We start from the raw sequence: 70474 nt of genomic DNA on the forward strand, positions 1-70474 counted from the left end.
TGGATCACCTGAGGTCAGGAGTTTGGGACCAGCCTGGCCAACATGGTGAAACCCCATCTCTACCAAAAATACAAAAATTAGCCGGGCATGGTGGTGCACACCTGTAATCTCAGCTACTCGGGAGGCTGAGGTGGGAGAATTGCTTGAACCTGGGGGGTGGAGGCTGCGGTCAGCCCAGATCGCGCCACTGCACTCCAGTCTAGGCAACGGAGTAAGACTGTGTCAAAAAAAAAAAAAAAAAAATCTATTATTTTCTTCCCTCCCCACTTAATTGTTTTGCACCCAGGGGTGAGTGCCCCCACTTTGCAGACCTGCCTAGACTTGTCCCCACAAACATGATGGCTAGAGTTGGAGTTGGGCTAGCGCTGCCTCTTGTTCACTGGGTTCACGTGGGCACGTGGCTCTGCTCCAGTCACTGCTTCCTGGGCAGTGGGATGACGTGGGAGGTGGACCTAGTGGGGACAGGGTTGCTCCTGCCCATGTCCAGCATTCTAGAATTGTCCACTTCTAGGCAGGGTGTTCCACCATCAGTGCTGGACTGGACCACCCAATTCCTTTGGTCGCTTGATTCAGCCCAAACCCGTGCCCCCTCCAGGACCCTGGGCAGTGCAGCCCCAGCTCCAAGTAACCAGCACTGAGAAGAGTACACCTGTCACTGCCTGGCAGGGGCTCGCTCCTTTCTCCGGGGCTGCTCATTCGCGAGGCCTGAGACGCGGACCATCACCTTCCCCGGGCCCAGCCTGGCCTCAGTGCAGGCCTCAGAGAGAGGGACAAAACCCGGCCCGTCTCCCTCCCCTCCCCAAGGCGACCACCAGTGTCCTGGCGGGGCACAGGGCCTCCTCCAGCTCTGGTCCGGGTTCCTGGCTGCAGCTGGTTTGGGTCCGTGGGGGCCTCCCGCGGGGAAACGGAGGCCCCTTCTCTAGGCTCCCACATCCTCCTTGGCTGCCCCAGCAGAGCGCGCGGCCCTCCGAGGCAGCTGGGCCTCGCAGCTCCCAGTCGAGAGCTGTCGCTCGGAGAAAGATGAATGAATGAGAGCGGACAGGGGCGGGGAGGGGCGGGGCGCGCAGGCTCGCTGCGCCCCCTGGCGGGGCCGCAGCGGGGCGTGGCCTCTAGAGGCGTGGCCTTGGGTGTGGGGGCGGGTTTTCCGTTAGGGGCGGGGCCGCGCAGGGCTGTTCCCGCCGCCGGCCGCCCGCGCCCCGCCCCCGTGCCGCAGCTCGTAGGCCCCGCCTCGGTCCGCCCCTTTGCTCGCTCCCCTAGCCGCCGCGGCACCAAGCCGGTTCCCCCGCCGGTGTCCGAGAGGCGCCCCCGGCCCGGCCCGGCCCGGCCCGCGCCCTCCGCCCCCGCCTCCCCGGGCCGGCGGCGGTGGGCGAGCTTGCGGGCCCGGCCGCCCCCAGCCCCAGCCCCGCCGGGCCCCGCCCCCCGTCGAGTGCATGAGGTTGACGCTACTTTGTTGCACCTGGAGGGAAGAACGTATGGGAGAGGAAGGTGCGCGGGCCGCGGGGTGTGGGGCGAGGGCCTGGGGGGTTGCCCGGGGCAGCCCGGGGCATGGGAGGGGGCCGGGGCTGCCAGAAGGCCGCGCCCCTGCCTCCTCCGGGATGAGCTCGTCCTTCCGAAGCCCGCAGGCCCCTCCCTGTCCCCCTCCCGCCCGGGATCCCCCTCCCCGGCCCCCGGCGAGCTGCCCTCCCGCGGGTCTGGGGACTCCTGGACCCTTTTCCTCCCCCTGCTCCCCCTCGCGAAGGACTCCCAGGCACTGCCAGCCCCGCGCCGGCCTCCATCCGCGTGCTCTGTCCACCACCCGGGCCTCGCCCTGGGGCCACCCTTTATCCAGTCTCGGAAGAAAGAGGGCCGGGGAAGCCGCAGCCCTGGGTCCCAGTGGCCGCCCGGCGCCTGCCCGGCTCTGTGACCTTGAGCCAGGCGCCGACTCCCTGGGCCTCAGTTTCCCCTTCTGTACATTTGGAAACCGGGTAGTTGCCCCCCCAGTGTCGGTGGTTGGAGGCCAGATGGGTAGAGCGGATTAAGGCGTCCAGGAACCTGAAGGCCGTGTACCTCATCCACTCTCCCTCCCCGTGCCCCAAACCCGGTGCCTGCCGTCAGTCTTGGCTGGGAGCATGACTCATTCTAACCTCTTTAGCCCCTTCTCCCTCACTGGGGCCCAAGGCGCAGTACTGTACTGCAGTTAGGGTTCAAGGACTCCCCCAAGACTTCCCCAGCCTAGGACAGGGTCTGGGGGACCCTCCTTGGTTCTCCTTCGCTGACCTGTCACATAGATCCACCTGGCCCCAAGGCAGGGCCTGACTCGGCACCTCCCCCTGCCACCAACCCTTCCCAGGCCCATGAAAACCTGATTGGGGTAGGGGCCTACCTTCCTGTAGCCCCTACCTACCTAAGGTCCCTGCATCTTCACGGAGGGGCAGGCTATTGTGGCCTTGGGATCTAGCTATGTGACTGGGCAAGCCATGCCATCTCTGGGGCTCAGTCTCCTCTTCTGTACAGTGGGGAGGAGTAGACCCGGGGCATTTTCCAGGGCCCACCAGCTCCAAGGGTGCCAGGCCCCAGGGATGACTAAGCATGCCTGTGGCTGGCTAGAGGAGGTGCCAGGCCTCCCTGGGACAGGTGTCTGGAAGTACCCAGCTCTGCAGCCCCTTTCCTTCGCCAAGCCAGGGAATTCATTGCCAAGGGTCTGTTAGGGCTGGCACCGCCAGGCTTCCTGCCCTTGACCTCCCAGGTGGCTTTAGCCCAGGATGCACTAATCCAGCCCTGTCCAGTGCCTGCCTTTGAAGGGCCCTCTTAGTACTTCTTCCTGGGCAGGCGAGGGAGGAAAGGAGGCTGTGATAGGAATGTCCCCCACTGCCTTATCCCTAAAGCCACTGCTTCCTTTCTCCCCATTTACCTTGCCAGACCCAGTGCTATAGTGGGAGGGTGGACCTGATCCTCCTCCTAGGCTGATACGTAGGGAAACAGGGCCAGAGAGGTTTGGCAACCTAGTCAGTATCTCAGCAAGACTTAGGCCAGCACCCTTTCTTCTCCTGTTTGGCACAGTGACTGCCCTGCCTGGGCGCTGCACGGCAGTGTGTGAGGTGTGAGGATTGGTGCAGGTGTAGGTACATGTGGGGTGCGCAGGGCAGCCTGGGCCTGCACCAGAGCACACCTCCTGAGAATGCTTCCCAACTCCCCTCCCACCCCTGCAGGAAGCGAGTTGCCCGTGTGTGCAAGCTGCGGCCAGAGGATCTATGATGGCCAGTACCTCCAGGCCCTGAACGCGGACTGGCACGCAGACTGCTTCAGGTAGGGTGGGGTGCCCAGGGCCTGTGTTGCCCTAAGCAAGGCCTGCCAGAGAGGACAGGCTGGTCAAGGAATGGAGGAGGCTGGGATATGCCTCCTGGTGCTATCCCCCGTTGTGACTTCGTGGCCTCAGTTTACCATTTATGACATGAGGTGTTTTGACCAGAAGATCCCTGTAGGCCTTCCTGTTGTCATTTTATTTATCTATTTTTTTTTTTTCTTTTTGAAGCGGAGTCTCGCTCTGTCACCCAGGCTGGAGTGCAGTGGCACAATCTTGGCTCACTGCAACCTCTGCCTCCTGGGCTCAAGCAGTTCTCCTGTCAGCCTCTGGAATAGCTGGGATTACAGGTGTACACCACCACGCCCAGCTAATTTTTGTATTTTTAGTAGAGACGGGGTTTTGCCATGTTAGCCAGGCTGGTCTCAAACTTCTGACCTCAAGTGATCTTCCCACCTCGGCCTCCCAAAATGCTGGGATTACAGGCATAAACCACTGCTCCTGGCCTCATAAACCACTGCTCCTGGCCTTATTTTATTTTATGTATTTTTCTTTTTTCGAAACGGTCTTGCTCTGTTGCCCAGGCTGGAGTGCAGTGATGCCATCTCGGCTCAATGCAGCCTCCATCTCCCGGGCTCAAGTGATCCTCCCACTTCAGCCTCCCGAGTAGCTGGGATTATACATACACACCACGATGCTCAGCAAATTTTTAAAATTTTTTATAAAGACAGTGTCTCACTATTGAGACCCAGGCTGGTCTTGAACTCCTGCCCTCAAGCAATCCTCCTGCCTCGGCCTCCCTAAGTGCTGGAATTACAGGTGTGAGCTACCGCCCTGGCATCTGATGTCATCTTAGATCTCTGAGATCTAAATCTTCGAGAGGATGGGAGAGGCCTCCAGTTGAGCCAACGCCTGCAATTCAGCCCCCTGCTGGCACCCAGACAGGGGGAAGAGTTGGAAGGAGTGTGCCCCCTGCCTTCTGGTTGCTCATGCTCTTGCAGGGAGGGAAGACAAACCAGGCCTTGAGGGAAACCGAGCCACCTTCAGTGTTTTCCAGGCTGCTTGCGAAGATGCATAACCCGGTCACACCAGCTCCAGCCTCCAGACACACACCCACATGTAAGAAGAAAGTAGGGTCAGGGTTGTGGCGGAGGACAAAGAGTACATGAGGACCTGAAGGTCACCAGTAGGACCATCCTGAGAAGCCAGGGGCAGGGGTCTACCTGCCTTGGAGTTGGCTGTAGGGCCAGAGCAGGGATCTCAAAGGATGTGAGATTTCCTGGGTAGAAAAGTAAAGTGGAGAAGAGGCGTGATGGGTCACACCTGTAATCCCATCACTTTGGGAGGCTGAGGTGGGCAGATCACTTGAGTTCAGGAGTTTGAGACCAGCCTGGGCAATATGGCAACACCCTGTCTCCACCAAAAATACAAAAAATTAGCCGGGCATGGTAGTGCACGCCTGTAGTCCCAGCTACTTGAGAGGCTGAGATGGCAGGATTACTTGAGCCCAGGAGATGGAGGCTGCAGTGAGCTATGATCACGCCACTGCACTCTAGCCTAGGCAACAGAGTGAGACTCCATCTCAATTTTAAAAAAAGAAAAACAAATGGAGTGGGAAAGAATTACAGGCACAGTCACCAAACAGCAAGGTTCAGGGGAGAAAACTCCATAAAAGGGTAGAGGGTGAAGCTGGGATGCCCACCAGGGGTCAAGACATCCAGCACCAGGACTTTATATTAGGCTTCTGCCTTGGTTTATTTTTTGGTTTTTGGTTGTTTTAAGACAGTCTTGCTGTGTCACCCAGGCTGGAGAGCAATGGCGCGATCTCGGCTCATTGCAACCTCTGCTTCCCAGGTTCAAGTGATTCTCCTGCCTCAGCCTCCCAAGTAGCTCTGATTACAGGCATGCACCACTATGCCTGGCTAATTTTTGTATTTTCAGTACAGATGGAGTTTCGCCATGTTGGCCAGGCTGGTCTCGAACTCCTGACCTCAAGTGATCTGCCCACCTCAGCCTCCCAAAATTCTGGGATTACAGGCATGAGCCACTGCACCCTGCCTCGGTTTGTTTCTTTGTTTTTTCTCTTCTTTTTTTTTTTTAGAGACAGGGTCTTGCGTGTACCCAGGCTGGAGTGCAGTGGCGAGATCATAGCCCACTGCAGCCTCCAACTCCAACTCCTAGATTCAAGCAATCCTCCCGATTCAGCCTCCCAAAGTGCTGAGATTACAAGCATGAGCCCCTGTGCCCAGCCTGTTTTTCCTTTTTTAGGAGTAATGTCTAACATTTTCTAACATTCAGTAAGGGACAATCCCTGTTCTAAGCACTTTGCATAGTTAGATGTTAGTGCTGTCTTTGTTTTGCCAGAGAGAAAATTGGGACACAGAGAGGTTAATTCTCTTGATGAAAGTCACACAGCCAGTGAGTGAAATGAACACACTTAGTGGTGTGGCTGAAAGGAGACAGACAGCATACCCTGGGGTTCTGCATCAGGAGCTCAGAAGGAGGCCTTTGGGGGGCAAGAGGGCTCTCAACAGGCAGAGAAAACCATCAGCACAGAGGTGGGATGGTGTGGACTGCTGAGGGAACAGGAACAGTTCACTTGGAAGGAACAGAATAAGTCAAGGGATTCAACAAGAAACAAACTTGAGACCGATTTGTGAAGGGCCTTGAATGCCAAGATAAGGAGCTTCAGAAGTCAGGACGGGCATGGTGGCTCACCCCCGTAATCCCAGCATTTTGGGAGGCCAAGGCCAGCAGATCACTTGAGGCCAGGAGTTCGAGACCAGCCTGGCCAACATGGTGAAACCCCATCTCTACTAAAAATACAAAAATTAGCTGGGCGTGGTGGCACATGACTGCAATCCCAGCTACTCGGGAGGCTAAGGAAGGAGAATCACTTGAACCTGGGAGGTGGAGGCTGCAGTGAACTGAGATCACGTCACTGCACTCCAGCCTCGGCGACAGAGCGAGACTCCATCTCAAAAAAAAAAAAAAAAAAAAGAAGGGAGCTGGCAGACAGCCAGGGAGGGACTGGGGTGACATGCTGTTGAAGAATGCCATCCCAGTGGGCTGGTGGTAGTATCTAGGCAGGGAAGGGACTGTCCCAGTAACTCAAGGGTCCGAGCTCATCAGACCTGACCTGGGACAGTGACTGAGGATGGAGAGAATTTCAGGCAGAAGGGACAGTTTTTGGTGAGTATTTGTCATATTGGCTACCATGCATTGAGCATTCTTCGTGGTAATTTGTTAAATCTTCATAACTCTACCGTATGTGCCCAGTTTGCATGGGAGAAACAGAGATTCCGTGAAGTCAAGTGCCTCGCTGAAGGTTATAACATCTAGAGCTGGGACTCAAACCTCACTCCACATCGCCGCAAAGTAGGAAAGGCAGGGGCTGACGGTGGCGCATGCCTGTAATCCCAGCCCTTTGGGAGGCGGAGGCGGGTGGATCACTTGAGCTCAGGAGTTCGAGACCAGCCTGGGCAACATAGCGAAACCTCCTCTCTACAAAAGAATTAGCTGAGCGTGGTGGTGGTGCCTATAGTCCCAGCTACTCAGCAGGGCTGACGTGGGAAGGTTGCTTGAGCCTGGGAGGTGGAGGTTGCAGTGAACTATGATCACACCACTGCACTCCAGCCTGGGTGACAAAGTGAGATCCTGTCTCAAAAAACCAAAGGAAGAAGGAAAGAAGGAAGGGAAGGAAGGAAGGAAAGAAAGAAGGGAAGGAAGGAAGGAAGGAAAGAAGGGAAGGAAGGAAAGAAAGAAAGAAGGGAAGGAAGGAAAGAAGGGAAGGAAGGAAGGGAGGGAGGAAAGGAAAGAAAAGGCCAGGGCTTCAGGGAGGGCATGAGCACTGGCGAATGGCAGGGTGGAACCTGAAGCCGTCTGGTTTTCCAACCTGGGTGCTGGGAAGGTGGTGGTTTGTTGACTGTGGTGGAGTTGGGGGTCGGGTTGGGGAGGAGACATGCTCATCTGTGTTGAGCTGGAGGGGACATGGGCTATCCAGGGAGGCTGTGCCCTGCCCAGAGCTAGCCATGGGAGCCTGAGTCCAGTTGGAGGTAGGAAAGCCAGAAAAAATGGCCCCCTCGGAGCTGGTCGTGAGATGGTGATGGGATTTGTGATGGGGCCAAGATGAATGAAGGGAAGAACTTGGGGACCCCTGTGTCTGCGGTGAGTGGGGAGATGGAGTCTTGGGTGATGGAGAGAGGGTCAGGAGTAGAGAGCACAGAAAGCACAGGAGGGAAGCTGTGATACAGGATGGATATACCTGGCTTTAGAGTGGCCTACCCCGAACCACTCACCAAGAGAGGGGTGACGCCCCAGGTTGGGGCAGTAAGGAAGAGGCGTGTTTGGGCTGTCCCTGGTGTAGTGAAACACAAGAAAGAGGCCGGGTGCGGTGGCTCATGCCTGTAATCCCAGCACTTTGGAAGGCCAAGGTGGGCAGATACCTGAAGTCAGGAGTTTGAGACCAGCCTGGCCAACATGGTGAAACCCCATCTCTACTAAAAATACAAAAATTAGCCAGGCATGGTGGTGGGCGCCTGTAATCCCAGCTACTCAGGAGGCTGAGGCAGAAGAATCGCTTGAACCCGGGAGGCTGTGGTTGCAGTGAGTCAAGATCACACTACTGCAGTCTAGCCTGGGTGACAGAGCAAGACTCCATCTCAAAAAAAAAAAAAAAAAAGTCTCGCTATGGGAGAAGATCCATCAGAAGTAAGAGCCAAAGAGCCAGGGCTTCCACCTTGTGGCTTGTGGGTGTGATACTCGCAACAGCCTCCAAAGCTGGCGGAGCTAACAGTGTCCTCACCGCATGACAGTGAGCAAAGCAGCTCAGAGGGGGTCACCGCTCACCTGGGTGCATGGCTGACCACAGCGAGGCTGGCTCTCCGTGGGATGCCCAAGGTGCTAGACTCTGCTTAGTTTTCCTCAGGCCCTGGGCTTTGAGGCCCAGCCCGGACCTCACTGCATGCACTGAGACCTTTGTTCCAGGGCCCCTCACCCCTCTGAAGGTGTTCGGGCAGGAGCAGTGTGATAAGGCCATGAGGGGTCTGTCTGCAGCGTCCAGCCCCACTGGGGAGGTGGCCAGATGGCCGCCTTCCTGGCGCCTCTGCATGCCCTTCCCAGTGGAACTTCCTAGGGTCCCTGAGTCAGTCACTTGCAAATAATTATGGCGCGCCCACTCTGCGTTAGGGCCCTCTCATGACAACCCAGGAAGGGGGTGCTATTTATTAAAGCAATTTTAAGACCAAGCCTGGTAACTCACGCCTGTAATCCCAGCACTTTGGGAGGCTGAGGTGGGAGAATTGCTTGAGGCCAGGAGTTTGAGATCAGCCTAGGCAACGTAGTGAGACTCCATCTCTACAAAAAATTAGTCTAGTGTGGTGGTGCATACCTGTAGTCCCCGCTACTCAGGAGGCTGAGATGGGAGGATCACTTGAACCCAGGATGTCGAAGCTGCAGTGAGCTGTGATCACGCCACTGCACTCTGGCCTGGGCAACAGAGCGAGACACTGCCTCAAATTTTGAAAAAGCGATTTTACAAATGAGGTGCAGAGTTCAGTCACTTGCCAAAAGTCTGACAGCGAGTGAGGAGTAGCATCAGGACTCGAACTGAGGCAGCCTGGCTTCAGAGCCTATAGTGTAACCACAGCTTAGACTCACACCTCCCAGACCTTCAGGGTCCCTGCCTCCTAGTAGGCCACTCAGTGAACAAATGTAGTGTCAGTTGCTGGGGGACAGCACTCTGAGGAGATGATGTTTAAGGGGAGCAGTGTTTAGAGGATGTCGGGGTGGGGGGGCACGTGTGCAAAGACCTTGGGGTGGGAATGTGCTTGGCACAACTGAGAACCACGAGGAGGCCAGTGTGTGGGAGTGCAGTCAGTGGCCGGGAGTGCATAGAGCCTTGGCTGCATGGAAGGTGCCGTTAGCTGTGCAGCATTTTTTTTTTTTTTGAGAGAGAGTCTCGCTCTTGTTGCCCAGGCTGGAGTACAGTGGCGTGATCTCAGCTCACTGCAACCTCCACCTCCCGGGTTCAAGCAATTCTCCTGCCTCAGCCTCCCAGTAGCTGGGACTACAGGTGCCTGCCACCACACCCAGCTAGTTTTTGTTTTTTTAGTAGAGACAGGGTTTCACCATGTTAGCTAGGCTGGCCTCGAACTCCTGACCTCAAGCGATCTGCCCACCTCGGCCTCCCAAAGTGCTGGGGTTACAGGCGTGAGCCACTGCGCACAGCCAGCTGTGCATCTTTGAATGTCATAACCTGAGCATCTGAGAGCTGCTCCTGTCTCCTGGCCCCTGCTCTTGAGAAAGTCCCAGGCTGATAGGACAGACAGGGTCATGAGTGCTGTGATGGGGGCCTGTGGGTTGCTGGAGGCTCGGCCGGGACCAGATGCTGTCCCTCTTTGTAGAGTGGGACAATTGCTGCAGGGTTGTCACTACAGGGCCTGCCCCTTTTTCTGTTCTGACCTCCCAACCCCTTGCAGGCCCCGCCCCCTTGCAGGCCCCGCCTCCCGGCAGGTGATGACCAGGCTCAGACTGGTCCAGGCTTCCCTTTGGCTCAGATACTGCCTCTGTGGTCCCCTCTGGGAAGCCTCCAGTGCACAACCCCCAGGGCTGCCGCAGCCCTGGTAGCATCTCCTTGGCAGCTGGGTGGGCTGGCCCTGGGCAAGGGGGGCTGAGCATGCTGCTGGCCTGTGGGGTTGGAGCTGGGGCGGAACGCAACCTCCCTTTCTTCAGGGAACCTTTTTGGCGAGGACAAACTGTCCATAGGAAGTCGACCTCTGTTCCCTTGGGGACAGCAGTGGAAGAGGCAGCTGCTTTTAAGCTTGTCCCTGTCCCCAGAGAAACCTGAGGCCTTCAGTGCCGTTGTCAGGGCCGAGGCTGAGGAGCCTATAGTGTGTGTTCAGGGACCGGCCACAGGCTCCCTGCCTGGGGTCCAAGCCTAGACTGCTCGCTCCTCACCGACACCAAAGCCCAGGCACATGGTGCTTCAGCCACTTCCTGTTGCAGGCTCAGACCAAGTCCCCTGGCACCCACGCGGCTGCATCCTCCTCCTGTGTGCTGCAGCCACACTGGCTCCACCCTCTGCAGCCTCCAATCCTGAGCCCCTGAGGGAGGATGGGGAAGCGGCTGGTCTGGCCACCCCTGCCCTCCCTTAGACCTCCAGAGCCCCCAGCGCAGCCACAGAGGATGCTGTTGGCTTCAGCCCCAAGAAGACGCCGCTTCCTCCAGAGGGCTAAGTAAGTGGGAATCCCCCTCCCTACCTGTCCCTGGCCCCAGGCAGGGCCCCTGGTGTAAGGCCTGGGGCTGGAAGCCAACCCACCTAGGTCCAAGCTCTGGGGCAGAACTGAAACTCCTTGGTCACCGTAGCACGGTGGCTGCTGTCGGGGGAGCAGGCCACTGCCAAAGCTGCGGGCCCTTCCAGGACAGTCTCCCCATGAGGCCGGTCCTCCACCTGCTGTTTCTTCACACCTCGTGGCCAGGGATGTGGTCCTGGGTAGAGCGATGATTCTACTCCTGTCATTAGGGAAGCCACCACTGTCTCCCAGCCCAGCCAGCCACCTGGGCCGCAGAGCACCCCTTTCATGCCCTCCGGGTGCCTCCCCCTTCTCCTGCCCCAGCCTGGCTTTGTCCTACCCTGCTCTCAGGGAGGGGTACCCTGGAGTGGGGCCAGGGCACGGCTCTCCCCCCAGGGAGTTCCTCTCTGGCTGGCCCCAGGGCAGCTCTGCACAGCCTCAGTACCTGGTGTGCCTCCCTTGACATCCTTCTTAGGGACAGTCAGGCCCTCCGTGTGGGGCACCCAAGAGAGTTAGGCCCATCCGCCTGTAGCTCCTGCCAGAATGCAGGCCTGAGGGGTGAGGGCCGGGGCAGGGACAGGAACTCCTGCATGCTCTCCGTCCGCAAAGGTTCACTGAGGCCCCGAGCCCCAGCCACTGAGCCACCAAGTCAACCCGGGCCAGGCCTGGGCACCCTGTCTGCAGTGGAGGCAGAGACAGGGTCTCGAGGCAGTTCTGAGGATGCTGGGTGCACAGCGGGGGCCTCGCCCGCAGGAATCGCTTATACTCTTTCCTGGGACAAGTGTTGTGGATGCCTGGCCTGGGGCCATGGGGAACTGGCAGGTCAGTGGCAGACACTGGTGGGCAGACCTAGTGTCTGGTAGAACAGGCTTCAAGGAAGTGGTGACCGGAGAGAAGCCAAGTGTACTCAAACCCTCGGGTGAGTCATCACCGCCGGGTCTTTCACAGCTGCTGAAAGTGAGCAGCAGTGATGAAGGTTTGTGAGTTTCTGCGTGAGTGAGTGAATGGACCAGTAGCAGTTTCCAGGCTGCGGAAGAGCTTTCCCTCCCCAGGATGGGGACACTTGGTTACAGCAGTTCCTAATCCCCCACCCACCCACCGCCCACTGCAGAGGCATGCAGGGGCCCTGCTTCCTGCAGGCGGGAGTGAGGGGCATTCCTGTGATGTGGCACCCCTGTGACCGAGGTCATGTGTGATCTGTGTAAGGACAGGAAGCAAGTCATTGGTCTGCACCGGGTGTGGGGGCTTCCACGAGGGCAGGACCCAAAGGGCCTGGCCTCGTGGCTGCAGCACTTCTTTCATATTAGGTTAGAGCCCCAGAATGGGAGGTGCCCTGGGGACCACCCCCCTCACTGCCTTCCCTCCTCCACCCCATCCCTGCGGTGATCTGGTGAACTGCCCACCCCCAGGTGTGCACCGAGCGGGGGCAGTGACCCTGACATCATGTCTCCCACTGCCCCTGCCCCCGCCACCACCTCCAGTGGCCCAGCCTCCGCATTCCCCACCCCCATGGAGGAATGCACCAGGCCCCCTTTCCTGGATGCGCCCCCACCCACATGCTTCCAAACCCTGGCATTTTCTGCTCCCCCTTTACTCCCAGCCCCTCCCCCAGGCTCCCAGACAAAGGGGAACTGGCTGGATCCTCTTAAAGGGACAGTGTCCCGTCAGCTTACTGATGAACTCCCCTCCTCAACCCCAGTTCCCTAGTTATAGGGAATTAGCAATGGCAGACAGCCCGTGACTGATACTCATGCAGGCCCCAGGCGGTGGAGGGTTTCCTGGGTAGCAAACAGCCCTTCAAGCTCCCTCATCTCATCCAGGTCCCAGTCTTTCCTACCTGCTTCTCTCCTAGATTGTGGCCCTATAGAGCCTGGGTTCTTCTGTCTCTGTGTGACCAACCCATAGCACCCAAACAGCGGCAGAGCTGGACGGACCCCCTAGCCTCTTCTCTGTGTGGGTCTGTACCCTGACCCAGACATGCGCACCCACACCAGGACCCAGTGGGGCACATGTGTGCCTGCGGGTTCACTGGGGCACCCACATTTTCTTTATTTTATTTTTTAGAGAGAGGGTCTTGCTGTGTCACCCAGGCTGGAGTGCAGTGGTGCAATCATAGCACACTGCAGCCTTCAACACCTGGGCTCAAGCGGTCCTCCCTCCCCAGCCTCCCTAGTAGCTAGGGAGTAACTACTACCTAGGAGTAGTCAGACTCCTGACCCCAAGTGATCTGCCCACCTCGGCCTCCCAAAGTGCTGGGATTACAGGCGTGAGCCACTGCTTTGGGAGGCCAAGGCAGGCGGATCACGAGGTCAAGAGATCAAGATCATCCTGGCCAACGTGGTGAAACCCTGTCTCTACTAAAAAGACAAAAAATTAGCTGGGCGTGATGGTGCCTGCATGTAGTCCCAGCTACTCAGGAGGCTGAGGCAGGAGGATCACTTGAACCCAGGAGGCAGAGGTTGCAGTGAGCCGAGATCGTGCCACTGCACTCCAGCCTGGCGACAGAGCAAGACTCCGTCTCAAAAAACAAACAAACAAAAAAACTTTTTCTAATTTTTACAAAGGTGCCTGTAGCCAAGGCAGGGTCCTGGGTGCAACAGAGGAGGGCGGGAGTGGATGTCTCAGCCCGGCCCCTCTCCCGCAGGTGTTGTGACTGCAGTGCCTCCCTGTCGCACCAGTACTATGAGAAGGATGGGCAGCTCTTCTGCAAGAAGGACTACTGGGCCCGCTATGGCGAGTCCTGCCATGGGTGCTCGGAGCAAATCACCAAGGGACTGGTTATGGTGAGCGCCCCCTGCCTTGCACACTCACCTGGGGTGGGGGTGTCCAAGCAGACCCCATGTTCCAGGTCTCTCTCCCATCATTGTCTCTCCTTGCTGGTCTTTAGAGTGTCCCCCGCTTTCTGAGCCTGACTGTCTGTCTGTATCCCTCAGCACCCCCATCTATGGAGCCAGCTCTGTCCAGGAGCTCAGCAGCTGGCCAGCCAGGTCCCCGCAGTTGTTTTTTTGGTGACGCCCTTCGGAGAAGAGGCCTGGGGAGGATCTGTGGGGGCTGTTGGGGCTGCTGAGCGGGGCTGTTCCCTCCTCACCCCCGCACCAGGTGGCTGGGGAGCTGAAGTACCACCCCGAGTGTTTCATCTGCCTCACGTGTGGGACCTTTATCGGCGACGGGGACACGTACACACTGGTGGAGCACTCCAAGCTATACTGGTGAGTGCCTTGGCCCCTCCCCGAGCCTAAGTGGCCCACCTGTGTCACAGGTCTGCAAGGACACTGACTGTCCCACACCCGGGCCTCCTGCCCCTTCCACGTTGGTTTTGCGGGGCAAATGTTCATATCTCCTTTCTTGTCCAGACGTGGAAACAAGGGAAAAGTAACACACAGAAGTCAGTGTGAAAAAGCCTCAGATGGCCAGGCATGGTGGCTCACGCCTGTAATCCCAGCACTTCAGGAATCCAAGGCAGGTGGATCCCTTGAGGCCAGGAGTTCAAGACCAGCCTGGCCAACATGATGGAACCCCATCTTTATTAAAAATTCAAAAATTAACCAGGTGTGGTGGCATGGGCCTATAATCCCAGCTACTCAAGAGGCTGAGGCAGGAGACTCACTTGAACTTGGGAGGCGGAGGTTGCAGTGAGCCGAGACTGCGCCACTGCTTTCCAGCCTGGGCAACAGAGCAAGACTCTGTCTCAAAAAAAAAAAAGCCTCAGACATCAGCTTTCTTACTGGCCATGACTGCAGCATGGTGCTGGCACGAATCACCAGAGTTGGGGCAGATGCCACAAGTTAAGGACACCATCCCCAGCACAACTGCTCCCTCTTTAGACACCAGCCACAAGGGGTCCCCAACCCACTCACACTTCTGACCGACTGGCTGCAAATTCAGGGACTCCCAAGACCCTGCCAAGTTTGATCGTTTGCTAACAGACTCACAGAACTCAGGAAAGCCTCCATTTAGGATTCCAGTTTCATTATAAAGGACACAGCTCAGGTCTGGCCAAATGAAGAAGCATCTCCCCTCCCTCCCCTAGCACATCAATGTGGTCACCAACCAGGAAGCTTCCCTGAGCTTCAGCAGCCAGAGTTTTTATTGGGATTTCATTACATTGTCATGACTGATTGAGTCATTGGCCGTATGATCAAACTTAGTCTCCAGCCCCCGTTCTTGGAGGTCAGGCTGGTTGAAAGCTGCAACTCTCTTCAAATCACATGATGTCTCTTTGCGGGGCTGAGTCATCTCATTAGTATCAATTCAGGAATAGTCTGAGGGGCTCATGAATAACAAAGATACCCCATTCCAAGGACTTAGAGTCTCCCTCCCAGGAATCAGGACAAAACCCAGACAGATTCTTTCTTATACAACACTGATCAGGCTGGATTAGAGGACAACGTGGCTTGATCCCAGATGGGCTTTTAATGACTTCCTCCTGAACTGGATTTATCCTCAGGCCTTGTCCTGGCCGCCTTACAGGATCACAGCGAGTAGACAGACCCGAATGACTCAGAGGGACGAGGGCTGGCTGGGCACGCACAGTTCCTGCTCCCAGTTCCATAGGAGAAGTGAAAGAAAAAGCTGGCCAGGTGCAGTGACTCACGCCTGTAATCCCAGCACTTTGGGAGGCCGAGGTGGGCAGATCACCTGAGATCGGGAGTTCGAGACCAGCCTGGCCAACCTGGTGAAACTGTCTCTACTAAAAACACAAAATTAGCCAGGCATGGTGGTGCGTGCCTGTAATCCCAGCTACTCAGGAGGCTGAGGCAGGAGAATCGCTTGAACCCAGGAGGCAGAGGTTACAGTGAGCCAAGATCGCACCACTGCACTTTTGGGCAATTGCTAGCTTTCCTTTTCTTTTGAGACGGAGTCTCGCTTTTTCGCCCAGGCTGGGGTGCAGTGTTGTAATCAACAGAATGAGATTCCATCTCTAAAAAAAAAAAAAAAGGAAGCGGGTAGGGGAAGAGCCTGGGGCTGGGGGCTGCAGGGATGCTGAAACTGATGATGCTCTTGACACTCTTTCCTTCCCACCCCTGGCGGCTTTTGCAGCGGGCACTGCTACTACCAGACTGTGGTGACCCCCGTCATCGAGCAAATCCTGCCCGACTCCCCTGGCTCCCACCTGCCCCACACCGTCACCCTAGTGTCCATCCCAGCCTCATCTCATGGCAAGCGTGGACTTTCAGTCTCCATCGACCCCCCGCACGGCCCGCCGGGCTGCGGCACCGAGCATGCACACACCGTCCGCGTCCAGGGGTGAGTGGCCGGTCTAGCGAGGCTGCCATCAGTGTGGCTGTGGCCATTGATGTGGGTGGCAGAGTCTGGCACGGGGGGCCCTGACAATGAATGGGCGAGTGTTTGGGTGCAGTCGGGGCCCAGCTCTGACAACCTGGTTTACCAGATTTCTGGCCCAGTCGTTCATTCCTCTGAATACCATTACAAATGCCAGATACAATAAAAAGACATTTCAGTCGGGTATGGTGGCTCACACCTGTAATCTCAGCACTTTGGGAGGTTGAGGTGGGTGGATCACCTGAGGTCAGGAGTTCCAGACTAGCCTAGGCAACGTGGTGAAACCCCGTCTCTACTAAAAATATAAACATAGCCAGGCGTGTTGGTGGGTGCCTGTAGTCCCAGCTACTTGAGAGGCTGAGGCAGGAGAATCACTCGAACCTGGGAGGTAGAGGTTGCAGTGAGCCCAGACTGCCATTTTACTCCAGGCTGGGCAGCAAGAGTGAAACTCTGTATCAAAAAATAATAAAAAAAAAACACACCCAAAAAATAAAAAGACATTTTCTTTAGTCCAAGTCTGATCCAACAAGAAAGAGGAGGAACCAAATCAGGAATGAGTGAAGAGGCCGGGTGCAGTAACTCACGCCTGTCATCCCAGCACTTTGGGAGGCCAAAGTGGGAGGATCACTTGAGGCCAGAAGTTTGAGACCAGCTTGGGCAACATAGCGAGACCTCCGTCTCTACAAAAAAAAAAAAAAAAATTTAAAATTGACCGGGCATGTTGAAATCACTGAACACATAGAGGCTGGGCATGGTTGCTCACACCTATAATCAGAGCACTCTGAGAAGCTGAGATGGGAGGATCACTTGAGGCCAGGAGTTCAAAACCAGCCTTTGCAACATTGTAGTCACAGCTACTTGGGAGGCTGAGGCGAGAGGATCTCTTGAGCCCAGGAAGTCGGGGCTACAGTGAGCTATAATTGCGCCACTGCACTCCAGCCTGGGCAGTGGAACAAAACCCTGTCTCAAAAAACTGGGGCAGGGCCGATAAAGATGAGATTACTGTGTGACTTTGAGCAGCTCCTTTCTCTCTGGGCTTTGGGAGTCTGTTTGAACAATGAGGGAGGTGGATACCTTGGAGCCTTCTAAGATTTCTGTGGAGCCTTTATTGACACCTTGAGAAGTAACATGCAGTGTTTCCACTTTTGGACCATTGCTCGCTTTCTTTTTTTTTCTTTTTTGAGACAGAGTCTCACTCTGTCGCCCAGGCTGGGGTGCAGTGGTATGATATCATCTCACTGCAACCTCCACCTCCCAGGTTCAAGCAATTCTTGCATCTCAGCCTCCCAAGTAGCTGGGACTACAGGTGAAGCATGCCTGGCTAATTTTTGTATTTTTAGTAAAGACAGGGTTTCACCATATTGGCCAGACTGGTTTCAAACTCCTAAGCTCAAGTGATCCTCCCTCCTCAGCCTCCCAAAGTGCTGGGATTACAGGTGTGAGTCACCATGCCCGACCCAAGTGCTAGCTTTCATTTGATGCAGTGAATGTTTCTTGTACACCTGTCAGGTGCCCAGGACTGCATAGGCATTGGTGAGATGCGAAGGTGGCCCTGGGGACAGAAAATGATACTGGGCTTGACTGTGTGTCTCCATCCCTGCCTTGACATCAGCCAAGCCAGCAGCTGCTTTACATACATGAGTGAGCAGACAGCTGCTGAAAGAGACAAGGAAACTCCCAGACCAACGGCTCTTTCCAGAGGGCCAAGGGAGGTCCCCACAGAATCAGAGGCTGCAGCTGGTCCCTGAAATCCAGGCAGAATTTTAGAAATGAAGACAGTCAGCTGGGTGCAGCAGCTAATGCCTGTTATCTCAGCCACTTCAGAGGGCTGAGGTGAGAGGATTGCTTGAGCCCAGGAGGTGGAGGCTTCAGGGAGCTATGGTGATGCCACTGCATTTCAGCTTGGGCTGGACAGAGTGAGACCCTGTCTCTAAAATAAAAATAAAGAAGAGAGTTAATGACATCTCCTCCCTGTCTGTCTCACTGGGTAAGCATTCTGCCCAGCCAACATCTGGAACATCCCAGTAATTTCTGCAAAGAGCCACACCCTTCCCGGAAAGAGTCCAACTTGCCAAAGATTTACTTGTTTGTTTTAAACTGGTTTTAGTTGACTGCTTTTCATTTTGTGTACAGCAGCATTTTAAGGAAGGTTAATTTATCCAGGCCACCTGCTGCTTTAGCAAAACAAGGGAGAGGATGTGAGATTATAAGTAATTTATATATGTATGTTTTATTTTATATATATATATATACACACACACACACACACGCATATACACACACACACATAATTTTTTTTGAGACAGGGTCTTGCTCTGTCATACAGGCTGGAGTGCAGTGGGAAAATCGTAGTTCACTGCAGCCTCAAACTCCTGTGCTCAAGCAATCCACTCATCTCAGCCTTCTGAGTAGCTGAGACTATAGGCACACACCACCACACCCAGCTAATTTTTTAAATTTTTGTAGAAACTGAGTCTTGCTGTGTCGCCCAGGCTGGTCTCGAACTCCTGGGCTCAAGCAATCCTCCCACATTGGCCTCCCAAAGTGCTGGGATTACAGGCGTGAGCCACCATGCCTGGCTTATTTTTAAGGCTATATGCGTGCAAAGCCTGTATCAGTGAAAATATTTTCTTTGGTTTTTTTCAACTTTTCATCTTCACATTTTGTAGATTTATAGAAAATCTGCTAAAATAATAAGTCCGTTGAATACATACACACCCTTCACCAAGGTTCACCAATTCGTAACTGCCATATTTGGGAGTTATATGTGTCTCTCTATATATACATATATGGATACAGATACATATACATGTTTAGTGACTTGTTTATATTTGTTCGTATATGTATATGTTGTTATTTATTGATCGTTTGGGAGTAAGTTGCAGGGATGATTGACTCCCCCACAAATATGCTAGAGATTCTCAAAAGAAGGGCCTTCCTTTTTATTTTTTATTTTTGGAGACAGGGTATCACTATCAACCAGGCTGGAGTGCAGTGATGCGATCACAGCTCACTGCAGCCTCAACCTCCCGGGCTCAAGTGATCCTCCCACCTCTGCCTCCCCAGTAGCTGGGACTGCAGGCACAGGCCACCACGCCTGACTAGGCATTCTCTTCTATAATTATCAATTGTGTCTTACAGTACAGTGATCACATTTTGGAAATTTAACATTGATACCATTATCTAATACACAGACCGTATTCAAATTTTGCCAATCATCTCTATACTGAACTACTGAACCGTCCTTTATAGCAGTCTCCCCTGATCCACAATCCAGTCCGTGATCAACATTGCATTTAATCGTCATGTCTCATCAGTATCTTTTTTTTTTTTTTTTTTTTTTTTTGAGATGGAGTTTTGCTCTCGTTGCCCAGGCTGGAGCGCAATGGCGCAATCTCAGCTCATCGCAACCTCCGCCTTCCGGGCTTAAGTGATTCTCCTTCCTCAGCCTCCTAAGTTGCTGAGATTACAGGTGTGCACCGTCATGCATGCCTAATTTTTGTATTTTTAATAGAGACGGGGTTTCACCATGTTGCCCAGGCTGGTCTTGAACTCCTGACCTCAAATGATCCACCCACCTCAGCCTCCCAAAGTGCTGGGTTTACAGGCATGAGCCACTGCGCCTGGCCATTTCCTCAGCCTTTCATTGCCCTTAATGACCTTGACATTTTTGAAGTATGCAGGCCAGTCATTAAAGTAAAATGTTTTTCCTTTTTTTTTTTTTTTTAGAAAGAGAGACAGGGTCTCACTGTGTTGCCCAGGCTGGTCTCAGACTCCTGGGCTCAAGTGATCCTCCCCCCTCGGCCTCCTAAAGTGCTGAGATTACAGGCGTGAGCCACCGCACCCGCCCTCGTATCTGGGTTTGACTGATGTTTCCTATTAGGGAGACAGGCTCTGCGGGTTTGGCCTGACACTGAATAAGTGATCCTCTGTCCTTCCGAGTGGATCTTGCCAGGAGACATATGATGTCAGCGTGCCCTTTGCTGAGGATGTTCACTTTGATTACTTGTTTTTTCCCTACTGTAAGGATTTTTTTCCCTTTGTCGTCAATAAACCATTTGTGAGATTTGAGTCTGTAAATACCCTGTTCCCAAAAACCCTTCCCCAAATGATTTTAGCATCTATTGATGATTCTTGCCTGTAGCAATTATTACTAGGGTGGCTACCAAATGCTGAATTTCTAACTCTGTTCTTCCTTCTGCGTTTATGACTGTAAGGAAGAGCTTCTCCCCAATATGAGAATAGTCTTTCTGTTTGCTTGCTTGTTTGTTTGAGATAGAGTCTCGCTCTGTTGCCCAGGCTGGAGTGCAGTGACACGATCATAGCTCACTGCAGCCTCGACTTCATGGGCTCAAGCGATCCTCCCTCCTCAGCTTCTCAAGTAGCTAGGACTACAGGCAGCACCACCGTGCCTGGCTAATTTTTTATTTTTTGTAATGATGAGGTCTCACTATTTTGCTCAGGCTTGTCTCGAACTCCTGGCCTCAACCTCCCAAATAGCTGGGATTACAGGAGTGTGCCACCATGCCCAGCTAATTTTCTTTAAAAATTTCATAGAGATGGGGTCTTGCTATGCTGCCCAGGCTGGTCTCAAACCCCTAGTCTCAAGCAATCCTCCCACCTTGGCCTCTGTGCTGGGATTCCAGGCTTGAGCCACCACGCCTGGCCCTGTTTTTCTTAAAGTTCTCAGTCTCCTCTCTGCCTTACCCCCATCCCCTTTTCCATCTCCAGGACCTAGGGCAGAGACAAAGCGACCATTCCCTGAAAAGCTTGTATGAGGCAGAATGAAAACCAGGTCCCAGGCCGGGCACGGTGGCTCACGCCTATAATCCCAACACTTTGGGAAGCCGAGGCAGGCAGATCACCTGAGGTCAGGAGTTTGAGACCAGCCTGACCAACATGGAGAAACCCCATCTCTACTAAAAATACAAAATTAGCCAGTTGTGGTGGCACATGCCTTTAATCTCAGCTACTCGGGAGGCTGAGGCAGGAGAATCGCTTGAACCTGGGAGGCGGAGGTTGCTGTGAGCCGAGATCGTGCCATTGCACTCCAGCCTGAGCAACAAGAGCGAAACTCTGTCTCAAAAAAAAAAAAAAAAAAGGAAAGGAAAGGGAAGGGAAAGGGAAGGGAAAGAGAAAGGGAAAGGGAAGGGAAACCAGGTCCCTAACACCAAAGAGTTAAAAGAAACAAGTACATTTGGCAAATTGATATTTTTGTGAGTTAGCTTATGGGCAACTGATTGAGGGTCTCTTTCCCGTCTTCACCCTGCAGTTGTGGCTCAGAGCAAGCTGCCAGATCCCTTCTGCCAATGCAGGAGCAATAGAGCTTGGCCTCCTCTTGCAGGGCGAGTTTGGGAGTCAGATAGGAAGCCACTAAACCGAGACCTTTTTGGGACCCAAGGCACTCACCTGCCCCAAGCATACCAGACAGGCCAGGCGCAGTGACTCATGTCTGTAATCCTAGCACTTTGTTTTAGCTTTTGTTTTGAGACAGAGTCTTGCTCTGTCACCCAGGCTGGAGTGCAGTGGCAGAATCTTGACTTACTGCAACCTCCGCCTCCCAGGTTCAAGCAATTCTCCTGCCTCAGCCTCCCAAGTAGCTGGGACTACAGGCACCCACTGCCACGCTCGGCTAATTTTTGTGTTTTCAGTAGAGATGGGGTTTCACCAAGTTGGCCAGGCTGGTCTCAAACTCCTGACTTCAAGTGATCCGCCCGTCTCGGCCTCCCAAAGTGTTGGGATTATAGGCATGAGCCACCGTGCCCGGCCAGTCCTAGCAGTTTGGGAGGCCAAGGCGGGTGGATTGCCTGAGCTCAGGAGTTCAAGACAAGCCTGGGAAATATGGTGAAACCCCGTCTTTACCAAAAATACAAAAAATTAGGCGGGTATGGTGGTGTACACCTGTAATCCCAGCTACTCAGGAGGCTGAGGTGCGAGAATCGCTTGAACTCGGGAAGTGGAGCCTGCAGTGAGCCGTGATTGTGCCACTGCACTCCAGCCTGGTCAACAGAGTGAGATTCTGTCTCAAAAAAAAAATAAAACCAGAAATCGAGACCAAGCATACCTGGGAGTTGGAAGGATAGACCTCTTCCCCCAGGATGGAGACAATGGTCCATTGAATGGGAGCAGCTGAGCATCTCGTGTGGGTGGCCAGTGCCTACAAGCGCGCCACCTTTCTCCAGCTCACGCCTGTGGCAGACATCAGTAATTGATTACAGAATTCCTCCTCTGAAACCAGAACTCAGTGTTCTGGCCATCTACTACTTCCCAGTCACACGAGGTAGAATCCTCCGCCTGCTCACCCCGGATCTGGTCCCCTTCGCCTTGGTTTCCTGTTGGGGTGAGGGACAGGCGGGCACTGGCCTGACCCCTGCCCCACCCACAGAGTGGATCCAGGCTGCATGAGCCCAGATGTGAAGAATTCCATCCACGTCGGAGACCGGATCTTGGAAATCAATGGCACGCCCATCCGAAATGTGCCCCTGGATGAGGTACGGTCCTGAGTCTGGGGGGCAGGATGGGAGGTAGTGCCTTCGTGCCTAGCCCCCTCCCCACCCCACCCCCGTTCACATGCCTGCTGTCCCCAGATTGACCTGCTGATTCAGGAAACCAGCCGCCTGCTCCAGCTCACCCTCGAGCACGACCCTCACGATACACTGGGCCATGGGCTGGGGCCTGAGACCAGCCCCCTGAGTTCTCCGGTTCACACTCCCAGCGGGGAGGCGGGCGGCTCTGCCCGGCAGAAGCCTGTCTTGTAAGTCAGCCTGCTCCTCAGTTCAGCTGGGTGCTTTCACCCCTGCTGGGACTCAAGGGCTGTGGGACCTAGGTCAGGGAGCCAGCCCTGCACAAATGCAGCCCAGGCTTGAGCCAGGGAGGTGGAGGCTGCAGTGAGCTGTCATCACACCACTGCTGTCCAGCCTGGGTGACAAAACAAGACCCAGTCTCAAAAAAAAAAGAGAGGAAACACATTTTCTAAAAAGCCAGGGGTGGGGCCAGGCGTGGTGGTTCATGCCTGTAATCCCAGCACTTTGGGAGGCCGAGGCAGGCGGATCACCTGAGGTCAGGAGTTCAAGACCAGCCTGGCCAACATGGTGAAACCCCATCTTTACTGAAAATACAAAAATTAGCCAGGCTTGGTGGCGGGTGCCTATAGTCCCAGCTACTCGGGACACTGAGGCAGATGAATCACCTGAACCCAGGAGGCGGAGGTTGCAGTGAGCCAAGGTCATGCCACTACACTCCAGCCTGGGTGACAGAGCGAGACTCTGTCTCAAAAAAAAAAAGGATGACAGAGTGGGATCCGAGGGGTTGGGGCGAGCTAGGGGCTGCCACTAGAGCCGGGATAGGCTGAGACACTGGGATGGGCAGCCTTTGGACTGTCCCAGGCAGGCCCTCCCAAAGCAGGGGGTGATTGCATAGACTGGCATGGACAGGGGCATGCAGGCTGGAGGAGGAAGGGGCAGGGCCTTGGCCAGGTGCCACCTGTCCCCCGGTGGCACTGGGCACCATGTGTGCCCCCCAGGAGGAGCTGCAGTATCGACAGGTCTCCAGGTGCCAGCTCACTGGGCTCCCCGGCCTCCCAGCGCAAGGACCTGGGTCGCTCTGAGTCCCTCCGCGTAGTCTGCCGGCCACACCGCATCTTCCGGCCATCGGACCTCATCCACGGGGAGGTGCTGGGCAAGGGCTGCTTTGGCCAGGCCATCAAGGTACAGAGCATGCTAGGGTCTCGGGGGACAGTCTGGGTGGGACCCCTCCATTCTCCTTCCTCCCCAGTCTATGGATACGCAGTGGAAGGGGTATCTGGCTTCTAGACTCCCTGGCCAGTGCCCTCTCCTCCACCTTGGCCTCCTGGAGCTAACTAGGAGCAGGGGACCTCCTACAGGTAGACTAAGACCTTATGTGCAGGAGGTCATTGAAAGGTGGCTCCTAGCCGGGCGCAGTGGTTTATCCCTGTAATCCCAGCACTGTGAGAGGCTAAGGCTGTGGGATCACTTGAACTAGGAATTCAATACCAGCCTTGACCTCATATCTACAAAAAATTTAAAAATTAATTGGGTATAGTGGTGCATGCCTGTGGTCCAAGCTACTTGGGAGACTTAGGTAGGAGGATTGTGAGCCACGAGTTCGAGGCTGCAGTGAGCTATGATCATGCCACTGCATTCCAGCCTGGGCAGTAGAGCAAGACCCCATCTCAAAAAAGAAAATGAATACATCCCATCCACTTGGGTGTTTGGGAACATCCCATGCGCAGCCTAGAGTGTGAAGCCATCTGCACGTCTCCCTGGCAGTCCTGGGGTGGAGATGGGGCTTCCTAGAAGGCGGGCTTACAGCAGAGACTCTGTCTTCGCACCTCTGTGTCCCACACGCAGGTGACACACCGTGAGACGGGCGAGGTGATGGTGATGAAGGAGCTGATCCGGTTCGACGAGGAGACCCAGAGGACGTTCCTCAAGGAGGTCAGTGATCGGAAGGCCCTCTTCCCTCCGGAGGGCCTTCTAGGTGCTCACCCCTGCCCCTCAACACAGGTCAGGAAAGGGCTCAGGGACCTATCGAAAGAGAGCAGGCCAGGCACAGGGCTCACACCTGTAATCCCAACACTTCGGGAGGTTAAGGAGAGAGGATACTTTGAGACCAACCTGGGCAACATAGCAAGACGCCATCTCTACAAAACAATTTTAAATTTACCGAGCTTGGCGATGTGCACCTGTCATCCCAGCTACTCGGGAGGCTGAGGTGGATCGCTGCAATGAGCCATGATCGCACCACTGCACTCCAGCCTGGGGAACGAGGCAAGGCCCTGTCTCAAAAAAAAAAAAAAAAAGTTAATTGCATTGGTCGCACGCCGTGACTCACGCCTGTAATCCCAGTACTTTGGGAGGCTGAGCCAGGCGGATCACTTGAGGTTGGGAGATCAAGACCACCCTGGCCAACATGGTGAAACCCCTGTCTTTACTAAAAATACAAAAATTAGCCAGGCATGGTGGTGGGTGCCTGTCATCCCAGCTACTCGGGAGGCTGAGGCAGGAGAATTTCTTGAACTCAGGAGGCGGAGGTTGCAGTGAGCCAAGATCGTGCCACTGCAGTCCAGCCTGGGTGACAGAGTGAGACTCCTTCTCAAAAAAAAAAAAAGAAAGAAAGAACTGGCCGGGCACGGTGGCTCAAGCCTGTAATCCCAGCACTTTGGGAGACTGAGACGGGCAGATCACGAGGGCAGGAGATCGAGACCATCCTGGGTAACACGGTGAAACCCCATCTCTACTAAAAAAAATACAAAAAAACTAGCCGGGCGAGGTGGCGGGCGCCTGTAGTCCCAGCTACTCAGGAGGCTGAGGCAGGAGAATGGCATAAACCCGGGAGGTGGAGCTTGCAGTGAGCTGAGAGCCGGCCACTGCACTCCAGCCTGGGCGACAGAGCGAGACTCCTTCTCAAAAAAAAAACAAAAAGAAAGTAACTGCAGGCAGGGGACTGGGAAAAAGAGCATCGCTGGGGGTGGGGGCAGCTCAGGCAGAGGGCACAGCAGCTGGTGAGTGTGGCAGAGACAGGAGAGGGGAGCTCGGAGACCGTCTATAGCACCTGGTGGGATGGAGAAAGGAGAAGCAAACCCAGGCACAGCTCGGACCACACAGAGCCCAGGCCCAGCCTGTTTGTGCCCCGCCAGGTGAAGGTCATGCGATGCCTGGAACACCCCAACGTGCTCAAGTTCATCGGGGTGCTCTACAAGGACAAGAGGCTCAACTTCATCACTGAGTACATCAAGGGCGGCACCCTCCGGGGCATCATCAAGAGCATGGTGAGTCCTGGGCAGAGCCAGCCACCCCCGCTGTGTGGCCCCGGGCAAGGCAGCTCCCCCTGTGGGCCTCAGTCTCTTCTCTTCAATGGGGGGCAGCCACGGGGGTCTCAAAGGCCCTCTGAACCCTGATTCCTAATCAAATAGGGGAATGACTGACTCCATCGAAAGCTGGGAAAGGCCAGGAACAATGGTGCACACCTGTTATTCCAGCACTTTGGGAGGCCAAGGCAAGAGGATCACTTGAGGCCAGGAATTCAAGGCTGCAGTGAGCTGTGATCTCACCACTGCACTCCAGCCTGGACCACAGAGCAAGACCCTATCTCAAAAACGAAAATAAAATTCAGAGCTTTCCTTAAGGATTTGAATAAAATTACAAATCCATCTTTAGAAATAAAGTGCTCAGGCCTGGCGCAGTGGCTCATGCCTATAGTCCCAGCACTTTGGGAGGCCAAGGCCAGCAGATCACTTGCGGTCAGGAGTTCAAGACCAGCCTGGCCAACATGGTGAAACCTCGTCTCTACTAAAACTTTAAAAATTAGCCAGGTATGGTGTTGGGCACCTGTAACCCCAGCTACTTGGGAGGCTGAGGCAGGAGGATCGCTTGAACCTGGGAGGTGGAGGTTGCAGTGAGCCGAGATTGCACCATTGCACTCTAGCCTGGGCGACAAGAGTGGGACTCCATCTCAAAAAAAAAAAAAAAAAGTGTTTGGAGGAAGCCTTGCAGAGCCCTGTGCTGGACTATGCCCTGGGGATCCAGTCCTGGCCTCCAGCCCCATTTCTGTACCACCCTGAGACCATGGGATCTTCCTCAGGTTGGATTACTTTGTATCCAAATTGTGGACCCTTTGGGCTCCTGCTAGGAGGTTCCACTCAGGTTCCATTGTCAAGTGCAATTTAGAAACTCTGGGCGAGGCCAAGTGCAGTGGCTGACACCTGAATTCCCAAACTTTGGAAGGCTGAGGCAGGAGGATCTTTAGAGGCCAGGAGGTCAAGACCAGCCTGGACAGCATAATGAGATCCCATCTCTACAAAAAAATCAAAAAATTAGCCAAATGTGGTGGCGCATGCCTGCGATTCCAGCAACACGGGAGGCTGAGGCAGAAGGATCTCCTGAGCCCAGGAGGTCGAGGCTGCACTCCAGCCTGGGTGATAGAGTGAGACCCTGTCTCGATAAAAAATAAAGATCTCCAAGGGGATGGGGTTTGGGAATGAGGCGTCTCCCCCAAATGATTTGAGCCCAAAGCCCCGTTCTCCTGGCGTAGCTCAGTGCTGCCCCGTTCTCCTGGCATGGCTCAGTGCTGCCACTCTGCAGGTGACCTTGCCAGGCCCTTCTATCTCTTACCTGTCTGTGAAAGTAGGTTCCAATTTTTTAAAAACCTAGAAAGATGAGTTTTTTGTTTTGTTGGTTTTCTTTTTTTTTTTTTCTGAGATGGAGTTTTTTTCTTGTTGTCCAGCCTGGAGCGCAATGGCACGATCTGAGCTCACTGCAACCTCCAACTCCCTGGTTCAAGTGATTCTTCTGCCTCAGCCTCCCAAGTAGCTGGGATTACAGGCGCCCACCACCACATCCGGCTAATTTTTGCATAGTTAGTGGAGACGGGGTTTCACCGTGTTAGTCAGGTTGGTCTCAAACTCCTGACCTCACGTGATCCACCCGCTCTGGCCTCCCAAAGTGTTGGGATTACAAGCATGAGCCACCGCACCTGACAGAAAGATGAGATTCTATAGAAAATAAATCTAGCTTGTTTTCTCAGAGGAGGCAGATTGGGAGCTATCCCTGCTTAGAGTTTGAAATCAGTTCTGTTAGGAAATAATGTTTGTAGGGGCTGGGTGCGGTGGCTCATGCCTGTAATCCCAGCACTTTGGGAGGCTGAGGCAGGTGGATCACTTGAGGTCAGGCGTTTGAGACCAGCCTGGCCAATGTGATAAAACCCCATCTCTACTAAAACTACAAAAATTAGCTGGGTTTGGTGGCAGACACCTGTAATCCCAGCTACTTGGGAGGCTGAGGCAAGAGAATTGCTTGAGGCCAGGTGCAGTGGCTCATGCCTGCAATCCCAACACTGGGAGGCCAAGGTGGGCAGATCACCTGATGTCAGGAGTTCAAGACCAGCCTGGCCAACATGGTGAAACCCCGTCTCTACTAAAAATACAAAAAATTAGCTGGGCATGGTGGCGCATGCCCTTAGTCCCAGCTACTCAGGAGGCTGAGACACAAGAATCACTTGAGCCCAGGAGTCGAAGGTTGCAGGGAGCTGAGATGGTACCACTGCACTCCACCCTGGGTGACAGAGTAAGACTCCATCTAAAGAAAAAAAAAAAAAGAAAATAACGTCTGTGAGCTGTGTTGACTCATACTTTTTAGAAGCAGACAGTTGTGGGTGCCTGAAGAAATCAGGGTGTTGAGGAGCTCATAGGATCCTCTAGGACACTTGCCCCTTCCTGCCTCTCTCTCATGCAACCATCCCTGCCACCGGGGCCCCCGCCGGCCCCGCCCTGGCCTTTCTTTCTCTATCCCAGGACAGCCAGTACCCATGGAGCCAGAGAGTGAGCTTTGCCAAGGACATCGCGTCGGGGATGGTGAGTGAACCGGGTGCTCCAACTCCATTCACAATCCCACCAGGAATTTGCAAACAGAACCCACAAAGAAGCTTTGAAAGAGGGCAGAGGGGGTCGATGGGAGAGTGGGAAGAATCGTCCTGACTGGCCTGATGGGGGTGGGAGCAGAGGGAGTTCCTGGGGGGCCAGAATGGGCTGGGGTCCCTCTGCACAGCTGCCCCCTGACTCCCGTGTCCCCGCCCCCAGGCCTACCTCCACTCCATGAACATTATCCACCGAGACCTCAACTCCCACAACTGCCTGGTCCGTGAGGTGAGCACCAGGGCCCCACGTGGCTGGGTGTTGGGGAGACAGCAGGAGCCCAACCACTCCCAGCCTCGGGGCCTTCCCAGAACTGGAGGCCCCCAGGTTGCCTCCATGACTTCAATTGGAGGTGGGGGTGGGGGGCAGCAGCCTGTGGGGAAGAGCCCAGCATCAGGAGGCAGACAGACCTGGGTTTGAGTCCTGTCTCTGCCACTGACTCATGGTGGACCGTCAGCATCCCAGGTTTGTAGGAGGGTCTTATAAATCAGTGAAGGAGAAAGTGACAGGTAAGCTGCAAAGGACCAGGACCCTGGTCTTCATAGAGGGCAGCCCCCGGCACAGTGGCCACGGGCTACACCGGACAGCAGCAGCATCTGGGGGCCACAGAGCGGGGGCATAGGCTTGTGGGCTGGAGTGGTCAGGGCAGGCTGTCTGAAAGAGGAGGCTTTAGGTGGATATTTAAGCAGAGGATGGGCAGGCAAAGAGCCCAGTATCTAAGGATTGGCAAGGGAGGGGAGCCTGGTTCTCCACCGAAAGCAGAGGAGGGAGTAACCATACCTGTCTGGAGAGGTGGTGTATTCACGTCCTGGGGCTGCCATCACAAAGTACTGTGAACCAGATGGCTCAAAACAACAGAAATGGGCACAGTGGCTTACACCTATAATCCCAGCATTTTGGGAGGCCAAGGCAGGTGATTGCTTGAGCCCAGGAGTTCGAGACCAGCCAGGGCAACATGGTGAAAGCCTATCTCTGCCAAAAATACCAAATAAAATAGCCGGGCATGGTGGCATAAGCCTGTGATCCCAGCTACCTGAGAGGCTGAGATGGGAGGATCGCTTGAGCCTGGGAGGTGGAGGTTGCAGTGAGCCAAGATTGTGCTACTTTACTCCAGCCTGGGAGACAGAGCCAGACCCTGTCTCAAAAAACAAAACGAAACAAGGCCGGGCACTGTGGCTCACGCCGAGGCAGGTGGATCACTTGAAGCCAGGAGTTCCAGACCAGCCTAGCCAACATGGCAAAACCCTGTCTCTACTAAAAAATTCAAAAATTAGTGGACATGGTGGTACATGCCTGTAATCCCAGCTACTCGGGAGGCTGAGGCAAGAGAATCACTTAAACCCGGGAGGCGGAGGTTGCAGTGAGCCAAGATCACACCACTGCATTCCAGCAACAGAGTGGGACTCCATCTCAAAAAATAAAAATAAAAAAATAAAAAATAACACAGACCTGTGTCGGCTCACACCTGTAATCCCAGCACTTTGGGAGTCCAAGGTGGGCAGATTACTTGAGCCCAGGAGTTCGAGACCAGCCCCGACAACATGGCAAAACCCTGTCTCTACAAAAAAATAGAAAAAAATAGCTGGCATGGTGCCAAGTACGTATAGTACCAGCTACTCAGGAGGCGTAGGTGGAAGGATTGCTTGAGCCTGGGAAGTTGAGGCTGCAATGAGCTGTGATCATGCCACTGCACTCCAGCCTGGGCCACGGGAGGGAGACTGCCTAAAAACAAAGAAACTCGAAAAGTAAAGAACATAGACCTCACCTGGTTATTGGGAATATTAAAGATAAAATTGGGCGAGGTATGGTGGCTCACTCCTGTAATCCCAGCACTTTGGGAGGCTGAGGCAGGTGGATCACTTGAGGCCAGGAGTTCAAGAGCAGTCTGGGCAGCATAGCAAGACCCTATCTCAGTCAGTCAATCAACATAAATAAAGAATAAACCTGGTGGCATGCCATGCACAGGACCTGGGTCTCTAATCAAAATTCCTGTCTTGCTGGGGCAGTGGCTTACACCTGTAATCCCAGCACTTTGGGAGGCCACAGTGGGTGGATCACCTGAGGTCAGGAGTTCGAGACCATCCTGGCCAACATGGTGAAACCCCCGTCTTTAATAAAAATATAAAAATTAGCCAGGCATGGTGGTGGGTACCTGTAATCCCAGCTACTCAGGAGGCTGAGGCAGGAAAATGGCTTAAACTTGGGAGGCAGAGGTTGCAGTGAGCCAAGATCGCAATACTGTACTCCAGCCTGGGCAACAGAGTGAGACTCCATCTAAAAAAAAAAAAATGCCTATCTTTCCAAAACAAAGCAGCGTCGGTCCCCTCGGAGGTGGGAGGGAGCACTTGCAGCAGGGAGCAGTGGGGGCACCGGGATGGTTTGGGGAGCACGTGGAGAAGGGGCAGAGGGTGCAGCATGTGGTGGGAGGGAGGAAGCCACACTGCCATCCTCAGGTGCTTCCAGCAGCTCCATTTGCAAAGAGCTGATGGCTTTGGGGAAGGAAGGGGTCCCCACCCTGTGCCAATACAGGGTGTCAGAGGTGTGTTCTGTGGTCTGTGTACGGGTTGGCTTGGGGTCCTGGTGAGGGGCAGGCCAGGCGGGCAGTACCAGGATCGGGTCCCAGTGTGACCCGGCTTCACCTTCCCAGAACAAGAACGTGGTGGTGGCTGACTTTGGGCTGGCACGGCTCATGGTAGATGAAAAGACTCAGCCCGAGGACCTGCGGAGCCTCAAGAAGCCAGACCGCAAGAAGCGCTACACCGTGGTGGGTAACCCCTACTGGATGGCGCCCGAGATGATCAATGGTGAGTGGTTCAGCCCTGCCGGTCATGGCCCTCACAGGGAGCCACGGGGGGCCCAGCAGAGCAGCAACCTCCAGAGCCCCTGGCCCCTCCCAGCCTCCTTGGCTCTTCAGTTACCCTGTGGGTCCTACATTGGCTCCCTCTTTCTCCTATAAGACACTTAGCGGCAACTGGGCAAGGTGGCTCACGTCTATATTCCCAGCACTTTGGGAGGCTGAGGCAAGTGGATCGCCTGAGGTCAGGAGTTCGAGACCAGCCTGGCCAACATGGTGAAACCCCCCCATCTTTACTAAAAATAAAAAAATTAGCCGGGCATGGTGGCAGGTGCCTGTAATCCCAGCTACTAGGGAAGCTGAGGCAGGAGAATCGCTTGAACCTGGGAGGCAGAGGTTGCAGTGAGCCGAGATCATGCCATTGCACTCTAGCCTGGGTGAGAAGAGCGAAACTCCATCTCAACAACAACAACAAAATAAGTAAAAGACATTTAGTGGCTTAAATAAATGATCATACAGTTCTGGAGTCTGAAGTCCAGCGTCAGCGTCACCGGGCTGAAATCAAGGCGCCAGCCGGGTGAGCTCCTTCTGTAGGCTCCAGGGCACCTGTTTCCTTACCTTTTCTGGCTCTTGCAGGCTTCCTCATTCCTCATGTTGCTGCCCCCTCCTCTATTTTCAGGGCTGGCCACAAAGCATCTTCTCTTCTCTGATCTCTGCATCCATCCCCGCATCTCCTTCCCTGGCTCTAATCTTCCTCCTCCCTTTTTTTTTTTTTAAAGAGACAGGGTCTTGCTCTGTTGCCCAGGCTGGAGTGCAGTGGTGCCACCATAGCTCACTGCAGCCCCGACCTTCTGGGCTCAAACTGTCATCCCACCCTAGCCTCCTGAATAGCTGGGACCACAGGCATGAAACACCACACCCAGCTAATTCTTTTTAATTTTTAATAGAGACAGAGGTCTCACTGTGTTGCCCACGCTGGTCTCAAACTCCTGGCTTCAGGTGATCCTCCTGCCTTGGCCTTCCAAAGTGCTGGGATTCCAGGCATGAGCCACCATGCCCGGCCCTCCATCCTTCTGATAGGGACCCTTATGATGACATTGGGCCCACCTGGAATATCCAAGATCAGCCCTCCATCTCAAGACCCTCAACTTAATCCCATCTGCAGAGTCCGATGGAAGGTAGGACGTTTACAAGTCCCAGGGATCAGGACGCAGTCATCTTTGGGGACGGTAATTCTGCCTCCCACAGGGTCTACCTCCCTGAGTCCATTTTTTTACTGTCAGTGGTCCTATATATGCCCAGAGTATAGGTTATAAAGTCCTTCTACAAGCAGGTGGCACATGAACACAGGTTCAGGGCAGGCAGACCCCAGCCATCACCTCATCATAGTTAACCTAGTTAAATTAGCCTGGCATGTGGCGTGGTGCCTAACGCCTGTGGTCCCAGCTACTCAGGAAGCCAAGGTGGGAGATTTACTTGAGCCAAGGAGGTCAAGGCTGCAGTGAGCTATGATCATACCACTGCATTCTAGCCTGGGCAACAGAGCGAGACCCTGTCTCAAGAAAACAAAAAATAGGCCAGGCGCAGTGGCTCATACCTGTAATCCCAGCACTTTGGGAGGCTGAGGCAGGCAGATTGCTTGAGGCCAGGAGTTCGAGACCAGCCTGGCCAACATGGTAAAACCTCATCTCTACTAAAAATACAAAAATTAGCCAGGTGTGGTGGCTCATGCCTGTAATCCCAGCTACTTGGAAGCTGAGGCAGGAGAATCACTTGAACCCAGGAGCAGAGGTTACATTGGGCCAAGATTGCACCACTGCACTCTAACCTGGGTGACAGAGCAAGACTGTCTCAAAAAAAAAAAAAAAAAAAAAACCCCACCTGTAATCCCAGCACTTTAGGAGGCCAAGGTGGGCGGATCACGAGGTCAAGAGATCGATACCATCCTGGCCAACATGGTGAAACCTCATCTCTACTAAAAATACAAAAAACATTAGCTGGGCATGGTGGCACACATCTATAGTCCCAGCTACCCGGGAGGCTGAGGAAGGAGAATTGCTTGAACGCGGCAGGTGGAGGTTGCAGTGATTCAAGATCGCGCCACCGTACTCCAGCCTGATGGCAGAGTGGGACTCTGTCTCAAAAACACACACACACACACACACACACACACACACACACACACACACACACACACAAACATAGTTAACATAGCCCCCAAAGAAGACTATAAAACAGTCTTAGTTCCCAGGCACAGTGGCTCACGCTTGTAATCCCAGCACTCTGGGAGGCCGCAGCAGGCAGATCACGAGGTCAGGAGTTTGAGACCAGCCTGGCCAACACGGTGAAACCCCATCTCTACTAAAAATACAAAAATTAGTTGGGCATAGTGGCGGGCGCCTGTAATCCCAGCTACTCTGGAGGCTGAGGCAGGAGAATTGCTTGAACCCAGGAGGCAGAGGTTGCAGTGAGCCGAGATCGTGCCATTGCACTCCAGCCTGGGCAACAAAGTAAGACTCTCTCAAAAAAACAAAACAGTCTTAGTGTTTCCTATCTGTAGGGATTGGTGCGAGGATTAAAGGTTGTAAACTCATTTCCACCTAGTTGGCATTCAGTAAATGAGAGTTGGTATTCAGTACTAATTGTTTTGGGTATTTCGTTTTTTGTTTTTGAGATGGAGCCTTGCTATGTTGCCCAGGCTGGAGTACAGCGATGTGATCTCAGCTCACTGCAACCTCCACCTCCCGGGTTCAAGTGATTCTCCTGCCTCAGTTTCCTAAGTACCTGACATTACAGGCACCTGCCACCATGCCTGGCTAATTGTTGTGTTTTTAGTAGAGATGGGGTTTCACCATGTTGGCCAGGCTGGTCTCAAACTCCTGACCTCAGGTGATCCGCCCACCGCAGCCTCCCAAAGTGCTGGGATTACAGGTGTGAGCCACTGCACCCGGCCATGTACCAATTGTTTTTAACATCATTAAGCAACTGGTATCATTCCCATTTTACAGATAAGGAAACAGGCTCAGAGAGTCCATGTCAGTTCCCTGAGGCTGCTGTAATAAATTGTTAGAAACTTGATTATTTAAAACAGCAGAAAATGGTCAGGCATGGTGACTCACACCTGTGATCCCAGCACTTTGGGAGGCCGAGGCAGGTGGATCACTTGAGGTCAGGAGTTCGAGACCAGCCTGGCCAACATGGTGAAATGCCACCTCTACTAAAAATACAGAAATTAGCCGGGCGTGGTGGCAGACACCTGTAATCCCAGCTACTCGGGAAATTGAGGCAGGAGAATCGCTTGAACCCAGGAGGCCGAGGTTGCAGTGAGCCACAATCATGCCACTGCACTCTAGCTTGGGCGACGAAGCAAGACTACATCTCAAAATAAAATAAACAGCAGAGGCCGGGCGCGGTGGCTCAAGCCTGTAATCCCAGCACTTTGGGAGGCCGAGATGGGCGGATCACAAGGTCAGGAGATCGAGACCATCCTGGCTAATACGGTGAAACCCCGTCTCTACTAAAAATACAAAAAACTAGCCAGGCGAGGTGGCGGGCGCCTGTAGTCCCAGCTACTCGGGAGGCTGAGACAGGAGAATGGCGTAAACCCAGGAGGCGGAGCTTGCAGTGAGCTGAGATCTGGCCACTGCACTCCAGCCCGGGCGACACAGCGAGACTCCATCTCAAAAAAAATAAATAAATAAACAGCAGAAATGTATTCCCTCATAGTTTTGGAAGCCAGAAGGTTGAAATCCAACAGGGCTGCACTCCCTCCAGGGGGATCTAGGGGAGAATGCATTCCTTGCTTCTTCTACTTTCTGGTGGTTTTGTATTCATGGGCTTGTGGCCGCATCATTCCAGTCTCTACCCCCGTCTTCACAGGGCCACCTCCTCCTCTTCTGCTGTGTCTTCTCTGTGTCTCTCTCAAGAGGGCATTTGCAGTGGCATTTGGGGCCCATCCAGATCATCCAGCATCATCTCATCTCCAGATCCTTAACTTAATCCCATCTGCAAAAGACCCTTTTTCTGATCCAGTAACATTCACGGATTCCAGAGACCTGACATGGTTGCCTTTTAGGACCAGCACAGAGTTCATGACCTGCCCAAAGTCACGCAGCTGATCGGTGCCTAGAACTCCTTGTCCAGGCCTCTGCCCCTTGCTCCTCAGAGCTCCCAAAGGCTTGCTCAGACCTGGTGGGGTTGGGGGAAAGAGCCTAAGCCTGGGTTCCCAAGGAGGTTGCCGGCATCTGCCTCCTGGGCCTGGACCTCCCGACCGGGGCATCCTCCCAGCTGGCCTGGTCCCCTGCCTTTTGGCATCCCTGGCACCCCCATGTGTTCATCTGTTGACAGTCGGTCTCTTTGTCCAGGCCGCAGCTATGATGAGAAGGTGGATGTGTTCTCCTTTGGGATCGTCCTGTGCGAGGTAGGTCCAGGGGTGTTGAAGCCTGGGCTCCTCCCCACTCACCCAGGCTGCAGGCTCAGCATCTGCAGGGGCTTCAGGCCAGGAAGGCTGCCCACAGCAAGGCATGGGCTGGCCCCCATGAGGTACCGCAGTCAGGCTGCAGCCAGGCCTGGTGCCACCTGCCCTCAAGCCACCTGGATGGCACCCAGACGCCCAGGCTGAGGGCCCCCCTGGAGTAACTGCTGGGCCTTGTGCTGGACAGATCATCGGGCGGGTGAACGCAGACCCCGACTACCTGCCCCGCACCATGGACTTTGGCCTCAACGTACGAGGCTTCCTGGACCGCTACTGCCCTGCAAACTGCCCCCCGAGCTTCTTCCCCATCACCGTGCGCTGTTGCGATCTGGACCCCGAGAAGAGGTGAGTGGGGTGGGGCCCTGGCCTGGGGGACGGCGGGGCCAATTCCTGGGAGAGCCAGACCCACCTTTCCCCACCCGCCTGTCACCCAGGCCGTCCTTCGTGAAGCTGGAACACTGGCTGGAGACCCTCCGCATGCACCTGGCCAGTCACCTGCCACTGGGCCCGCAGCTGGAGCAGCTGGACAGGGGTTTCTGGGAGACCTACCGGCGCGGCGAGAGCGGACTGCCTGCCCACCCTGAGGTCCCCGACTGAGCCAGGGCCACTCAGCCGCCCCTGTCCCCACCTCCAGGGAATCCACCCCCACCAGATTCCTCCACGGGAGGTGGCCCTCAACTGGGACAGTGGGGGCCCGGGCTTCTCCTCAGAGCCAGGTCCTGACTTGCCTTCTCCCACCCCGTGGACCGCTTCCCCTGCCTTCTCTCTGCCGTGGCCCGGAACCAGCCAAGCTGCACACACACACCATGCCCTCGCCCTGCTGTAACCTCTGTCTTGGCAGGGCTGTCCCCTCTCGCTTCTCCTTGCATGAGCTGGAGGGCGTGTGTGAGCTGTGCCCCTTTCCACAGGCTGCTGCCCCAGCCACCCTGTGCACGCTCCACCTGTCTGGTCCGTAGCTCCCTGGAGGCTGGGCCAGGAGGCAGCCTCTGAACCATGCCCCATGTAATGCTTGGGTGCATGGGCGGGCGCACGTCAGGGCAGAGGCCAAGTTCCCAGGTGTCTGTGTTCCCAGGAACCAAACGGGGAGTCTGGGGCCCGTTTTCCCCCCAGGGGGTATCTAGGTAGCAACAGGTATCGAGGACTCTCCAAACCCCCAAAGCAGAGAGAGGGCTGATCCCATGGGGTGGAGGTCCCCGATGGCTGAGCAAACAGCCCCTTCTCCCGCTTTGGGTCTTTTTTGGGTCTTTTTTGTTTCTTTCTCAAAGCCACTTTAGTGAGAAGCAGGTACCAAGCCTCAGGGTGAAGGGGGTCCATTGAGGGAGCTGCAGTGCCTGGGCCAGAGCTGATGGGCAGGAGCCGGCTCGGGCAGCGAGAGGATAGGCACAGTGGACGGGGCAGGTGTCCACCAGCAGCTCAACCCCTGCAGTCATCTCAGAGCCCCTTCCCGGGCCTCTACCCCGAGGCTCCCTGCCCCTCCTCATGCCCCTCTGTCCTCTGCGTTTTCTCTGTGTAATCTATTTTTTAAGAAGAGTTTGTATTATTTTTTCATACGGCTGCAGCAGCAGCTGCCAGGGGCTTGGGGTTTTATTTTTGTGGCGGGCGGGGGTGGGAGGGCCATTTTGTCACTTTGCCTCAGTTGAGCATCTAGAAGTATTAAAACTGTGAAGCTTTCTCAGTGCACTTTGAACCTGGAAAACAATCCCGACAGGCCCGTGGGACCATGACTTAGGGAGGTGGGACCCACCCACCCCCATCCAGGAACCGTGACGTCCAAGGAACCAAACCCAGACGCAGAACAATAAAATAAATTCCGTACTCCCCACCCAGGTCCTGCGTGGCGATGTGTGTCTGGGGCCCTGGGGAAACAGTCAAGATAAGAGGAGTTAGTCTTCCCTGATGAGAAGACAAGGATGTGTTTGGTGGCTCATGCCTGTAATCCCAGCACTCCAGGAGGCTGAGACAGGACGATCCCTTACGCCCAGGAGTTCAAGACCAGTCTGGACAACATAGTGAGATCCTGTCTCTACAAAAAATTTTTTTAAATTAGTTGGGCAGGGGCCAGGTGTGGTGGCTCACGCCTGTAATCACAGCACTTTGGGAGGCCGAGGCAGGTGGATCAGCTGAAGTCAGGAGTTTGAGACCAGCTTGGTCAACGTGGTGAAAACTCGTCTCTACTAAAAATACAATTAGGCCGGGCTCGGTGGCTCACGCCTGTGATCCCAGCACTTTGGGTGGATCACGAGGTCAGGAGTTCGAGACCAGCCTGGCTAACATGGTGAAACCCTGTCTCTACTAAACAAAGTACAAAAAAATTAGCCGGGCATGATGGCAGATGCCTGTAGTCCCAGCTACTCGGGAGGCTGAGGCAGGAGAATGGCGTGAACCTGGGAGGCAGAGCTTACAGTGAGCGGAGATCGCGCCACTGTACTCCAGCCTGGGCGGCAGAGTGAGACTCTGTCTCAAAAAAAAAAAAAAAAGTGTGTGTATATATATATATATATATATATATGTGTACAAATATATATATATATGTGTATATATATATGTGCACATATATATATATATATGTGCACATATATATGTACAAAAATTAGCTGGGCGTGGTAGCACATGGCTGTAGTCCTAGCTACTTGGGAGACAGACAGGAGAATCGCTTGAACACAAAAGGCAGAGGTTGCAGTGAGCAGAGATGGTGCCATTGCACTCCAGCCTGGGCAACAGAGTGAGACTTTGTCTTCAAAAAAATAGTAATAATAATAATTGGGCAAGCCAGACACAGTGGCTCACGCCTGTAATCCCAGCACTCTGGGAGGCCGAGGCAGGAGGATCACCTGAGGTCAGGAGTTTGAGACCAGCCTGGCCAACATAATGAAACCCCATCTCTGCTAACAATACAAAATTAGCCAGGTGCGGTGGCACATGCCTGAAATCCCAGCTACTTGGGAAGCTGAGGCAGGAGAATTGCTTGAGCCCAGGAGGCAGAGGTTGCAGTGCGCCAAGATCGCATCATTGCACCCCAGCCTGGGCAACAAAAGTGAAACTCCATCTCAAAAAATAATAATAATAATAATTAGTTGGGCATGGTAGCATGAACCTATAGTCTCAGCTATTCAGGAGGCTGAGGTGGGAGGATCATTTGAGTCCAAGAGATCAAGGCTGCAGTGAGCCATGTTTACACCACTGCACTCCAGCCTGGGCAACAAAACAAGATCCTGTCTCAAAAAAAAAAAAAAAAAAAAAAAAGCAGGGATAGAGGGGGGAAGAGAGCACAGCTCAGTTTTAGGTGGAGCTTCACAGGCGGGCCAAGTGAAGATTCTTCAAAAGCTGGGTTTTGGAGGGCCGCGCATATTCAGGAGGTACTGCTTTTGTACTTAATGTTTTCTTGTAAAACTAAAGAGCCCTGGCCAGGCACGGTGGTTCACGCCTGTAATCCCAACACTTTGGGAGGCCGAGGTGGGCGGATCATCTGAGGTCAGGGGTTCAAGACCAGCTTGACCAACATAGAGAAACCCCGTCTCTACTAAAAATTTTTTTTTTTTTTTTTTTTTTTTTTTTGAGACGGAGTCTCGCTCTGCCGCCCAGGCTGGAGTGCAGTGGCCGGATCTCAGCTCACTGCAAGCTCCGCCTCCCGGGTTCACGCCATTCTCCTGCCTCAGCCTCCCCAGTAGCTGGGACTACAGGCGCCCGCCACCTCGCCCGGCTAGTTTTTTGTATTTCTTAGTAGAGACGGGGTTTCACCGGGTTAGCAAGGATGGTCTCGATCTCCTGACCTCGTGATCCGCCCGCCTCGGCCTCCCAAAGTGCTGGGATTACAGGCTTGAGCCACCGCGCCCGGCCTCTACTAAAAATTTTTTAAAAATTAGCCAGGTGCTGTGGTGCATGCCTGTAATCCCAGCTACTCGGGAGGCTGAGGTAGGAGAATCGCTTGAACCTGGAAGGAGGAAGTTGCAGTGAGCTGAGATCGCACCATTGCACTTCAGCCTGGGCAACAAGAGCGAAACTCCATCTTAAACAAAACAAAACTAAAGGGTCCTATCGAGAAGATGGGCTGCACATGATGGCTCACACCTATAATCCCAGCGCTTTAGGAGGCCAAGGTGGAAGGATCACTTGAGGCCAGGAGTTCAAGATCAGCCTGGGCAACATAGCAATACCCTGTTTTTACCCCAAAAATAAAAAAATTATCGAGATGCTGTGGTGTGTGCCTGTAGTACCAGCTACTGAGAGGCTGAGGGAGGAGGATCGCTTGAGCCTGGGAGGTCAAGGCTGCAGTGAGCTGTGATCATACCACTGCACTCCAGCCTGAATGACACAGCAAGACCTTGTCTCAAAAATAAAAAAATTTAAAAACACACTACGTATTGCAAATATAGGGCATTTAATTTGTTTTTTTGTTTGTTTGTTTCTGTTTTGTTGTTTTGAGACAGGTCTCACTCTGTCACCCAGGCTGGACTGCAGTGGCACAATCATGGCTCACTGCCGCCTCAACATCCCAGGGTCGAGCAATCCTCCTGCCTCAGCTTCTCAGGTACCTGAGACTATAGATGCACACCACCACACCAAGTTAATTAAAAAAAAAAAAAATGTTTGAGATGCCAGGCGCCGTGACTCACGCCTGTAATTCCAGCACTTTGGGAGGCCAAGGCGGGCGGATCACCTGAGGTCGGGAGTTCAAGACCAGCCTGGCCAACATGGTGAAACCCCATCTCTACTAAAAATACAAAAATGAGCCGCATGTGGCAGCAGGCACCTGTAATCCCAGGTACTCGGGAGGCTGAGGCAGGAGAATCGCTTGAACCTGGCAGGCGGAGGTTGCAGTTAGCCGAGATCACGCCATTGCACTCCAGCCTGGGTGACAAAAGTGAAACTCCATCTCAAAATAAAAATTTAAAGGCAAGGTCTCACTGTCTTGCCTAGGCTGGCCTCAAACTCCTGGGCTCAAAGCAGTCTCCTGGGCCTCCCAAACTGCTGGGATTACAGGCATGAGCCTCCATGCTCAGCCGCATTTAATTCAAGGAATTTTTTACATGGCTGTTGAAAGATAGAGGAAAGGCCAAAAGTGGATACTTAGGTAACCCAGAGATGATTGCAGGAGAGAGCTACCACCCTTGGCGGGGGGATTGAAGGGGAGAGGTAACCACAGTTACCTAATGTTGCACAGGAAATCACCTCTCAACTTGGTTGCTTAAATTAACAGTGGTCACTCATTGCTCATGATTTCTGTTTGTCAAAAATGTGGTAGTCATTTGGGTGGAGGATTTGGATGTGGGGGTCTCTCCTGGGGCTGCAGTCCTTTGAGGGTGTAACTGGGGCTGAAAGTCCCTTCCAAGAACCCTCCTGTGGCTCACACTCACATGGCGGGCAATTTGGTGCTAGCAGTTGATTCTACAGAGCAAAACAGGCTTGAGCCAATGTGCTACAAGCCAATACTATGACACCAGGCTTTTGTTTGTTCATTTTTATTATTTATTTATTTATTTATTGAGACAGAATCTCATTCTGTCACCCAGACTGGAGTGCAGTGGCGCAATCTCGGCTCACTGCAACCTCCGCCTCCCAGGTTCAAGCGATTCTCGTGCCTCAGCCTCCCTAGTAGCTGGGACTACAGGTGTGCGCCACCACGCCAGGCTAATTTTTGTATCTTTAGTAGAGACAGGGTTTCACCCTGTTGGCCAGGCTGGTCTCAAACTCCTGACCTCAAGTGATCCACCTGCCTCAGCCTCTCAAAGTGCTGGGATTACAGGCGTGGGCAACCACGCCTGGCCAGTTTTTTGTTTTTAAACTTGAGGTCTCGCTATGTTGTCCCGGCTGGTCTTGAACTCCAAGGCTCAAATGATCATCCTGCCTCGACCTCCCCAAGTGCTAGGCTTACACTCATGAGCCACCACACCCAGCTGACACCAGGCTTTTGAGAAAAGAATAGCTTTATTGCAAGTCAACCAATAAGGAGACAGAAGTCTAAGGCTAGCTCAAATCTGTCTCCCTGTGCCGGCTTTAGGGCAGTCATTTTATTAGGAAAGGTTTAGGGAGTGGATTCTGAGATTAGGTGATTGGTGGAAGGAAAGAGGAGGCCTGGAAAGTGCTCAGGCATGCGCAAGTCCCTATTCATGCTACCTCATGGGGGGCATGTGCAAATTCTGGGGGTGGTATGTAACATGCAGTGGAAATTCACGCTGTGACATCAGCAAGCTTGTTCTGTGCAAACTGCAGTTGGCCATATTGGTTCCAATCTATTTCAGCCAGCGTGTTAATCCCACCAGCAGATGAATTTCAGCATTTCTGCAAGTCGTTTCTTTTTTTATCTGCCATCCTGCAAACTGGAAAATTTCTGCTAGTCATTGGTTTCTTTAACTCTTTGGGGCACAGTTTCACTGGTAGGAGGTCTCAGTTTATCTCATGGGCCTCTTCGTAGGGCTACTTCAGAGTCCCCACAGCAGCCTCCAGAAGGAATATCACAAGAAAGAAAAGAAAAGAGCCACTAGGGGCTGGGTGCAGTGGCTCACGCCTGTAATCCGAACACTTTGGAAGGCTGAGGCAGGAGGATCCCTTGAGCCCAGGAGTTTAAGCCAGCCTGGACAATTTAGGGAGACCCCCATCTCTACTTTTGAAAAAAAGAGTCGGGCACGGTGGCTCACACCTGTAATCCCAGCACTTTGGGAGGCCAAGGCGGGTGGATCACGAGGTCAGGAGATTGAGACCATCCTGGCTAACGCGGTGAAACCCCGTCTTTACTAAAAATACAAAAAATTAGCTGGTGTGGTGGCTGGCGCCTGTAGTCCCAGCTACTTGGGAGGCTAAGGCAGGAGAATGGCATGAACCCAGGAAGCAGAGCTTGCAGTGAGCTGAGATCACGCCACTGCACTCCAACCTGGGTGATAGAGCGAGACTCCATCTCAAATAAATAAATAAATAAATAAATAAATAGAAATTAGGCTGGGCGTGGTGGCTTATGCCTTTAATCCCAGCACTTCGGGAGGCCGAGGCAGGTGGATCACGAGGTCAGGAGTTTGAGACCAGCCTGGCCAAGATCGTGAAACCCTGTCTCTACTAAAAATACAAAAATTAGATGGGTGTGGTGGCGGGTGCATGTAATCCCAGCTACTTGGGAGGCTGAGGCAGGAGAATTGCTTGAACTTGGGAGGCGGAGGTTGCAGTGAGCTGAGATCGTGCTAGCCTGGGTGACAGAGCAAGACACTGTCTCAAAAAAAAAAAAAAAGAGAAAGAAATTAGCTGGGTGTGGTGGCACATACCTGTGGTCCCAGCTGTTTGGGAGGCTGAGGCAGGAGGATTGGTTGAACCCATGATGTCGAGGCTACGATGAGCCAGATTGTACCATTGCACTCCAGCCTGGGCAACAGAGCAAGATGCTATCTCAAAAAAAGAAGAGTCCGGGCGCGGTGGATCACGCCTGTAATCCCAACATTTTGGGAAGCCAAGACAGGATCCCTTGAGGCCAGGAGTTTGAGACCAGCCTGGCCAACCTGGCGAAGCCCTGTCTCTACCAAAAAAATACAAAAATTAGCTGGGTGTGTTGGCCCACCAGCCTGGCCAACATGGTGAAACCCCATCTCTACTAAAAATACAAAAATGAGCCGCATGTGGCAGCAGGCACCTGTAATCCCAGGTACTCGGGAGGCTGAGGCAGGAGAATCGCTTTAACCTGGGAGGCAGAGGTTACAGTGAGCCAAGATCATGCTATTGCACTCCAGCCTGGGCGACAGAGCAAGACTCTATCTCAAAAAAAAAGAAAAAAACTTACACCTAGCCAACTGCCCACAAGCGCAGCCCTGGGTGCATTGCTTATGAGTTAAGTCCTGCTTTGCAAGGAGCAGCTCTGGTTCAATAAAAGATTGCTGTTTAACACCACCAGCTTACCCTTGAATTCTTTGAGTGAAACCACAAACGCTCTCAGGCTAATCACAATTTGGGGGCTTACCTGTAGGCCTGTATCAATACTAATTGTCTTCATTATGGTAGCTTTGTCGTAACTTTTGAAATTGAGAAATGTGAATCTTCTAGCTTTTTCTTTTTCTAGATTGTTTTGGCTATTTGAAGTCCCTTGAATTTCACATGAATTTTTTTTTTTTTTTTTCAGACAAGGTCCCGCTCTGTCACCCAGGCTGAAGTGCAGTGCCGAGATCTCAGCTCACTGCAACCTCTGCCTCCTGGGTTCAAGCAATTCTCCCAACTTAGCCTCCCAAGTAGCTGGGACTAGAGGCATGCACCACCACGCCCAGCTAATTTTTGTATTTTTAGTACAGATGGGGTTTCACCATGTTGTCCAGGCTGGTCTCCAACTCCTTACCTCAAGTGATCCACCCATCTCAGGCTCCAAAATGCTGGGATTACAGATGTGAACCACCATGCCCGGCCTCTGCATGAATTTTTAGGATGAGCTTGTCAATTTCTGAAAACAAGCCAACTGGGGATTTGTTTGTTTCTTTAGACATGAGATGTCACTCTATCACCCAGACTGGAGTGCAGTGGCACAGCCCCAGCTCACTGCAGCCTGGAACTCCTCGGTTCAAGTGATCCTCTCATCTCAGTGTCCTGAGTAGCAGGGAATACAGAGACATGCCACCATGCCTTGCTGATTTTTTAATTTTTGTAGAGACATGGTCTCGAACTCCTGATCTCCCAGGCTGATTTTTTTTTTTTTTTTTTTTTTTTTTTTGAGACGGACTCTTGCTCTGTCTCCCAGGCTGGAGTGCAATGGTGCAACCTCGCCTCACTGCAACCTCTGCCTCCCGGGTTCAAGCGATTCTGCCTCAACCTCCTAAGTAGCTGGTAAGCATGGGCGCCTGCCACCACACCCAGCAAATTTTTCATATTGTTAGTAGAGATGGGGTTTCACCATGTTAGCCAGGCTGGTCTCGAACTCCTGGCCTCAAGTGATCCTCCTGCCTCAGCCTCCCACAGCAATGGAATTACAGGCATGAGCTGCTGCTTCTGGTCCAGCTGAGGATTTTGATAGGGATTGGTTTATATCTATATGCGAACTGGGGAGTATTGGAATATTGACATCGCAATAATATTAAGTCTTTCAGGCCACGTGCAGTGGCTCACATCTGTAATCCGAGCACTTTGCGAGATCAAGGCAGGTGGATCACTTGAGGTCAGGAGTTTAAGACCAGCCTGGCCACCATGGCAAAACCCTGTCTCTGCTAAAAATACAAAAATTAGCTGGGCTTGGTGGTGTAATTAAATTAGCTGGGTGCGTGCCTGTAATCCCAGCTACTTGGGAGGCCGAGGCAAGAGGACCACTTGAACCTGGTAGGCAGAGGTGGCAGTCAGCCTAAATTACACCACTGCACTCCAGCCTGGGTGAAAGAGCAAGCCTCTGTCTCAAAAAAATAAAAGGAAGAGAAGGAGGAGGAAGAGGAGGAGAAGAAGGAGGAAAAGAAGAAGGAGGCAGGGAGGGAGGGAAGGAAAGGAAGGAGGGAGGGAGGGAGGGAGGGAGGGAGGGAGGGAGGGAGGAAGGAAGGAAGGAAGGAAGGAAGGGAGGAAGGAAGACCTGAAACTGGGTACTTTTTTTTTTTTTGAGAAAGGATCTTGCTCTGTTGCCCAGGCTGGAGTGCAGTGGCACAATCTTGGCTCACTGCAACCACCACCTCCTGGGTTCAAGCAATTCTCATGCCTCAGCCTCTGGAGTAGTTGGGATTCAGATGTGCACACCACGCCCAGCTAATTTTTGTATTTTTAGTAGAGACAGGGTTTCACCGTATTGGCCAGGCTGGTCTCGAACCCCTGACCTCAGGTGATCCACCCACCTCAACCTCCCAAGTGCTGCAATTACAGTCGTGGGAGACACTGCGCCTGGCCTCAAAAATACCGTTTAATGGCTGACAATTACTTGCCCTGAAATGTGAAACAAAATTCATTTACTACATTGTTTTTAAGATAGCACCTGGCCTTCAGTCATCGGAAATAATGATTTCCTATAAATAAAAAACCACTGCAGTGATTTTAGTGATTAGCGTAAGTAGAGTTTTTCCCCTGGCTGTGACATCATATTATTAAAAGCATTAAGCACCTGGAATTCATGCTGTAGTTGATTTATAAGTTATATAATATATAAATCTCCTTTTATAAGAATGTTTTGTGGTCACAATTACTTCAAAACCCAATTACATTCAAATAATCTAATAGCTCATGCTTTGGCAATTACAGAAGTATGATTTTGACACATAGAAATTTTATGAGGTTAGCAAATAAAAAATGCTATAAAAAGAGGTGAACAATGGTTCCTCTGTTTAAATGTAGAGTGCAGCAGTATTTCGGTAATATTTTTCAGTTAATATAATCAGCCTAGAATATAGCATTGTAAATCACAGAGTGTTTTAGAAATACGGATCTAAAGAAGGTAATACCTTTTCCAAATTACAAAATTTTGGCAAATCAATACAGTACTTTGTAATACAATCAAACTATGTTTTTGTTGGAGTTATATATGACTTTAATAATAATTTGCACTGCAAAAGCACCACTTAAATACTAAAGCAAATTATGAAGGCTTTTCATGAGACTTTATAACAGAGCTGGTTGTTTTACACAAATTAATATGGCTTTTAAAACATTATATAATTTCTTGGCCGGGCATACTGGCTCCTGCCTGTAATCCCAGCACTTTGTGGGGCTGAGACTGGCAAATTGCTGAGCTCAGGGGTTTGAGACCAGCATGGACAACATGGCAAGATCCTGTCTCTAAAAATAAAAATGTTTTAAAAGCTGTAGAGTTAACACAGTAGAGAAATCATGTGCATATAAAATGTGCTACATTTCCTTCTGGGATTGGTCCCAAACTGCTCACAAAAAACTTTAAAACTCTACTTTAAGAAGGTCCAACATGCCAATACCAAATTAAAGCCATTTTTCAAGTATTGGTAAGTCTTCCATAAACAGGGCAACCTTTAACGATCAATAGGTCATTCAGCTGGGACTTATGCTGGTGGATCTCTTTTATTTTATTTTTTTTAGACGGAGTCTTGCTCTGTCGCCCAGGCTGGAGTGCAGTGGTGTGGTCTCGGCTGCGGTCCCAGGTTCACGCCATTTTCCTGCCTCAACCTCCCGAGTAGCTGGGACTACAGGAGCCCACCATCGCGCCTGGCTAATTTTTTGTATTTTTAGTAGAGACGGGGTTTCACCGTGTTAGCCGGGATGGTCTCGATCTCCTGACCTTGTGATCCACCCACCTTGGCCTCCCAAAGTGCTGGGATTACAGGCTTGAGCCACCGTGCCTGACCTGGATCTCTTTTATTTAAAGCTCCAAACTCAGCTGGGTTTGGTGGTTCACGCCTGTAATCCCAGCACTTTGAGAGGCAGAGGCAGGTGGATCACCTGAGATCAGAAGTTCGAGACCAGCCTGGCCAACATAATGTAAACCCCCATATCTACTAAAAATACAAAAATTAGCCAGGTGTGGTGGCACAGGAAAAAGAAAAAAGTCAATGATTCTATTTGGGGATTTAAATGATACTATTTTTTATTTTTTTGAGACAGAGTTTCACTCTGTCACCCAGTCTGGAGTGCAGTGGTGCAATCTCAGCTCACTGCAACCTCCACCTCCTGAGTTCAAGTGATTCTCCTGCCTCAGCTTCCCAAGTAGCTAGAATTGCAAGCGCCAGCCACCACATCTGGCTAATCTGTGTATTTTTTGTGGAGATGGGGTTTTACCATGTTGGTCAGGCTGGTCTCAAACTCCTGGCCTCAAGTTATCTGCCTGTCTCGGCCTCCTAAAGTGCTAGGATTACACATGAGAGCCACCACAGCACCTGGCCCAGCCTTTTCCTCTATAAATTTAAAAAAAAAAAAAGCCAGATGTGGAGGTTCATGACTGTAATCCCAGCACTTTGGGACAGATCACTGTAATTCCAGCTACTCAGGAGGCTGAGGCAGGAGGATCACTTGGACCCAGGAGTCAGAGGTTGCAGTGAGCTAATATATTTTAATTAGTGTATAATGAGCAGTGAGGACGACCAGAGTTCACTTCCATCACCGTTGGTGGGTTTAGGGGCTGGCTGTTTTACTGTATCCTTTCGTTGTTTTTTTTTTTTTTTTGAGATAGAGTCTCACTCTGTTGCCCAGGTTGGAGAGCAGTGGCGCAATCTCAGCTCACGGCAATAAACAAGTAAAGATGCTCACCTATAGAGGAAATCAGGGAAACACAGTAAGATAGTACCACAGTAAGATACTGTATTGTACCTGTTAGTCTGTAAAAAATTAAAAAGATCTGGACAACGAACAATCTGATATAATGCAAATGACACCATAAATCACTAGAACTGCATTGAGAAACAATTTGGCACTTTCTTTCTTTCTTTTCTTTTTTTCTTTTCTTTCTTTGTTTTCATGAGACAGGGTCTGGCTCTGTCAACCCAGGCTACAGTGTAGTGGTGCGGTCATAGCTTGCTGCAGCCTTGAACTCCTGGGCTCAAACAATCCTCTTGCCTCAGCCTCCCAAAGTACTGGGATTACAGACGTGAGCCACCTTTTTCTTTTTTTCTTTCTTTTTTCTCGAGATGGAGTCTTGTTACAGATGCCTGTAATCCCAGCTACCCAGGAGGCTGAGGCAGGAGAATTGCTTGAACTTGGGAGGTGGAGGTTGCAGTGAGCCAAGATCGTGTACGCCCACCACCATGCCTGGTTAATTTTGTATTTTAGTAGAGATGGGGTTTCACCATCTTGGTCAGGTTGGTCTCGAACTCCTGACCTCAGGTGATCCACCTGCCTTGGCCTCCCAAACTGCTGGGATTACAGATGTGAGCCACTGTTCCTGGCCTTTAATTTTATTTTCTATAGAGAGGGGTCTCATAATATTGCCTGAGCTGGTCTCAAATTCCTGGCCTCAAGAAATCCTCCCACCTCAGCCTCCTGAGTAGCTAGGACTACAGGAGTGCACCACCATGCCCAGCTAATTTTTTTTTTTTTTTTTTTTTTTTTGTAGAAATGGGGTTCTCATTATGTTGCCCAGGCTGGTCTTGAACTCCTGGGCTCAAGCGATCCATCCTCCTGCCTCAGCCGCCCAACGTGCTGGGATTACAGGTGTGAGCAAACATGCCCAGCCTAATATTATTAATACATCATGCATGGCTGTTCATATTTATAGGATGCATGTGAAATTTCGTTACGTGCATAGAAGTGCGATTGTAGGACCCGAGGGAAAAGCTTCTGTTTCACCATCTGAAGGTTTGCTGATAAATCAGCTCACAAAAGGCAGATTAATTGGAAAAAAAGGCATACAAATTCCATTAGGCGTATATGGGGAGAACCACAGCATGATTACCCACCACCCCAAAGGCGTTCAGAAGCTTGTATACTATCTTTTTTTTTTTTTTTTTTTTGAGACGGAGTCTCGCTGTGTTGCCCAGGCTGGAGTGCAGTGGCCGGATCTCAGCTCACTGCAAGCTCCGCCTCCCGGGTTTTTACGCCATTCTCCTGCCTCAGCCTCCCGAGTAGCCGGGACTACAGGCGCCCGCCACCTCGCCCGGCTAGTTTTTCGTATTTTTTAGTAGAGACGGGGTTTCACCGTGTTAGCCAGGATGGTCTCGAACTCCTGACCTCGTGATCCGCCCGTCTCGGCCTCCCAAAGTGCTGGGATTACAGGCTTGAGCCACCGCGCCCGGCCTTTTTTTTTTTTAAGTAGAGACTGGGTTTTCGCCATGTTGCCAGGCTGGTCTCGAACTCCTGCACTCAAGTGATCCTCCCCCTTGGTCTCCCAAAGAGCTAGGATTACCGCCATGAGCCACTGTGCCTGGCACTATATATGTGTGTGTATATGTATATATGTATACACACACACCATCTTGCAGTTACAGGAAGAATAGGGGTTCGGATCCTGGTAAAACAGGTTATGGGAGGGGGAAGAAAGAGGAATTCTATTGAGGGGACATAAAGGATTACTGGGGACTAGGCAGAGTGGCTCACACCTGTAAACCCAGCACTTTGGGAGGCCAAGGTGGGCAGATCACTTGAGGTCAGGAGTTCGAGACCAGCCTGGCCAACATGGCGAAACCCTGTCTCTACTCGAAACACAAAAATTAGCCAGGCATGGTGGCACGTAGATTAAATCCCAGCTACTCAGGAGGCTGAGGCAGGAGAATCACTTGAACCCAGAAGGAGGAGGTTGCAGTGAGCTGAGATGGCGCCACTGCACTCCAGCCTGGGTGACAGAGTGAGACTCCATCTCAATAAAAATAAAAATAAAGTATTACTGGGGAGAATGAATGGATTTAGGAGCAGAGACTAACTTGCACATAATTCTCTTTGGAATTTCAATGAGCCTGCAGGAGACATTACCTTGCAGAAGAGTCTGTTCAGGTGTGTTTCCATTCTTGATTTTATAGAAAAGGGAAAAAAAAAAAAACAATTGTTTTCATTGGGGGGGTGGGTTTGGATCTTAGGCAGAGAAAGTAACTTCAGCTTCATCCTGTGCTGTGGGAGAAAAGGTGGTCTTTCAGACACAGTTTATCGTTACTGCTGCTTTTCCTGTGTTTGGGCTATACCTTCCTGCTTCTTTGAACGGTGGGTGGACCAGAGTTTGTGAGTCAATTTGCGTTAGCTGTGTGATCTGGAGCAAGCTACTGTTGTCAGAGGAGTTTGAACCAGAGTGACTCCATCTTGAATAGGGGTTGGGTAAAATGAGACTGAGACCTGCTGATAGTGACAGGAGGCAACCAAGTGCCTAGGCCAATAGGGGCGGGCCCCCGGTGAAACCTCACCTCCAACCCCGAAGATAGTTTAAAGCCTGAAACTGAAGCTACGAGTTAAAACCTCAGATCGGATTGAGAGTTTAACTTCCTGTTTGTTGGGCTTTGCTCTGATCCCCACCCTTCACCTATTTTACATATACCCACCCTTTCCTAATTGGTTTTCTACTCTTTCTTTTTTTCTTTTTTCAGACAGAGTCTTGCTCTGTCGCCCAAGCTGGAGTGCAGTGGTATGATCTCGACTCATTGCAACCTCTGCCTCATGCCGTTCATGCCGTTCTGCCTCAGCCTCCTCATGCAGTTCATGCCGTTCTGCCTCAGCCTCCCGAGTAGCTGGGACTACAGGCGCCCGCCACCACGCCCAGCTAATTTTTTGTATTTTTTAGTAGAGATACGGTTTCACCGTGTTAGCCAGGATGACCTCAATCTCCTGACCTCGTGATCCACCCGCCCTGGCGCCCCAAAGTCCTGGGATTACAGGCATGAGCCACCGTGCCTGGCGGTTTTCTACTTTTTCATGCCCACCTTTGAATAGTGTCTTTGCTTTAACTCACCTCATTAGCATAAACTCCAGTGTGATTGAAAGGACTCATTATAAATAACAAAAGACATTCCTCCAACTCCTGGACTCAAGGGATTCCTCAAGCAAGTCTCAGCCTCCTGAATAGCTGGGACTACTCCTTTTTGCATACTCACTAGCCAATCAGCACACACTCCCCACCCTGTGCCTATAAAGGCCCCAGACTCAGTCAGTAGGGGAGGAGACAGCCTGAATTCGGGGAAGGCAACCTGCACTTCCCATCCCCTCTCCACTGAGTGTCGCTGTCATTGCTCAATAAAACTCTCCACCTTCACCATCCTTCAATTGTCCAGGTAACTTCGTTCTTCCTGGATGCCGGACAAGAGCTTGGGACCCACGAATGAGGGTACCCAGAAAGGCTGTCACGCTGGGCCTTTGCCCTCATGGGTGGAGGGCAGCTGTCCCCATGTGATGACGAAAGGGGCCAGCTAAGCTGCTGACATGTCACCATCTGTGGATGGCAGAACTAAAGGTGCACTGTAATAACACCCCCTCTGGGGCTTCAGGGACACGGGCACCCTCACCTAGGCGCGGCTGCATTTCCCTCAAGGTGACGTGCCGGGTCTGGCTATGGGCCCTGCACAGAGCTTTCTCCTGTGTTGGCGCCTGGAGAGGCCAGCCGGCCAGATCCCACACGTGCTCACTCATGTGCTCCCTCCTGCAAGGGGTTGAGCACAGCGGGCTGAGTAGATGGAGCATCCCTTCCATGAGTTTAGTGAAGGAGGCCTGGAAAAACCCTGCATCGCCACTGAGCTACAGTCCCAGGAGGTGAGGCATTCGCAGTCACAGGATGACACAGGAGGGTGGCACAAGACACAGGTGACAAAAAACCTTGCTGATAAAACAGGTTGCAGCAAAGAAGCTGGCCAAAACCCACCAAAACCAAGGTGGCGATGAAAGTGACCTCTGGTAGGCCAGGCGCAGTGGCTCAATGCCTGTAATCCCAGCACTTTGGGAGGCTGAGATGGGCGGATCACCTGAGGTCAGGAGTTTGAGACCAGCCTGGTCAACATGGTGAAACCCTGTCTCTACTAAAAATACAAAAAATTAGCCAGGCGTGGTGGCACATGCCTGTAATCCCAGCTACTTGAGAGACTGAGGCAGGAGAATCACTTGAACCCGGGAGGCCGAGGTTGTGGTGAGCCAAGATCGTGCCATTGCATTCTAGCCTGGGCGACAAGAGTGAAACTCTATCTCAAAAAAAAAAAAAAAGAAAGTGACCTCTGGTCGTCCTCACTGCTCATTATATACTAATTATAATACATTAGCATGCTAAAGACACTCCCACCAGTGCCATGACAGTTTAGAAATGCTGTGGCAACATCAGGAAGTTACCCTATATGGTCTAAAAAGTAGAGGAACTGGCCAGGTGCAGTGCTCATGCCTGTAATCCTAGCACTTTGGGAGGCCAAGGTGGGTGGAAAGTGAGGTCAAGAGTTTAAGACCAGCCTGGCCAAGATGGTGAAACTCCATCTCTACGAAAAATACAAAAATTAGCTGGGCATGGTCGTGGGCGCCTATAATCCCAGCTACTCAAGAGGCTGAGGCAGGAGAATCGCTTGAACCCGGGAGGCAGAGGTAGCAGTGAGCTGAGATTGCGCCATTGCACTCCAGCCTGGGAGACAGAGCAAGACTCTGTCTCAAAAAAACGTGGGGAGGAACCCTCAGTTCCAGGAATGGCCCATGCCTTTCCCAGAAAACTCATGAATAATCCACCCTTGTTGGGCATGTAATCAAGAGATAACTATAAAAAATAGCCAGCCAGCAACCCTAGGGGCTTCTCTGCCTATGGAGTAGACATTCTTTATTCCTTTACTTGTTTTTGTTTGTTTGTTTTTTGAAATGGAGTCTCACTTTTTCATCCAGACTGGAGTGCAGTGGCAAAATCTCAGCTCACTGCAACCTTCACCTCCCCAGCTCAAGTGATTCCCTGCCTCAGCCTCCCAAGTAGCTGGGATTACAGGTGTGTGTCACATGCCCAGCTAGCTTTTGTATTTTTTAGTGGAGACAGGGTTTCACCATGCTGGCTAGTCTGGTCTTGAACTCCTGACCTCAAATGATCCGCCCACCTCAGCCTCTCAGAGTGCTGGGATTACAGGTGTGAACCACTGTGCCCAGCCTATTCCTTTACTTTCGTAATATACTTGCTTCCACTTTACTCCATGGACTCACCTGGAATTCTTGTGTGAAATTCAAGAACCCTCTCTTGGCTTGGTGTGGTGGCTCAGACCTGTAATCCCAGCACTTTGGGAGGCCGAGGCGGGTGGATCACGAGGTCAGGAGTTTGAAACCAGCCTAACATAGTGAAACCCTGTCTCTACTAAAAATACAAGAAAATTAGCCAGGCATGGTGGTGCACACCTGTAATCCCAGCTACTCAGGAGGCTGAGGCAGGAGAATCGCTTCAATCCGGGAGACAGAGGTTGCAGTGAGCCGAGATAGTGCCATTGCACTCCAGCCTGGGCAACAGAGTGAGACTCTGTCTCAAAAAAAAAAAAAGAAAAGAAAAACAGAACCCTCTCTTGGGGTCTGGATTGCAACCCCTTTCCAGTAACAGTGTGAAAGAAAAATCAAATCACTAGACCCAAACTCACTATGCCAAAGGGAAAAGCTAAGCTTAGGAACAGAATCGTGCAGGAAAACTGCATTTTCTTTTGTTCCTAACCAGATGGCTGCAAGATTGAAGGCCACGTATCTCCCCAGGTGGCCTCCCTCACCCTGACCATGTAAATTCAGTTTACCTTCACAGGTACAGGACAAATAAAAGAATGGAAATCTGGTCAAGCGTGGGGGCTGACACCTGTAATCCCAACACTTTGGGAGGCTGGGGTGAGAGAATTGCTGGAGCTCAGGGGTTGGAGATCACCCTGGGCAACACAGTGAGAACCTGTCTCTATGAAAAAGATGTAAAATTAGCCTGATGTGGTAGTGCACAGCTGTAGTCCCAGCTACTCGGGAGGCTGAACTGGGAGTATTGCTTAAGCTCAGGAGGTCGAGGGTCCAGTGTACTCCAACCTGAGCAACAGAATAAGATCCTGTCTCAAAAAAAAAAAAAAGAAAAAAGAAAAAAATCATGGCTGGGCACGGTGGCTCACGGCTGTAATCCCAGCACTTTGAGAGGCCAACGGATCACCTGAGGTCACGAGTTCGAGACCAGCCTAACCAACATGGTGAAACCCCCGCCTCTACTATATACAAAAAATTAGGCATGGTGGCACATGCCTGTAATTCCAGATACTTGGGAGGCTGAGGCAAGGAATCGCTTGAGCCGAGGAGGCAGAGGTTGCAGTGAGCCGAGATTGAACCATTGCACTCCAGCCTGGGCAACAAGAGTGAAACTCTGTCTCAAAAAAATGACAATTTTTTTTTTTTTTTTTTTAATCATAGTTCCTGGCTGGGTGCGGTGGCTCACACCTGTAATCCCAGCACTTTAGGAGCCCGAGGTAGGCAGATCACAAGGTCAGGAGTTCGAGACCAGCCTGGCCAACATGGTGAAACCCTGTCTCTACTGAAAACTACAAAAATCAGCCAGGTATGGTGGCGCACGCCTGTAATGCTAGTTACTCAGGAGGCTGAGGCAGAATTGCTTGAACCCGGGAGGCGGAGGTTGCAGTGGGCTGAGATCACGCTACTGCACTCCTGCCTGGGGAACAAAGCGAGTCTCTGTCTCAGAAAAACAAAACAAAACTAAACTAAAAAGTCACACTTCCACTTACCCTAAGACAAAAACATAATTGACTTATTCCTATTCTGTGTTTACTTTATCTTGTGTAAAATACAGATATACTCAGCATAAGATGAATTCATAATTGACTGTTCTTTTTTCCCTGCTTTCACATATGTTAAAAGAAAAGCTTCAGCCAAATTAAATTTAAAGGAGTTTAATTGAGCAATGAACAATTTGTGAATCGGGCAGCCCCCAGAATCACAGCGAATTCAGAGAGACTCCAGTGCAGCCACGGGATGGAAGAAGATTTATAGACAAAGGGAAACAACATACAGAAATCAGTGAGGTACAGAAATCAGTGAGGTACAGAAACTGGATGGGCTACAGGTCGGCATTTGCCTTGTTTAAATATGGCTCAAACAGTTGGCTACATCTGATCGGCCAACACTCAGTGCTTGGCACAGGTGTGGGCTATGGCCGGGTTACACCTCCACTTGTTAGAGTTCACAATAGGCAGCTTTAGGCTAAACTTGATTAATATATATAACCTGGGCCGGGCGCGGTGGCTTAAACCTGTAATCCCAGCACTTTGGGAGGCCGAGTCGGGCAGATCACGAGGTCAGGAGATCGAGACCATCCTGGCTAACATGCTGAAACCCCGTCTCTACTAAAAAATATAAAAAACTAGCCCGGCGAGGTGGCGGGCGCCTGTAGTCCCAGCTACTCGGGAGGCTGAGGCAGGAGAATGGCATAAACCCGGGAGGCGGAGCTTTCAGTGAGCCGAGATCCGGCCACTGCACTCCAGCCTGGGCGACAAAGCAAGACTCCGTCTCAAAAAAAAAAAAAAAAAAAAAAAAAATATATATATATATATATATATATATATATGTAACATGTGGATTCAGTGATCCTGAGTGAAAGCCTCACTACCTTCCCTCCTTTTTTGTTTCTCTCCTCCTTCCCCTCCTGCCTGCTCTTTCTCCTTTAAATATTGAAGTCCTCAAAACTCTCTGGAAAAGGCACAGGTCACAGATTTTTCTGTGGCTTGGGTCTCTTTTTCCTGGGCATGTCCTCAACCTTGGCAAAATAAACCTCTAAATTCATTGAGTCCCCTTCCCTCCTCTCCTCTTCCCTTCCCTTCCCCTTTCTTTGAGACAGGGTCTCGCTCTGTCATCCAGGCCAGGGTACAGTGGTGCAAATGATAGGGACAGGAGGCAGGGAAATCCTGGGCAGAAGAGGGTGGGGCCCTCTCTGGGGTCCCACCCTCAAGCTAAAAAACCCAGAACTGCAGCCCCAAGTGAGAAATGACATTCCTGTTTTCTTTTTCTTCCTTTCTTTTCTTTTCTTTTTTTTTTTTTTTTTTTTTTTTGAGATGGAGTCTCCCTCTGTCACCCAGGCTGGAGTGCCATGGTGCGATCTTGGCTCACTGCAACCTCTGCCCCCTGGGTTCAAGCAATTCTCCTGCCTCAGCCTCCCTAGTAGCTGGGATTACAGGCAACCACCACCACACCTGGCTAATTTTTGTATTGTTATTAGAGAAGGGGTTTCACCTTCTGAAACCCCTTCTTGACCCCTTCACCTGGTCAAGAGTTCATCTTGACCAGGCTGGTATTGAACTCCTGACTTCATGATCCATCCTCCTTGGCCTCCCAAAGTGCTGTGATTACAGGCATGCGCCATCACGCCCAGCCAACATTGCTGTTTTCCTGCTTGAACGCTGCCTTTTCCAAAACCACCCTTGACCTGCCCCGCCCCCAATCCTGTGCCCTTAAAAACCCCAGGCCTAGCCAGCAGAGAGAGGAGAAGCAGCTGGACATCAAAGACCACAGTTGAATGTCAGAGAGAAGTGGCTTAACTTCAGAGGGACAGTTTGCTGGAGTAGCTTTGGAGGAGTATGGCCAGGGACAGCTGGACTTCAGAGAAAGATTACCTTCCTGCTCTATCCCCTTTTCAGTTCCCCTTCCCGCTTAGAGCCACTTTCATCAGCAATAAAGTCTCCTGCATTTACCATCTTCAGTTCGTTTGTGTGACCTCATTCCTCCTGGACACTGGAAAAGAACTTGGGTGCCATGAGTGTGGATGCAAAAGGCTGTCACACTGATCCTCCACTGAGCTGTTCACACTTAAGCCATTCACAGACAGCAGAGCTAAAAGTACTGTAACACTGCCTCTGGGGCTTCAGTAGTCTCAGGCACCCTCCACTAGATGCTATCATGGGGCTGGTATGGAGATGGCTCTTGCTGGCACCTAAAAGTGCTCACCCCATCTCCTGCACCTGCTCATCTGTGCTCCCTCTCCTGTGAAGGGTGGAGTAGTGAGTGAGTGGAGTTCACCCCCACTGGCACCAAACCAGCTGGCTAGTTCCAGCACCCATGCACTCCAATTCCTGCCTGCTAAGGGGTCAGGCAATATCCTGCTTCACAATCACAGCTCATTGCAAACTCCCGCCTCCCAGGCTCAAGTGATCCTCCTGCCTCAGCCTCCCAAAGCACTAGGATTGCAGGCAGTCCAGTCAGTCATTTTCTTTGGTTTACACTACTTTACCTCCCTGAGGCTTATTTTCCCCAAATGAGAGGTAGAAACTGCTCTGTTGGGAGGATTAGATGAGATATGTATCATATTTTTGTTGAAAACTGGACATTTTATTTTATCTTATTTTACTTATTTTTGAGACAAGGTCTCGCTCGCTCTGTCACCCAGGCTGGAGTGCAGTGGTGCAGTCTTGGCTCACTGGAACCTTAACCTCCTGGGCTCAAGTGATCCTCCTGTCTCAGCCTCCTGAGCAGCAGGGACTACAGGCTCCAGCCACCACACTTGGCTAATTTATTTTTATATTTATTTTTTGTAGAGACAGAGTCTCACTATGCTGGGCTCAAGTGGTCCTCCTGACTCACGCCCGCAAAGTGCTGGGATTACAGGTGTGAGCCATGGCATCCAGCAAAAACTGGACAGTTTAGATCATGTATTGTAATTCTAAATTCTGATGTCCTGGTGGTAGCTGTTGCAGATTTTGACATTGTTGTTGTTTGCTGGTTGTCTGGTTGGTTAAAAACTTGAAGCCACTAAAGGAAGTCTCTGTTTTGTTTTGTAATTCTTGCTTTTATTATCAAGCCTGGCTTCCTAGGGGCCCATTTCTGAATCAGCATTGCTTAGTACCCAGCCATTGTTGGTCAGAAGGTTTCTGTAAACACTTTACGGAAAATAAAATACTTTATTTTTATTTTTATTGAGATGGAGTCTCACTCTGTCACCCAGGCTGGAGTGCAGTGGTGCCATTTCAGCTCACTGCAACCTCCGCCTTCTGGGTTCAAGCGATTCTCCTGCCTCAGCCTCCCGAGTAGCTGGGACTACAGGCGCCTGCCACCATGCCCAGCTAATGTGTGTATTTTAGTAGAGATGAGGTTTCACTATGTTGGCCAGGCTGGTCTGGAACCCTTGACCTCAAGTGATCCACCCGCCTCGGCCTCCCAGAGTCTGGGATTACAATTGTGAGCCACCGCACCCAGCCTCTTTTTTTCTTAGCTTTTTTTTTTTTTTTTTTTTTTTTTTTTTGAGACGGAGTCTCACTCTGTCGCCCAGGCTGGAGTGCAGTGGCGCGATCTCGGCTCACTGCAAGCTCCGCCTCCCGGGTTCACGCCATTCTCCTGCCTCAGCCTCCCGAGTAGCTGGGACTACAGGCGCCCACAACCGCGCCCGGCTAATTTTTTGTATTTTTAGTAGAGACGGGGTTTCACCGTGGTCTCGATCTCCTGACCTTGTGATCCGCCCGCCTCGGCCTCCCAAAGTGCTGGGATTACAGGCGTGAGCCACCGCGCCCGGCTTTTTTTTTCTTTTAAGATGGAGTTTCGCTCTTGTTGTCCAGGCTGGAGTGCAATGGCACGATCTCGGCTCACTGCAACCTCTGGCTTCTGGGTTAAAGCAATTCTCCTGCCTCAGCCTCCCAAGTACTGGGACTACAGACATGCGCCACACACCTGGCTAATTTTTTGTATTTTTAGTAGAGATGGGGTTTCACCATGTTGACCAGGCTGGTCTCAAACTCCTGACCTCAGGAGATCTGCCCACCTCAGCCTCCCACAGGTATAAGCCACCATGCTCAGCTTTATTTTATTTTATTATTTTATTTTATTTTTTGAGACAGAGTCTCGCTCTGTCACCCAGGCTGGAGTCCAGTGGCACAATCTCGGCTCACTGCAACCTCTGCCTCCCAGGTTCAAGCGATTCTCATGTCTCAGCCTCTCGAGTAGCTGGGATTACAGGTGTGTGCCACCACACCCAGCTCTTTTTATTACTATTATTATTTTTAGTTGAGTCGGGGTTTTGCCATGTTGCCCAGCCTGGTCTCAAACCCCTGACCTCAAGATATCCACCCGCCTCGGCTCCCAAAGTGCTGGGGTTACAGGCATGAGCCACCACATCTGGCCTCTTTTTTTTATTTTTTTATTTTTATGGATACATAGTAGGTATATGTACTTATGAGGTACATGAGATATTTTGATACAGGCATACAATGTATCATAATCACATCAGGGTAAATGGGGTATCCATCACTTCAAACATTTATCATTTCTTTGTTACAAATATTCCAATTATGCTCTTCTAGTTATTTTTAATTGCATAATAAATTATTGTTGACTGGCCAGACACGGTGGCTCACGCCTGTAATCCCAACACTTTGGGAGGCCAAGGCAGGCAGATAACCTGAGGTCTGGAGTTCAAGACCAGCCTGACCAACATGGAGAAACCCTGTCTCTAAAAATATAAAATTAGCCAGGCGTGGTGGCGCATGCCTGTAATCCCAGCTACTCAGGAGGCTGAGGTAGGAGAATTGCTTGAAGCTGGGAGGCGGAGGTTGCAGTGAACCGAGATCGCGCCATTGCACTCCAGCCTGGGTGACAAGAGCGAAACTCCATCTCAAAAAATAAAAAATAAATAAATAAATTATTGTTGACTGTAGCCACCCTGTTGTGCCGTTATACTAGCTCTTATTCATTCCAACTATATATTTGTATGGCATTGCTTAACTGTAAACTCTTCATGTCTGTTTTTCATTTATTGTCTGAGAATCCCTTGCAGCCTGGGGGCATAGATTCAGGGAGTTCTCCCATTCCTCACTTTCTTCTCTTCCTTAGGAATATCTTGGCCAGGTGCAGTGGCTTACGCCTGAAATCCCAGCACTTTGGGAAGCTGAGGCAGGAGGACTGCTTGAGGTCAGGAGTTCGAGACCCGCCTGGGGAAAAAAGTAAGATCCTGTCTCTATTTAAAAAATAAGAATAATGGCCAGTCTTGGTGGATCACTCCTGTAATCCCAGAACTTTGGAAGGCGTGGGAGGATCACTTGAGCCCACGAGGTTGAGGCTGCAGTGAGACAATCTTGTTCTGCCACACTCCAGCCTGGGTGACAGAGTGAGACCCTGTCGCAAAACAACAACAATTAAGAAAAAAAAAAAAAAAGAATATCCTTATTTCTGACTTGGGGGCTTGCAGGTGGCTGAACTATTTCTGTGGAATGATCTGGAAACCCACACATATGTGAAGCCAGGTCAGGGCTTTGAATTGTTCGAATTATCAGGCTGAGGCAGGCCAGTTTGTCACTCCTCGAGGTAGATGAACTCATGATCTCCAGTCTACCCTTTCACAGACAGTGTAGCTTTTCGAGGATCACATTTCAAAGGGATCTCAGGAACAATTTCCATTTGAACTGGGTCCAGATACAATTTCCATTTGAACTGCACCTTCAAGTAGCAGTGTCTCATTGTTTGAGGTATCACCCAGAGTTCTTTGTCTCACAACCACGAAAATTAAGAAGCTTGAGCACCAAGGATGAGGCTGGAGTGAAAGTTTAATAAGCAAAAGAAGAAAGCTCCCTGCCATGGAGAGGGGGCTGAAAGAGGCCTTTTTTTTTTTTTTTGAGACGGAGTTTCACTCTTGTTGCCCAGGCTGAAGTGCAATGGCACAATCTCAGCTCACTGCAACCTCCGCCTCCTGGGTTCAAGTGATTCTCCTGCCTCAGCCTCCTGAGTAGCTGGGATTACAGGCATGCGCCACCATACCCAGCTAATTTTGTATTTTCGGTAGAGACGGGGTTTCTCCATGCTGGTCAGGCTGGTCTCGAACTCCTGACCTCAGGTGATCCGCCCACCCCGGCCTCCCAAAGTGTTGGAATTACAGGCGTTAGCCACTGCGCCCAACCAAAAGAGGCCTTTTTTTTTTTTTTTTTTTTTGAGATGGAGTCTCGCTCTGTTCCCCAGGCTGGAGTGTAGTGGCACAATCTCGGCTCACTGAAAGCTCCGCCTCCCGGGTTCACACCATTCTCCTGCCTCAGCCTCCAGAGTAGCTGGGACTACAGGTGCCTGCCACCACGCTTGGCTAATTTTTTGTATTTTTAGTAGAGACGGGGTTTCACCGTGTTAGTGAAGATGGTCTTGATCTCCTGACCTCGTGATCTGCCTGTCTTGGCCTCCCAAAGTGCTGGGATTACAGGCATGATCCACTGCGCCCAGCCGAAAGAGGCCATTTTTACAGTGGAATGCAAAAGCTTTTATGAGAAACCGATGAGGGCTGGGCATTTCAGTTGCATAAGGTGTGAATTTCTGCTAGCACCACCCCATCCTCCTAATGCGCATGGAGGCCCTTAGCTTAATTTACTCCATATTGCTTTGTTTTTTTTTTTTAATTAGCCATATTTTGCCAAAAAAAAAAAAAAAAAGGGCATACGTCCTATAATGTCCTATTTTATCTGGTAACTCTAGCCTAGGGCCTCATCTCCTTTCCTGACACGGGCATTAAAGCAAGCTCCTGGTCACTGACCCTCAGCGACCGTTCAGAGCAGAGACATGATCAATTCATTGCCTATTATCTGTGGCGTTTAGTTTCCTCTTTGTTTCTGGATTCCTAGGATTTCCCTTTCTTTCATGGGAGCTCAGCTGGGCATTGAAAATATTTTTTTTTTAATTGTATTAAACATTTCAAAGAGTTTTAATAGGAAAGTTTTCTGGTTCTCCCTGCCTGCCAAATCAGAAACATATGGAGACGTTTTTCAGTACATGTTTCATAGCCCTGCTTTCTCTGCCAAAATTCTGATATAGCCCCCTAGAGAACAACAAAATCTGGATGGAGTTTGGGCCAGAATTGGGGTGGGGGTACAGATTGGCTCCTATGTGCTTGGAAAATAACACACAACCCACTTTCCCAGTGTTGATTCAATTCTTTGTGTCTTAGACTTTTTTCTCATTTTGTTTTGTTTGAGACAGGGTCTTGCTGTGTCGCCCAGGCTGGAGTACAGTGGCACAATCTTAGCTCACTGTAGTCTTGACACCCCCGGGCTCAAGCCAGCCTCCCACCTCAGCCTCCTGATTGGCTGGGACTATAGATGCGCACCACCATGCTCAGTTAAGTCTGAGACTTTTGTTTCCCCAATGTCTAACACACTTCCATGGCCCATAGAAGATACTGAGTGAATGAATGAGGAATGCATCAATGACTCTTGGCAGACACTTCATGGTCAGCATAAAAGAGGGAGAAAGCTGACTGGGTGCAGTGGCTCACACATGTAATGCCAGCACTCTGGGAGGCTGAGGACAGTGGATCACCCTAGGTGAGGAGTTCAAGACTGGCCTGGCTAACATGGTGAAAACTGTCTCTACAAAAAATACTGTCTCTACTAAAATACTGTCTCTACTAAAAAAACTGTCTGTACTAAAAAATTAGTCGGGAGTGGTGGCAGGCGCCTGTAATCCCAGCTATTCAGGAGGCTGAGGCAGGAGAATCTCTTGAACCCAGGAGGCGGAAGTTGCAGTGAGCTGAGATCATACCATTGCATTCCAGCCTGAGCAACAAGAGTGAAACTTCGTCTCAAAAAAAAAAAGCGGGGGGAGGGGGGGATAAAGCTTACCGTGCACATCTAATATACGATCAAACTAGATGGTCCTGATACAGCAGAACACATAGTAACTGCTCGAGAAAGGTCATTATCCAGCAGAGCACAGTGGCTCATGCCTGTAATTCCAGCACTTTGGGAGGCTGAGGCAGGAGAATCATTTGAGGCCAGGAGTTCAAGACCAGCCTGGGCAACATTATGAGACCCCATCTCTACAAAAAAGTTTTTACAAATTAGCTGGGCATGGTGGGGTGTGCCTGTAGTCCCAGTTACTTGGGAGGCTGAGGTGGGAGGATCACTCTAGCCCAGGAGTTTGATGCTGCAGTGAGGTATGATCGCACTGCTGCACACCGGCCTTGGCGACGGAGTGAGACTCCACATAAATAAATAAATGGAGGAGCTCACCACCATCCCATGGGCTGAGCCAGGTGCGCAGCACTGCACTCCAGCCTGGGCGACAGAGCGAGACTCTGTCTCAGAAAAAAAAGAATTTTTTTTTTTTTTTTTTGAGATGGAGTCTCGCTCTGTCACCCAGGCTGGAGTGCAGTGGTGCGATCAGGGCTCACTGCAGCCTTGTGCTTTTTGATGTTGTTGTTGTTCCTAGCTTCTTTGTTTGTGTTTAATGCTAGAAGATTTTCTCCAGCAGAGAGCTGGGGTCATCAGCGAGGTCTAGAGAAAAAAGGAGAAGGGGCTCAGGTACTTGATACTTGATCACAGTCACGACATTCTCTAATGGAGAAGGCAGGGGCTTGATTTAAATAAGGCTGGGCACGGTGGCTCACGCCTGTAATCCCAGCACCTTGAGAGGCTGAGTTACACAGATCACCTGAGGTCAGCAGTTCAAGACCAGCCTGGTCAACAAAATTTGATTAAAAAACAGCGATGACTGATGTTTATGGAGAAGGCACTGGCCAGGAACAAATCCCCATTCTCACCCTTGAACCCTCCAAGAAGCTGGTGGTTGATAGTCTGTCGGTAGTGCTGCTGTCCTTTCTTCAACCAGGGAGGGGTTCACAAAGTCGAGTGTAAGGCTGGAGCCCTCCTTACAGCTCTCATATTCCCTCTTACCAGCCCCTGTCCTCACATGGCTGGGATCTGCCCAAGCTCACATCCTTCCTTAGTGTCCACAGAGAGCCTGCGGGGAACAGACAAGGTCATCCCTGCCCCACAGCCACTCCCGATCTGTTTGGCAGGTCAAAAGGAAATCCATATGGCCCTTGAGAACTTGTTGAGGGACAATAGTTGCCACTGGGAAGGGGAATTGGATGGCCTGTCACCCAGGGAATGAGGGAGACAAACTTTTTACCATATATCTCTGGAAGGTTTTTGTGTTTTGTTTTTTTTAAGAGACAGAGTCTCACTCTGTTGCCCAGGCTACAGTGCGGTGGCGCAATCTCGGCTCACTGCAACCTCCGCCTCCTGGGTGCAAGCGATTCTCCTGCCTCAGCCTCCTGAGTAGCTGGGATTACAGGTGCCTGCCACCACACCCATCTAATTTTTGTATTTTTAGTGGAGATGGGGTTTCACCATGCTGGCCAGGCTGGTCTCGAACTCCTGACCTCAAGTGATCCCCCCGCTTTGGCCTCCCAAAGTGCTGGGATAACAGCCATGAGCCACTGTGCCTGGCCTCATGGATAGTTTTTGAATCTTGCATATTGTGCAAGTAAACTTACTTGTTTTTTTCTTTTTTGAGACAGAGTCTTGCTCTGTTGCCCAGGCTGGAGTGCAATAGCGCAATCTCGGCTCACTGCAACCTCCGCCTCCTGGGTGCAAGCGATTCTCCTGCCTCAGCCTCCTGAGTAGCTGGGATTACAGGTGCCTGCCACCACACCCATCTAATTTTTGTATTTTTAGTGGAGATGGGGTTTCACCATGCTGGCCAGGCTGGTCTCGAACTCCTGACCTCAAGTGATCCCCCCGCTTCGGCCTCCCAAAGTGCTGGGATAACAGCCATGAGCCACTGTGCCTGGCCTCATGGATAGTTTTTGAATCTTGCATATTGTGCAAGTAAACTTACTTGTTTTTTTCTTTTTTGAGACAGAGTCTTGCTCTGTTGCCCAGGCTGGAGTGCAATAGCGCAATCTCGGCTCACTGCAACCTCCACCTCCTGGGTTCAAGCGATTCTCCTGCCTCAGCCTCCTGAACAGCTGGGACTACAGCTGTGTGCCACTACACCCAGCTAATTTTTGTATTTTTAGTAGAGACGGGGTTTCACCAAGTTGACCAGGCTGGTCTCGAACTCCTGACCTCGTGATCTGCCCGCCTCAGCCTCCTAAAGTGCTGGGATTACAGGTGTGAGCCACCGCACCCAGACGTAAATTTACTTTTAAAAATAAAGGCCAGGTGCAGTGGCTCACGCCTATAATCCCAGCACTTTGGGAGGCCAAGGAGGGCGGATCACCTGAGGTCAGGAATTCAAGACCAGCCTGGCCAACATGGTGAAACCCCATGTCTACTAAAAATACAAAAATTTGCTGGGCGTGGTGGCAGGCGCCTTTAATCCCAACTACTCGGGAGGCTGAGACAGGAGAATCGCTTGAACTCGGGAAGCAGAGGGGGCAATGAGCCAAGATCACCCCACTGTACACCAGCCTAGGCAACAAAGAGCGAAACTGCACCTTTAAAATATATATATATATATATGTATGTATAAAAATTATATCTTGACATTATAGAGGAGGTTAAAAAAGAAGGAACAAGTAAAATTAAACTATAAGGCTGGGCATGGTGGCTCATACCTGGAATCCCAGCACTTTGGGAGGCTGCAGTGGGAGAATGGCTTGAGCCCAAGAGTTGGAAGCTGCAGTGAGCTATGATTGCATCACTGCACTCCAGACTGGGTGACACAGTGAGACCAAAAACACCAAACAAAAAAAGGACAAAAACGGCCCTTTGGGGTTCTGTCACTCAAAGTTGTCCTGATCCGACCGGGTGCTGTGGCTCATGCCTGTAATTCCAGTACTTTGGGAGGCTGAGGCAGGTGGGTCACCTTAGGCCAGGAGTTCGAGACCAGCCTGGCCAACATGGTGAAACCCCGTCTCTACTAAAAATACAGAAATTAGCCGGATGTGGTGGCACACGCCTGTAATCCCAGGTACTTGGAGAGACTGAGGCAGAAGAATTGCTTGAACGGGGGAGGCAGAGGTTGCAGTGAGGCAAGATCACGCCACTGCACTCCAGCCTGGGCAACAGAGCCAGACTCCGTCTCAAAAAAATAAATAAGTAAAAACAATAGGCCGAGCGTGGTGACTCACGCCTGTAATCCCAGCACTTTGAGAGGCCAAGGCGGGCAGATCACCTGAGGTCAGGAGTTTAAGACCAGCCTGGCCAACATGGAGAAACTCTCTCGCTACTAAAAGTACAAAATTAGCCGGGCATGGTGGCACATGCCTGTAATCCCAGCTACTCGGGAGGCTAAGGCGGAATAATCGCTTGAATCCGGGAGGCAGAGGTTGTGGTGAGCTGAGATCACGCTACTGCACTCCAGCCTGGGTGACAAGAGTGAAACTCTCTCTCAAAAAAAAAAAAGTTCTCCTGATCCTACTCAACTTTGTGCCCCATCCCCAAACCGGAAATGGGCAGGGCCTATTACAAAACCCTGAGGCCTCCTCTCCAGCCTGGCTGACCTACAGGCTGGATAACCCATTCATCAGCCACTTCCTAGGTCCAAATTCAAGGTATGGAATCCAGGCCAACCACTTCCTTCTATCTTGACCTCCATCAAGGACCTGGGAGACCTGGACAAGGGCAGGGCTAGAATGCAGGTTCCAGGCCCCGGTATTAGGTTATGACCTGAGCCTTCCCAGCTATTAGGACAGTGATGAATCCCTCCTTCTTTTCTAAAGCTGCCCTGTCCAATATGAAACCCTCTAGCCACATGTGGCTACTTAACCTTAAATGAAAAGTAATTCAAATGAAATATAATTGAAAAGTCAGTTCCTCAGTCACACTGGCTACATTTCTCAGTGCTTGATAGCTCAGCGAATACCTCCTTGTGTATTTCTGATTTTGCCTGCAAAATAATCTGAGCCAGGCACGGTGGCTCATGCCTGTAATCCCAACACTTTGGGAGGTCAAGGAGGGCGGATCACCTGAAGTCAGGAGTTCGAGACCAGCCTGGCCAACATGGTGAAACCCCGTTTCTACTAAAACTACAAAAATTAGATGGGTGTGGTGGCACACACCTGTAATCTCAGCTGCTCAGGAGGCTAAGGCAGGAGAATAGCTTGAACCTGGGACGTGGAGGTTGCAGTGAGCTGAGATTGTGCCACTGCATTCCAGCCTGGGCAACAGAGCAAGACTCTGTCTCAGAAAATAAACAAACAAACAAATAAATAATCTGAACATTTTTTCCATCACAAAATCCTTAAAATTGTCAATGAAAATGTAAGAAAAATTTACTTCAAATTCGCAGTTGCATTTCCAAAAAAGAAAAGGAAATCTCCAAAGGCAGAAATGAGAAAAAACTGATCCATGCAAAGAACAACTGGTGAGCTCTCATTGCTTCTGCCCTGGAGTGAGGATGGGGTGAGCAATCAGGACTTATGTTTTGTGTATTTCTTTATTATTCTTGTAAGACAGGGTCTTGCTCCATCACCCAGACTGGAATGCAGTGGCACGACCATAGCTCACTGCAGCCTCAAGCTCCTGGGCTCAAGCGATCCTCTTGCCTCAGCCTCCTGAGTAGCTGGGACAACAGGTGTGCACTAGCACAACTGGATAATTTTTGTAAGTTTTTGCGGAGATGGGGGTCTTACCGTGTTGCCTGGGGCTGGTTTTAAACTCATAGTCTCAAGCAATCCTCCTGCCTCTGCCTCCCAAAGTGTTTGGATTACAGGTGTGAGCCACTGCACCTGGCCAGGGCTTGTGTTTTATTTATTTATTTATTTATTTATTTATTTATTTATTTATTTATTTATTTTGAGATGGAGTCTCACTCTGTCACCCAGGCTGGAGTGCTGATGGCGCAATCTCGGCTCACTGCAAGCTCCGCCTCCCGGGTTCACCCCATTCTCCTGCCTCAGCCTCCCGAGTAGCTGGGAATACAGGCGCCTGCCACCACAACCGGCTAATTTTTTTTTTGTATTTTTAGTAGAGACAGGGTTTCACTGTGTTAGCCAGGATGGTCTCCATCTCCTGACCTCGTGATCTCCCAAAGTGCTGGGATTACAGGTGTGAGCCACTAAGCCCGGCCATGTTTTATTTTTATTTATTAATTTATTTATTTTTTGAGACGGAGTCTTGCTCAGTCCCCCAGGCTGGAGTGCAATGGCGTGATCTCAGCTCACTGCAACCTCCGCCTCCCGGGTTCAAGTGATTCTCGTGCCTTGGCCTCCTGAGTAACTGGGATTAGAGGGACATGCTGCCACGCCCAGCTAATTTTTGTATTTTTAGTAGAGATGGGGTTTCATCACATTGGCCAGGCTGGTCTTGAACTCCTGATCTCAGGTGATCCACCTGCCTCAGCCTGTGAAAGTGTTTGGATGACAGGTGGGAGCCACTGTACCTGGCCAGGACTTGTTTTAAATGCCATATGGGGTACGGGAGACAAGCCCAGGCCCACCTAAGGTACAGAGTTAGAACTGAGATCACTTCATCCTTCAGGAGCCACACCCTCACTGAAAGGACTGAAACTGTCCCCACAGGGTTGACAAGAACTGCAGGCCTGGTTCTGGACAGAAATATTGTTATAATTAGCATCCTTCAGGTTGCACTTTGGCCTACTTCCTTGTTGCTAAATGTCACGTAGCACTAGTTCCTGACCATTGCATCCCATTGTTCCTACAGACAGGATCTCTGATGCTAGGATCATAAGGCTTACTGTAAAGATCGCTTAGGATGTTTTTCAGGCCCCAAATTCCTGTGAAATAGCTCACAACAACCAGTTTGAAGATTGCCGCAGAGAAACGGTATCAGCACAGAACACAGCTTCTTCCTGGGCTGGGGACAGTGACTCAGCCCTGTAATCACAGCACTTGGGAGGCAGAGGTGGGAGAATTCCGTGAGCCCAGAAGTTCGAGACCAGTCTCTGCAACACAGCCAAGACCCTGTCTCTACCAAACAAACAAACAAAAATATTAGCTGGGTGTGGTGATGCAAACCTGTAGCCTCAGCTATGTGGGAGGCTGACGTGGGAGGATCGCTCGAACCCAGGAGGCAGAGGTTGCTGTGACCCATGATCACACCACTGTACTCCAGCCTGGGTGACAGAGTGAGATTCAGTCTAAAAAAAAAAAAATTAGCGGGGTGACACATGCCTGTAGTTCCAGCTATTTGGAAGGCTGAGGTAGGAAGATTACCTGAGCCCAGGAGGTTGCTAAGATCGAGCCCTGCACTTCAGCCTGGGTAACTGACTGAGACCCTGTCTCAAAAAAACCAACAGAAGCCGGGCGTGGTGGCTCATGCCTGTAATCCCAGCACTTTGAGAGGCTAAGGCAGGCAGATCATGAAGTCAAGAGATCGAGCCCAGCCTGAGCAACATGGTGAAACCCCGTCTCTACTAAAAATACACAAATTAGCCTGTAGTCCCAGCTACTTGGGAGGTTGAGGCAGGAGAATCGCTTGAATCAGGGAGGTGGAGGTTGCAGTGAGCCGAGATCGCGCCACTGCACTCCAGCCTGGGCAACAGACCAAGACTCCGTCTCAAAACAACAATAACAACAACAGCAAAACACAGCTGCTCCTCTCCCTGTCCCAATGACTTCACTCTGCACTCTTCAACCAATCAATGACCTCTACACTTCAGCCCACTCCAAGACCTGGAATGGCCCCAGTCCCAAACTCCTGGGGAGGCAGATTTGAAGTTTCTTCCCATCTCCTTGTTTGGTGATTTTATGATGAAACACTTCTTTCTCTTTCTTTCTTTCTTTTTTTTTTTTTTTGAGACTCAGTCTCGCTCTGTCACCCAGGCTGGAGAGTAAAGGCACGATCTTGGCTCACTGCAGCCTCCACCTCCCGGATTCGAGTGATTCTCATGCCTCAGCCTCTTGAGTAGCTTGGACTATAGGCCTCTCCCATCACCCTCTGCTAATTTTTGTATTTTTAATAGAGACAGGGTTTTACCACGTTGCCCAGGCTGGTCTTGAACTCCTGACCTCAGGTGATCCACCTGCCTCGGCCTCCCAAAGTGCTGGGATTACAGGCGTAAGACACTGCACCCGGCCTGAAACTCCTCTTGCAACCTGGCATCTGGGCTTATTGACTTGCTGTAAGCATCAGACAACAGATCTATTACAGCTACAGGAGCAGCTTGAGAACATGTACCCGTCTACATGGAGAAGTGACAAGCAAGCTTGTCTGTTTCAGCCCGAGAATTCAAAACTCCCAAGCAAAGGAGAATAACTTGGAGCAATCTAAGGCCTGTGATGTGAGGAGGCCCAGAGAGACATGTGAATGGGAATCCAGGTATGAGCCCCATACCCGCACCAACCCTCACCCCCACCCTCCCTCCCTAACCCATGCCTGGGGGGAAATTTTCTATTTATTTATTTGTTTGTTTATTTATTTTTGAGACAGAGTCTTGATCTGTCACCCAGGCTGGAGTGCAATGGCGCGATCTCAGCTCACCGCAACCTTCGCCTCTAGGGTTCCACCGATTCTTCTGCCTCAGCCTCCCAAGTAGCTGGAATTACAGGCATGGCACCACCATGCCTAGCTAATTTTTTTTGTATGTTTAGTAGAGACGGGGTTTCACCATGTTGGTCAGGCTGGTCTCAAACTCCCTACCTCAGGTGATCTGCCCGCCTCAGCCTCCCAAAGTGCTGGGATTAGATGGGTAAGCCACCATGCCCGGCTATTATTTTTTTGAGACAGGGTCTCACTCTGTCGCCTAGGCTGGAGTACAGTGGCACAGTCTCAGCTCACTGCAATCCCTGCCTCCTGGGCTCAAGGTATCCTCCCATCTCAGCCTCCCAAGTAGCTCGAACTACAACTATGCGCCACCACGCCTGGCTTATTTTTGTATGTTTTGTAGAGGTGGGTTTCCCCATGTTGCTCAGGCTGGTCTCAAATTCCTAGGCTCAATTGATCTGCCCACCTCGGCCTCCCAAAGTGCTGGGATTACAGGAGTGAGCCACCGTGCTGGGCCTGGG

The 70474-nt window shown here is 51.5% G+C and overlaps 1 protein-coding gene across 2 annotated transcripts; it reads left to right on the forward strand.

Annotated features, from left to right (window-relative positions):
* Nucleotides 1-1243: 1243 nt before the first annotated feature.
* On the forward strand, nt 1244-37379 carry LIMK1 (LIM domain kinase 1). Of its 2 annotated transcripts, XM_005595495.3 has the most exons (16): nt 1244-1485; nt 3189-3285; nt 13217-13355; nt 13672-13781; nt 15613-15819; nt 22241-22346; nt 22443-22609; nt 23378-23561; nt 24225-24311; nt 25514-25645; nt 28166-28225; nt 28451-28516; nt 30933-31089; nt 35444-35499; nt 35741-35898; nt 35988-37379. In XM_005595495.3, the coding sequence occupies exons 1-16, from the start codon at nt 1431-1433 to the stop codon at nt 36148-36150; spliced, it is 1944 nt and encodes a 647-aa protein (XP_005595552.3). In that variant the 5' UTR covers nt 1244-1430; the 3' UTR covers nt 36151-37379. The 2 variants fall into 2 exon arrangements, with proteins under 2 accessions (XP_005595552.3, XP_073890865.1); XM_074034764.1 differs by lacking the exons at nt 1244-1485; nt 3189-3285 and adding an exon at nt 10433-10515.
* Nucleotides 37380-70474: the final 33095 nt, after the last annotated feature.

Source organism: Macaca fascicularis, chromosome 3 (assembly GCF_037993035.2).
Source record: "Macaca fascicularis isolate 582-1 chromosome 3, T2T-MFA8v1.1".
Taxonomy (NCBI): domain Eukaryota; kingdom Metazoa; phylum Chordata; class Mammalia; order Primates; family Cercopithecidae; genus Macaca; species Macaca fascicularis.

Bases quoted from the DNA above. Each gene is read 5' to 3' on its own strand.
- LIMK1 (XM_005595495.3), top strand. From the start codon at position 1,431: ATGAGGTTGACGCTACTTTGTTGCACCTGGAGGGAAGAACGTATGGGA. The intron at 22,347-22,442 runs GTACGGTCCTGA...TGCTGTCCCCAG, and splicing joins GAAATGTGCCCCTGGATGAG to ATTGACCTGCTGATTCAGGA. The intron at 31,090-35,443 runs GTGAGTGGTTCA...CTCTTTGTCCAG, and splicing joins GGCGCCCGAGATGATCAATG to GCCGCAGCTATGATGAGAAG.